This window comes from Neopsephotus bourkii, unplaced genomic scaffold (genome assembly GCF_033783945.1).
Source record: "Neopsephotus bourkii isolate Nb327-2 ecotype Australia unplaced genomic scaffold, CSIRO-AGI_Nbou_v1 NB_940, whole genome shotgun sequence".
Lineage (NCBI taxonomy): Eukaryota > Metazoa > Chordata > Aves > Psittaciformes > Psittacidae > Neopsephotus > Neopsephotus bourkii.
Window position 1 is genome coordinate 2,825,200 of NW_026901434.1, and position 72,089 is coordinate 2,897,288.

At 42.4% G+C, this 72,089-nt stretch overlaps 1 long non-coding RNA gene across 5 annotated transcripts; it reads right to left on the bottom strand.

Moving 5' to 3' along the window:
- Positions 1–9,286: 9,286 nt before the first annotated feature.
- On the bottom strand, positions 9,287–32,500 carry LOC133214880 (uncharacterized). Of its 5 annotated transcripts, none has more exons than XR_009726257.1 (5): positions 32,337–32,500; positions 30,715–30,919; positions 27,052–27,203; positions 25,522–25,764; positions 9,287–9,367 (listed from the first exon to the last, which is right to left on the bottom strand). It is a non-coding gene; the product is annotated as an uncharacterized LOC133214880 (long non-coding RNA). The 5 variants fall into 5 exon arrangements; XR_009726256.1 differs by lacking the exon at positions 9,287–9,367 and adding an exon at positions 18,854–19,750; XR_009726255.1 differs by lacking the exon at positions 9,287–9,367 and adding an exon at positions 21,341–21,729.
- Between the last annotated feature and the right edge of the window lie 39,589 nt (positions 32,501–72,089).

A 72,089-nucleotide genomic window follows, 5' to 3' on the forward strand; every position in this document is an offset into this window, starting at 1 on the left:
TAATACCTTTCTTATTTTGTTGCTTCCCTTCAAGTGTTTTCCCACTATCACCATTGCTTCCATGATCCTCCTTAGAACTCTTCTCCAGGACAAGGGGGTCCTCTATGCTGACCATAACAACTTAAATGTTCCTGTCACATTACCTCATTTCCACTCAAGCCACATATACTAAATCTTGAGGAAAGCTGAAAGGTTAGGGGTATGTGTACTACCTCTTCCCCACATACAGCTCCTAACTGGTAACCTATGCTGATGAGACATGGCAGTAACACAGGCAGATGTTTTGTCACATTCCACAAAATTTAAGCCCTCCAAAACATAGAGAAGCTGTAATTTTGGGAAGGTTTGTACATGTGTTGTTGTGTTTCTTTTAGAACACTGTTATATGCTCTGTGGTATGTGATGAAGCAAGAAATTCCTGAGCTTTCACTGTGTCTAGCTCATTGATTTTTAAGAGTCTGGGAGTTTGGAGCCTCTGGAAGCAGCTTGACACGTAATGTGAAACCTGCAAATCCTGCCAATTGCCACAGAAAGGTGAGAGAGGTGAAAAAAAATCATTTTACACTGTAGACTTTGGCTCATTTTTTGACACTGAGAAAACAACTTTTGCCAGCAAAAGCAAACCTGCAGAGCATGGGGAGGTGAACAGAAAGCCAGATAGAGTTGCACTAGCTGTAGTCCCAGGACCAGCTGTGTGTGCCCTCTGCACCCCCAATGAGGGCAGACAAATTTTCTCACGCAGACCCCAATTGTTTCTCAAACCTCAGCAAGATTTTATTTGCAGAAGAAGTCTTTGAGGCACGAAGGTGACAAGGGCTGTCAAAGTCTGACATGCTGCAAGGACAAGTGCACCATGTTTCAGTGGCATTCAGCTCAACATTAGCCTAATATTTTCTTTAACAGCTGTGTGATGGAGTTCTTCCCTTTCTGAGATTTCTCAGGCAAGATGCAGTTGTGATTCTATAATTTTCCTGCTGAGAATGTCCATAACATTCTTCAACCCCTACTTTCAGTATTATCCCAGTGTCAGCCTTTAACTCCTACTGATAAACTGGTATCCTGCTGCAGCTTCAATGATTTTAAGGACATAGGTGGGACAGGGTTTGTATGTAGCAATAATATGTTTCATTAGACTAACTGGTATAGCTGAAAAAAAAAGAGACAAGCTTTTTGGTGCCCAGATAAACAAATGCATATGCTACACTAATAAACCGACCTCCCTAAGGAACTCAAAGCACTCTACAGTGATGAGTGAAGTGACTCAGCCATTTCTGTGTGATTTTGCTCCCCCATCAAAATGCATGGAAATTTTTGTCTCTTAGTTCACCGGGACCAAATTTCAGCTGCTGTGCAGTAAAGTGTAGCTCCATTTCCTACCTCACTGTGATGCCAGGGAGACAGGGCAAGATACTTATTTGCAGGATGGTTCCTCTGACAGTATGTGAAAAGGGGGAAGGAACACCTGTTCCAAAGGAGTTTATCTTACCACATCTAAGATTAAAACTGGAAGACAAGAAGGTGAAAGGGAACTTGAAATCAAAACCCATAACAAAAAAATCTGAGACAAAAACATGCTTCTTTTTGTGAAAAGCCAGGATGTTCTTAAGCCTATATATTGACATTCAATTTGGAAAGTAGTTAGCCACTATCAAACGGTTCCTGTACAGGAAGAGTCATTCAGGTGCCCTCTAGTCTCTGTATCCATCTCTGTTCCCTGTTGTATTTTCCTTGTTCTTCCATGTATCTGCTTTTAACAGTGAAAGATCTTTGGGGCTGGGTGCTTGATGGGTCACACTGATGCTTTGAGTCCATTTCAGTAGCATCTGACTCTGCCAGTGGTGCCACAGAAGCCAGCTAGGCTATTACTGTTACTATCCAAGTAAAGATATCATTGCAGCTCACAGCCACATGACTGTGAGGCTTTGGAACACTACTGAAGAATAAACAACTGTAAGTACTAATATTATTTCTAACAGCAGACTAACGCTGAGTATCCTTTAATGCTGTCATCTCAGTTAGGAGTCCTGGATCTGTGCATGCCATGCAAGCTAAAACATTCTTGTTCAAGAGTTTTGAGAAAACCCCACTAGAAAACACTGCAGTTGCACATATGCCAGACCTAACCATTTGTATCCTAACTCAAAATCCACTGAACGGATCGGCTTAAGACAGCTTTTGGTTTTCCTTCCTCAATAAGGGCAATAAATCAAGCTAAGTTAAAAATTTCATAGCTACAGCTGGTTTTGACTTACTTATGCAAATGCAACATTTCAATCACAGCATATGGGAAAAGCATATTTTTCCCCCTTCCCTCACATAACTCAAAAACCACTATCCTGATTTTTCTGAAGCTTCTCAGAAATTGTTATCTTTGGGTGGAAGCTACAGGCAGGAAATACAACCAAGTAGGAATTAGTTCAAATGAAAGACCACTGAGCAAATGAAGAAGATGGAACTGGAGATTTTAACTACTCTTGGTTTGCTGGCAAGAGCTGTAACTGGTTAAATATTTACAAAATACCGCAGTTTCAAAATTATGATAATTTATTACCTGGGCTTTTCTCTGAAAGAGGATGCCAGAAACAGTTGCAGTAGATTGTTAGGGTTTCATTATTTTCCAGCTCCTCTGTTTCTCATTGTGTATAAAGCCACTTTGTGATGTGATTTCTTTGTTGCAGACACAATTCAAACCCACATAGGTCGAATTGCTTCCTGATGGAAGTGAGTTGTCATTATCTCCTCTTTTGCTTTTGAAGCATCAGCAGATGAGATCATTTGGGAGCACCAGTATCAGGTGAGAATTTAAAGTGTCCTCACCTGCCTGCTGCCACAGGCTGGGCAGCTGCTGAGCCTGCTTACAGAGTACTAGGGCTACACAGAAGCATGGGGTCAGCACACACCCGAAGCTCACTTAACTCCACAGCTTTTTTGTCTCCTCTCGTTATTTAATTATTCCAGAGTTGTTCTGGAGGAACAAACCCTGCAGCACTGAAACACATTAAATTACAGGGAGAATAAACATGTGCTAAAACCCTACTCCTGAGAGCCTCCTCTACAAATGAAGCACCCCATCAGCCCTGCCTACCTCCTCCTCCCCACACTGGGGGGACAGCAGGATGGCAGTAACTGGCTGTGAAGGAAGAAGCAGCATGGCCATGAGCACGCCAAAACCCGAGTGTTACCTGCTGTCTCCTGGCTTGACAGTGGAGCCCTGGGCACTGCAGTCCTTGCAAGAAACACTGCTCTTACCCTGCAAAAGGAGAGTCAACAGGATAAGTCTGTTTCTGTAATTTGTAAATAGGTTCAAATGGAAGTCAAACACATGCATAAAGGGTACAGATGTTACTGCATAATAACTATTGTAGTCTGAAGGCAATGCTGGTTCAGAAAACAATGAAACGCTGGGAGGTGGAAGTTAGGAACACTGTCTAGAAGGCAGATAACACACAAGGGAGGTTGCTCAGGACCTGCCTGCCCTTGAAGCATGTCTTCAGCATCGCTTGTCGGCCAGTGCCAGTGGCAGGCTGCTGAGCTAGACAAACCTTTGATCCTGCAGTGTCATAGCTGATCTTGCAGTCTGGTATTGAACAGAAGGTTGTCTGCAGCTTTTTGTACATCCCTCCGCTTGAAGCAACAAGGGTTCACACCCTCCAAGATGAGTTCTGGGAATCATTTATTTATCACCCATAATAACAGTCCCATTTGGGGCCTGGAATTCTAAGAGAGTATCTTCAGAAAAGAGTGGTATTTTTTTCTTACTGTCCAAACTAGATGGCTTATAAAATAAGGGATATATGGATGTCTCTCTCTGCTGGCTTTGGTAAGTCAAGGACTTATGCAGCACCTACCTAACTTATGTCTGCATTTATGACTGTTGTTTAACTAAGCCAATGTTAAATTGTCCTCTTATATTCTTTCTTTCTATTGCATGTCACATGAATGCATATAGGACTCACACATCTGTGTTTCCCTGTTTGACACAGACCTGAGGAAATAGCAGCTTGCAAAGGAGCTGCCCAAAAAGACCAGCTGATGCATATATGCAGCAAGCAGACCATGTTTGAGGGGAGAGCAGCTTGCACATCCTCCTCCCCACCACACATCCTGCGGGTGCTGAAGGGCTGATGCCAGAGCCCATCCCCAGTCGATGTGTATCTGGTTGCAGCTCACTGCTGCAGGGTGCAGAAAAAACTCCCCACCGTTTTGCCCAACTGTTTTCCCCCTTTTCCTGCTCCCTTTTAAGAGGGGGCAGAATTTTCCCCACAATAGTAATATCTAGCTCTTCATGTAAGAGAACAACTGTGTTTACTTCACTTAAGAGTATCTTTAATGGCAGATTTATCCTTTGCATCATGAAATGCCTATTAGGGCTTTAAAAAGTGCACTGAGCACTTCTTTGGAGTTTGCAGCAATAGGCCATTCTCATTTGAAAGACATATTATTACCCCCAAACTAAACATATTATTTTACACATCCCACCTACCGTGACTCTTTGTGCCTAAGGGCCTCTGAGCAAAAGGTGTCATTTGGAGCACACAGCAGAGAAAACTCGGTTATGTAGATATAAAGTTTCCCTGCTCCTTCTGTTCCAGAAGAGCTGTATCCACATCTCTCACCAGGAAGCTGCTGGGTTTTTCCTATCTGATAGCGCAGTTGTATCTGTGTATATGGTATTGTTATTTTTGGCAGGCACATACTTCACATTCTTAGCATGAAGAACGAGAACTGGCAGGCAATCCCATTACCTAGACCCACATGTGCTGTTTTTGCCACAAGCCAAGTCCTCGGGGAAGGTGAGTGTCAGGGTGATGCATTGCCAGGCTGAGGGAAGCATCCAACGGTGTCCAGGCCCAGGCTGCCCTGAGCAAGAGGGGGCCTCCGGCCAGGGGACACTGAGAGGGTGGGACAGGGCTGGCCTTGGCTGATGCTGTCTGATATCTGGTGGCCAAATGTTTGTCCAGAGCACTGAAGTTGATACTGTACTTACCTCTGTCCTGCATCCTGCTGCCACCAGTGACAGCACCGCCCACAGCCCCGGCATGGGGGACACCACACAGACACCCCCCGAATCCAGCAGATTTCCAGCACAAGTGATCCAATGACCATGGATCCCCACAGCCATGGAAGGGAGGGAGTGGAGTCTGACTCTGTTTGACTCCAGGCCAGAGTTGAGGAGAGATGTTGCCAGTAAACTGCTTCTGCCTAATGAAGTGCTCCTTTTCTCTGCAGCAGCAGATAAGAGCAATTAAACACTAGATAGCGGATTAATGATTACTGCAAAATCATGCTAGCTCATGGTGACAAATCTGCATAAATATTCACCACAGTGGTAGGCGAGGTGTTCAGGCAGTGATGTACCCTCTGTGTGGCAAATCATTCAAAGGCGATGCAAAGAGAGAGCGTCTGGTGCTTGTCAGATTCATTAATTATCACTGCAGATGAAACTGGAAGAAAGACTAGCTTATGTACATTATGTTGCATTTGCCAACGGTTGTCCTGGGCCCAGCTGCCACGCAGAAAACAAGGCAGGCTCTGGATGTGGAATCTCTACCTTGGGAGGACAATAGCTTCGTGGCGAAGCTGCCAGTTTGCAGCTGTGGGATAGCAGCTTATATTTGAGCTGGCTTTAGTCTCTGTATTTTTATTGGAAATTATGAGGCAAGTTATGTGATGGCACGTAATACCCATGACCTCCGGCTTTCACTTTCTCTTCTATTCTTGGGGACAGCAAGCTGGACTAAGTGGATATGGTGTCCCAACTAAGAATGCCCATTAAAAAGAATGGAATGGAAGAGACAAACTTCCCGTCATATATATCAAATTGCTGGGTAAATTAACTTTCTGTTTTTTGAAAGACTCTGCTATACAGCCCTAGTAGTGTTTGGGGTACCCAGAGGGTAAGACATCACCTCTGCTTTAATTCATATAAACAGGCTTGATGATAGTGTTGCATGTAGAATGCCTATAACCTACAGGCAAGACAAAGTAAGATGATAACTGGAATGGACTGAAGATCTGGGTTTCTGCTCTGAAATCAACAGATATTACAGAGCAGCTACATTCTGAGGATTCTGGATTTTGTGCCTTACAGTGTTCTGCTAGTGCCTGCAAGAACCTCATGTGAAGCATAAATAAGAAATGTAATAGACATTGCTCTAATAAGGTTAAAATCTTCAAATTAATTCAAGGGTTTTCACTGAGTTCATGTCTGAAAAGTCACCTCTGCCATACCATCTGATGGAACATCTCTCGGGGTATCGGGGGTAGCCAAAAGCATGAAGTGCTATTTGGAAATCTTGCTTTATTCTAAGCAGAAACTTAACCAATGGCTCATCAACAATCACAGAAGACAGCTGGGTTTGAGCCGATACCACATTCACCCTATAGAACTTTTCATGTATTTGCATTCACATATACATATCCATATAAGAGGAATTTAATTAGATTTATTTCTTAACATGTTGGCTTTGTCCTGCATCAAAGGCATTTAAGTCTTCGCAGTATCTTCAATGGTTTCTGGATCAGACCTGTGATGAGTACAACCCTGAAAACAGACAGTCTTTGAATAGTAGCTGGTGATAAGTATTTGAAAAGATGATTGTGTCTCGTAATGAATCATTAAGTCCTATAAAATGCATCTGTCACTGCAGTGTTTAAACTCTGCTCTCCCCACCCTCTACCCACCCTCCCATTTGCACTAATTAGTGCAGGATGAGCTACTGCCTAAAAAATAAGAATTCTAGAATATGTAATTGATTTTAGATCCTGTAAACACCACGCCTGAGGAGTCGGGAGCGAAGTCCATGCAAGCATGGCTCATAGAGGGACCGCCTTTTGGTGCCCCTCAAGTGAGGAGACCCAGGGGGTGGCAGTGCTGCTGGGGCTGGGGTGCTGGTCACTCACCCAAGTTTCAGCCAATCCCATCTCATCCTTCTCCCACTCCCCCAGCCTGCCACAGCCCTCGCTGTGCTCTAGACAACTGTGTCTCACCCAAAGTCATGTGAGGGGTGAGTTAGATGAACGGTAATGGGCCCCTGGATATAAGAGGTGTTTCTGTGTGCAGTAACTTTAAAATCCTGGTTTTTAGGATGCAGAAGTTGCCAAGGATTGTGAAGTTTTGCTCTTAAAAGTGACATAATGTGGAATCGTGCATATTGCACCCCAGTGACTCTCCTAAATGTGCTCGGGGGTTGTATAAAGATGTGAGCTATTTTTCACTCATCAGCTCCAAAAATTTACCTTGGATTCCTGCTTTGTCATCCATAATCTCTTTTAAAGGCTCCATTGGGCAAGTCGTTATCCAGGCATGCAGATAAAGCACATCTAGCCCTGTGGCCCGAGGGGCTGCTCAGAGCTCCCCTCCCTGCAGCCACAGGGGCAGCATTTGCAGGCATCTGACAGTAAAAGCCCCCAAACGCCTGTTGCTTTCCTGCTGTGCATACCTCAGCACTGCTGCCTCTGTCACACCCCAGCACTGACCTGGGGTTTGCAATACCTGTTTGCAGTTACGGGCCTCTTTCCCAACTCTGCTCTGTGTGCACAGGGCAGCCCCCAGCTTGCGTGGCGTGAAAGGCCAGGAGTGCCGAGCATGGGAGAGGGGGGTGCCTTGCGCGCAGTGTTAGCCCCAGTCCCTCCTCATGTCTAGGGCAGTAAATGGATCCCAAACCCCTGCTGCTGACACAGCGGTGGGCAGAGGTACAGCAGACACGTTCTGCAAGTCACTCCGCAGTGTGGAGACCTGAGCAACTCCTCACAGTTTCTCAGGAGCTGAGAACAGGCACGTTGGGAAAGATGGCCATCACAGAAGCACCACACGAAGCGGGCTTGGTCTTGGAGTTGTATTTGCTCTGGCATTTGGATGAAGCTGTCTGCAGACCTACCCCAGCAAAGCCAGTGGAATGGAGAATGTGGCTATTTTATTTCATTCAAATTCTCGTCGGAGCTCTTTGCCTCCTTGGAGTCCCCTCTCCCTTTGCTCCAGCTGCCGAGCTGGGCTGGCGGGGCTGAAGGCAGGCCCAGCAAACTGCACCATGACCATTTCTGTCTGAACAGCCCACACACTTCCAAATCCATTTAGAATAGATTCAGTCATAGTCATTTACAAGGGCCACAGCTGGACTCTGTAAGGAGCAGTTAAAGCAAATGGTTTAAGCTTGCTGTACCGTTTTCCATACGAATAAAAAGCTGGAATTTAGACCTGAGGTGGCTAAATGCTAAATATGTGCATCTATTTACATGGAAGCCTACGCTGGTGAGGTCAGGGGGCTAATGCCAGACAAGGTCACGGAGGGACTGCTTCATTTTCATTTAGGGAGGGAGGAGCAGGCATAAACACTCCAAGGAATCATAGAATCATAGAATAGTTAGGGTTGGAAAGGACCTTAAGATCATCAAGTTCCAACCGCCCTGCCATGGGCAGGGACACCTTGCACTAAACCATCTCACCCAAGGCCTCATCCAACCTGGCCTTGAACACTGCCAGGGATGGAGCATTCACAACCTCCCTGGACAACCTATTCCAGTGCCTCACCACCCTAACAGGAAAGAATTTCCTCCTTATATCAAATCTAAACTTCCCCTGTTCAAGTTTTAACCCCTCACCCCTTGTCCTATCACTACAGTCCCTAGTGAAGAGTCCCTCCCCAGCATCCCTATAGCCCCTCTTCAGATACTGGAAGGCTGCTATGAGGTCTCCACGCAGCCTTCTCTTCTCCAGGCTGAACAGTCCCAACTTTCTCAGCCTGTCTTCATATGGGAGGTGCTCCAGTCCCCTGATCATTCTCGTGGCCCTCCTCTGGACTTGTTCCAACAGATCCATGTCCTTTTTATGTTGAGGACACCACAACTGCACACAATACTCTAAGTGAGGTCTCACGAGAGCAGAATAAAGGGGCAGGATCACCTCCTTTGACCTGCTGGTCACGCTCCTTTTGATGCAGCCCAGGATACGGTTGGCTTTCTGGGCTGCAAGCGCACACTGAAGCTGTCTCATGTTCATTTTCTCATTGACCAGCACCCCCAAGTCCTTCTCCACAGGGCTGCTCTGAATCTCTTCTCTGCCCAACCTGTAGCTGTGCCTGGGATTGCTCCGACCCGGGTGTAGAACCTTGCACTTGGCATGGTTAAACTTCATGAGGTTGGCATCAGCCCACCTCACAACACAAGGAATACACCTTATAGCACAGCACCCTTTCCAGGAGTCATTACTTGTACCTCTATTTCCCTAAGCTGTGACTGTCCACAAAGCAAAGCCTGCCACAGCTCGGGGTGTCCTCTCTCTACCTCTCTCTTTCTCTTGTTACACTGCTGTCTTCAGTAAGGCTGAATGCCCTCTTGTGTGCTGATTGCAAATGCCCCATGCTTTGCCCTATAAAAGAGAGGTGCCCTAATCAAACTAATCTTCACAAAGCCATGCTTTCTTCTTTATGTCCTTTAAGAATCATTTCTGCTCTGCCATGTCCAGCCAAGTTGACAACCTTGCACTTCTCCTGTGATACAGAACAATTTCTAAATAGAAACATCTACCTTGTGAAACTGTATGATCTCCTTGCCATAACCCTTATTGTTCAATTCCCCTGCTGCCTTTTCCTCCTTCAGGGTCTTTCAGCATATGATTCTAGGAGTAAATAATCTCTCTTTTATTTTTTTTCTTCTGTTCTGTTTTTAGATCCAATTGCTGTCAAAGCTGTAGTTCAGGATATGGAACTTCTCTGGCTGGACATCACACAGCAAGAAACAGTTGCGTTGGAATTGCGTTTTCAGTTTAGTAATTCTAATATAATGCCTTACTTTTTCATCTGCCATGTAGCTACTGAAGTAAGGAAAAGTTGTTCACTTTTTATTAAACAGAAATATTGTTAAGCCGTATTAAGTAAGGCAGGCCGTGCCACCACCACCATATTTCTTTCTTCCTAGTCCCAACTCCTTACCTCACAGTGTGAGCACTGATGGGCTGCATCGCTGTGGCAGTGCCCAGCAGTGCTATTGGTCCTCTCAGGCAATTGGCGTGCACAAGGAGTCCTCGTGTCCTCCGATGTATGGACATTATACATGGGCAGTGAAACCAGGCTCAGGTTTAGGGCTTCTCACAAGCTCTAATGACTTCAAAGAATTTGCATCCACTTGGCTAAAACAGTGGCTGAGGGCGGCTGAATGAATGTAAATGAGGCAACTCCTCATTCTGTATTTCTTTATCTGAGGAGCAGTTTATAAATTCCAGGTAAGTATCTCTTTCTACCAGCTTTGCACAGTTCTGCTCTCTCAGGGTGAATAAATTTTTTTGATGGGCGAGTTAAATCGTAATTATTTTTTTCATTATCACTGTTATCTGTATAAATGGCAGAGGTGTAGGGTTTTTTGCCCAAGCTTTTAAATTTTCATGACAATTTTACTAAGCTGTTTTATACGTTATTAAGCACACCTGTGATTTGTTTCAACCTATACCTTAATGTGATGTTTTAAGTGAGTGTTCCCAGAAGAGGGCAAAGGGAACCTATACGTGGGGGACCCAGCTGCAGCCTCGGGCTTCTCTGGGTGCTGCAGTGGGGCCCATGGTCAGTGACGGTCGAGGTGCCTGAAGTACATTGTTCTGCCACTAAGGTTTTCTTTTGAGACTCTTCTGAAAATCCCAGCCTAACGGATTAACTGTGTTGATCATTCCTGAGGATCAGGACCCTGTTCTGTAAGCTAAAAAGCAATGCTTTTGTAAACATGGGTTCTGTGCACGGGGAAAGGAAAGGTTACAGATTGAAGCCCGTGTTTACCCAAACACAGAAATAATTCCTTCTTGTGGCCATTTCTAAAAAACACAGTCAGTGCTTGTACTTATTTTTTGAACAAGACTTTTCAAAGTGGTTTTACAGGAAGCTGGCCTTTGTAAGCCATTGACAGAGAGCAGGGACACCAGGATTTCAGCACAGCTCACATGATAATGTTTAAGGGCGGGAGGAGCTGAATGCGGCCCTTCTACTGAGTGAGTCTGTTCTCATGGTATTACAGTGCTCCCCAAAGTGCATTGGCCATAGTTCTTGGTAAAAATTACTGGTTTCTGTAATGTGCATTGAAATTTGCCTGACCAAATCCCAGACTGTATGGTTGTCTGCTGCCAGTTTGTAGCAGCTGTAGATCTGCCTCTCTCAACTGGTACAACCAACTTTCCAAATGCTGGTTAGTGCTCAGACTGTAACTAATGTACAGTGGAGTTTGCAAGTATCTAATTTTCTCTCATTTGCAAAGCAAACTCTCTGTCAACAAATTTACATTTCTGCTTTCCTGAATTTACCTCCCATCATAAATTTGTTTTTTTAACTACTGTCTTGTAAAAAATTATCATCTTTCATGTACAAGTCACTGCTCCCTTCCCTTCTTCCCAGCTCTCAGATTTCACACAGAGGACCAAATCCTGAACATTTCTCTCAACTCTTGCTGAAGTTAATGGGAGCTTTTCTTGCCCAAAAGACATTTCTGAAATGTTCAGGGACTTCAACATTAGCTCGGAGTAGCCTTCTGAGGGCAGGAAGATGCATCACACTGGAGGCAGGTTCTGGCCTCCTACTCTAACTGGTTACATTTCCACTCTAAATATAGAATATTCCCCTTTCTCACCCAGAGGATTGTTTAATTTCCACCACATTTCTCTTCCCAGTGTATTTTTGTACTAGCCACTCAACACGTGTTTGTTACTGCTTCTTTACAAAAATGACAGTTATCTATCAGGCTCTTCCCCTCCCCTTCACCTCAATAATTTCTTGTTTTTCTGATAAGGAATTTCAGGCAGAAAGGTTTTTTCTGCTGCTTTTATGCTGTACGCTATGGTGTGTCCGCCAGGCCCTTCAGATCTAAAGCGCACCATTAGAAAAACCTAACACTCCATATCCCAAATGGGTCACTTCCCAAGTCTAGTGCTGAAATCCTTTTAGCTAATACTGTTCAGGTGACTTAGTACTAAATTATATTTTAGAAAGATATGGTCTGCCCTTTACTTTTTCATGGGGCTACCATTCAGTCAATTTTAAAGCTGTAATTCTTTTTCAGGGTTGCCATGGAAACAGGTTAGTGTTCCACTGCTGCCTTGTGAAAACGAGAAGAGTGCTCATACATCATTTTACTGCTCCTGGGTCGTTATGCAGTGTGGCTGTTCCCGGCTTCTCCTCCTCTCCTGCTATGCGCACGTAGGCAGGGGCAGAGCCTCATGCTGGTTTAGCTCTTCTAGCACCGTGAGTCAATTAGCTCAACTGAAGTAATACTTGAAATACGCATGCTCCGTTTGTTCCTTGCTCCTTGTGCTGTTAGTGCCAACCTTAATATGCACCAGTTAGGGAATTCTGGGCCTTTGAAGAACAGCTTTCCTGAAACCTGGGCTTTATAGCCTGTAGTGCAAGGACTGTACTTCATTCCGAGGTTACGTCCATGTGTGCAATATTGGGGTTAATACCTGATTCCTAGAAGGCATTATTTAGGCCTCAGCATAAACAATGTGCCTTACAGATAGCTACAAGCACATCAGCAGAAGATAAGCCATAAGCCATGGAGGAAAATAACTTGTTGGACATTGTAACAACATTTTAGAGTGATCAAAATTAGTAGTCTTTCCTTTACCTTTCAAAATCGCTCTGGCTGTGCTTTAAGTTAGAAGCCTTACCAAACCCAAAACATAACAAAGGAAACCCCTCAGGTACCTCCATATACAAATATGTCAGACAGTATTTGTAGTCTCTATATACATTTTAGAAAGATATCTAGGAATAAATATATATGTAAAACTAAATAGGCAATCCTGATACTCCATTCACATTCTTATACCCTGCCTAATACCACAGCATTTAGATACTTAAGTAATGTGGTTAACACCAACCACATTTTAAAACTGTGCAAGGGGGTATTTTGGAAATTGGGTATTTATGATTTCTTAAAATATACTACTGTAAAATTTTGTTGGGGAAGGCAGGGTCAAAAAAAAGGCTGTTTTTGCTTTAGGAGCTCATGCCACAGTTCTGAGATTTCTGAAAGATCGGTCTTTTCCCAGGAAGCATCCAAGAACATATTTGATTAAAATCTGTCTAATGTATGGCTGAAACTCTTGTGCCATTTACAAACATAAGAATTATATGGGGTACAGTTGTGATGATACTCTAGTGCTGCTTAGGACTGTAACTAAGTGTAAGTGTAAGGTTTATTTAAAGCGAAAAGAGGCACATTTAAAGACCAGGCTTCAAAGCACTGTTGAAGGTAGATAACAAACACAGCCAGATAACATTTCTTCCTGTACCTCTGAGGTGAAACACCATCAATGAGATGCATTAAGATTTTTGTCCTGCCATTAAGTTGGTGGCTTTCATGACAGGCTGAGAAAGTTAGGGCTGTTCAGCCTGGAGAAGAGAAGGCTGTGTGGAGACCTCATAGCAGCCTTCCAGTATCTGAAGGGGGCCTGTAGGGATGCTGGTGATGGACTCTTCATTAGGGACTGTAGTGATAGGACAAAGGGTAATGGGTTAAAACTTAAACAGGGGAAGATTAGATTGGATATAAGGAAGAAATTATTTACTATAAGGGTGCTGAGGCACTGGAATGGGTTGCCCAGGGAGCTTGTGAATGCTCCATCCCTGGTGGTGTTCAAGGCCAGGTTGGACAGAGCCTTGGGTGATATGGTTTAGTGTGAGGTGTCCCTGCTCATGGCAGGGGGGTTGGAAATGGATGATCTTAAGGTCCTTTCCAACCCTAACTATTCTATGATTCTATTCCACTGGCTAGTGAAGTGAACTGCTTTAGCAAGTGATCTCACTGCTTTGCATAAAAGTAATTAAGGAGTGAAAGGCATGGTGTGGACACAGGACCTGTGTGTGCTGCAGCACAACAGCAAAGCTCTACCAGGTAAACATGTGGCTTAGATGAAGATGGTGCTTCTTGCTCTTTTCTTTTTAAATTTGTGTGTCACTGGGACCTGGATCTTGCTTGCTGTAACTCACATAGAATTGAAGTCAAGGAACTTTTTCTCCTGGAAAACATTTTTTTCATTATTTCAGCAGTTTCTTCCATGCTTAAAATCTTTGTGGGACTTTTTCAGCAGTAGTTGTGCACTCAGATGTGGCCAATAAACGTGCCTGCCTTCTTGCTGTCAGGGTGTGTTCAGTCAAACAAAGAGCAGTGTTTTGTCAGGCGTTGGGAAGTTACACCTGGATGGGAGCACTTCCACTCCCTGTTGTACAGCCACCAGGACCTACATCCCTGCTGTCCTGGCAGCAGCCTGCTGACAGCACAGGCGCATGGGGACAACAGCGGTTTGCATTCCTCCACCTTCAATCTGTCATGAGCTCTAGGAGGAGCAATAACAGTCTCAGGTCAAAAGTGAGCCTTGACATGGCAGATTATTTCTCTTTTCTGACCATCTTCCTCCAGATTTGGTGATCAATCACAGTGATTCCCCAGAGTACCAACCCCTCGATCACCAGCTCATGGGCACTGGAAGCCAGGTGTTAGATTTTGTTTAATGTTTTATTGTCCAAACGGGACTTGGACCCAGGAAGGTAGAGCAAGGCTGCATGCACAACAGCCAGGCAGCAGAAGAGCTTGGAGTGGAGCACTGCCAGTCCATCCAAGCTGCAAAATGAAGTTTGCCTGCTTCTAGGAGTAAACTTGACCCTTATAGAAAGTGATTACCTTCATTTTATGATTGTAATGTACTAATAGCAACTCTTGGTATAACCTGCAGGGCTGGAAATAATGAGGGAACTGAATACAATACTCCTAGGGCATGGGCTTAAAGTGATAACTATTCAAGCATAGCCTTTGACTAATGCAGTTGCTCTTGCACATCAAATAATGTCAGAAATGCCACACTCCATATGAAAGGGCTATAAAACTTCATTGTGATCCTTCAGCCCAGAAATCCATGTTCAAAAGGCTAAAAAGCGTTTCAATCTGCTATATTACATATAGGGAAATGGGCACAGGAATAGAAGATACTCTGGGTCACCTGCATTACATTAGAGATGTGTTCTCCCTGGTCAGTGTTGTTACAATACCACATCCACACACATTGCTTTTTTTGTTCCTACAATTTTGTTTTGAAATATTCTATTAGCCAGAAAAGGCTACTGGAGGGCAGCCAACAGAGTGATACCTAGACAACAGCATGGATTCCTCCTACAGTGTTTTGGATCTTTCAAGCCAAGCAAGACATCTTGCATCAGTGAGTCTGATCCATGATGAGTTTGGCCATGCTGGCAGCCAGGATAGCAACAGCTGAAGAAAATGCAAACACAAGCATATCCTGCCCAGCAAAGGACTAGGATATCAGAATGAGTCCTCAGCAGTGGCTCTTGCAAGGGAAAAAACCTACTTTTGTTGTGCTTTCTGGAACAATTCCTGTGATAATGATGGTGTAGCAAAAACAGAAAAAAAACTCCATTTCAAACACTGGCACGACAGCATGCATGCTTGCCTGGAGCTTGAGCTTGTAGCACAGAAAGCAAAGCAGCTCCCAACTATGCTGGCTGATCGAGCAGGTGCCTCTGAGGGCATGTTGGCCAGACAGTGAGTTCAACAAGACATAATAGCCTCTATTCCGGGTATATGCTATTGAATTCAGTTAGACTGCAAGATGGTGGGGTTTATCTTTTATTAAAAAAAAACCTATTCTGGTCTCATAGATGCTAATCGGCAAAATAAAACCATTTACAGTTCAGGTAAATGAATGTTCATGTTTGCCAAAACTCAAAGATGCCTATCAATCAGTCCAAAATAAATAGAGTCTTTTTATTTCATTACATTCAGGCAAGCTGTTGTTTGCGAGCTTGCTGCCACTGCAAAAGCAGCACTTCCCTAAATGATGTTAGAGCACATTCAGTCCTAGTCTGGCAGGCACCTTGCTCTTGCACAAAGCTCTTCCTGTACCCATACAGCACCGCCCTCGTGGGAGCTCAGCTCAGATGAACTCTGCTGGAGCAAGTAAAAATCATTCCGTAAGACTAAATCTACTCCCTGTCAGGGTTTCTCAGAAGTACAGTAGCATTTTCTAAACCACCACAATTTGCCAGCAGTTGCAGTGTATCTTAAATACCCAGTTTTCCCTAAGTATGAAATAGGTATGTTCTTATTCTACCTTCATTCCTGACTTTTGTTGACTTGTTAGCGCCTTTTGTCCTATTCAATGCATCCAGTTCAGCAACACCCCAAGTAGTTAAGCCCCAAATGTTACTTATTTACCCTCCAAGGATGTTTTACAGTAACTTAAAATTAAAAAAACCACAACCGTTTGCTCCTCTCTGAAAGTTGTTGTCTAATGCAAACAATCCTTAACCTCTTCTTCCCTCCCCAGATAGGTATCTACAGTTTGCTGCAGTTCTGGCTTCTGCTATTGTCAGTAAACATCATGGCCTACTATATCACTGTTGCTCAGAGGCATTTCCCAGCCCTTTTCACACTCAACAGGATGCAGGCAGAGGGTTCCTCAGCTTGTCTGAAGAGTCTGCTGCTGCCTCTCATGGTCTGCTGCTGCCACAAGAGCTCAAAGCCACATTGACTGTCTCACCTATTGCTTATCTGATGTGATGGGGATTCTTCCTGCTCTTCACAGGAGCAGATGATGGGCAGGACCCCTTGCCCATGGCAGAGCTGGTCCCTGGACCCTGCTGTCACAAGCACCAGCTTTGCCCTACAGTGGTTTCTACAGGACTGGTGGCATGCAGAAATGGATACTGTGGCCTGATGGGCTTTACTTTGGGGCATTTGATCTAAGCACTAGCAAAACATGAAAAAAAACCCTACTGATGCATGGGGTTTTTTTCTTTCTCTGACGTGTTTCAATGCTGGCTTTTGTTGTTTTAGGAGTTATTTGTTGCAAAATAAACATTTCACAAGAGTGATAAAAAAAAAACAAAACAACAACAAACAACCCCACAAAAACAACCCCAACGACATTTTAGCACCCAGTCACGTCATTCCATCCCCAAACTGGATGGTCACCCGTGCTGGCAGACCTTCCACCCTCCTCTTCCCTGCGTCCCATTCTTGATGGGAAATACTGTCATTTTGCAAGACATTTTCAGCTTGATGACCCTCTGACAATATACCAGGTCCTTAAGCTTTCTCCATTCTTCTCTGTCCAGTCCTGGGAGAAGGGCCAGGTGCTGCAAGGAGCTGCCATCCAGTACCTGTGGGGATCCAGTGGGTGTCATCAGTTTGTTGGAGTCCAAATCTTGGTTTCATCTTTCACTCTACATTTTTATCCTGGATGATATTCAGTACTGAGACAATCACTTGCTCACATATTTATTACTGTTGGCTCTTCCGTTACATAAACCACCTAAATTTTGGTGTTATCTTCTAACATATACGGAGATACCAGCTGAGGACAAAAATGTTCTGGGCAACTCTTCAAAGCAGTGGCAAGGCTTCTTTGTGGCAGCAAAGGCTTTCCCTCTTACAGTGTCCACTGTCTGCGTAATACTAATGAAGATTTATTTTACCAATTATACTTACTAGCAGTAAGTATACTTACTAGTAAGTATACTTACTAGCAAATGAAATACAAAGACCAAGTGAAATATGCTAAGTGGTATATTTCAGGGTCTGTTCTTTTCTGAATCCTGAGCATGGGCAGTATACTGAGTAAAAGTCATGCTTGTCCAACACTTGCTGGAGTTTACAGTAGACCTATGCTGCATAAGATTAGATAGATAGATAGATCGATCGATAGATGATAGATAGATAGATAGATAGATAGATAGATAGATAGATGATAGACTTGGTAAAGTTTTCAGAATGAAATAAAACCAAAGGCTGCAAACAGAAATCTCATTTCTCTCTAGGGTAGTGGGGTGAAACCATCTAGGTGATCCCATCCCATGTATTGATATACTTTCTCATCTGAAGAGCTGCTAAGGTACAAGTAAGGGTCAAAAGCTCTTGCAACATCTGACTTTCAAAGACTGGGTTTTGTTATTGCTGGGTTCTTCTACTGTTGTTGTTGTCTTGGCATGCAGAAGGTACCATGGCAGAGCAGGGTCCCCCTGGGGACAGTTGCTTTGGAGGCACAGCCAGTGCTGTAACCAGCACAACTTGGGTGTTGCATTGCCAGGCTGCATAAAACTGCCACCAAGCATGTGGAGCCAGCATGGTGGAGAAGAGTAAGCCTTTCCTCTCAAAGGATCATGTTTAGGCAATAATAAATCTTAAAACCCCAGTAAGGGAAAAACTATTAGCAACATGATTGACTAGAAGGCTGCAGCCAGATAATATTCAAAGCATCCAACCTGGGCCACTGACTGGAAAAATAATAGCCATATACCCTATGAAAACAGAAACTATGCAGTAGAAAGCATCTTTATTCGCTGTGTGATTCTATTTTCCACTGACTTTTCTTGTATACCATCAAATATGTACGGGTTTGTAAAAAATTAGTGTGTGTCTATACAGACATTTACATAAAAATGCCTCATTTTAAGAAAAAAATCATTGCAGACAGTTACTGGACTGAGTGCAGTCATTAAGCATTATAGACTGATAGCTTATTGTTCACTTATGTGATAATTTTACTTCCAATTATATCTGGGTAATGAATAAAGACAGTTAAGACTTTAACCTATTTTCAGAAACCAGAGTTCTATCAACATGCAGTTATTTATGCTAATGAAAATAATGATCCTTTTATAGTGCTTGTCACTGAAATGGAATGATGTCCTGCCAACTGTGCGTGTTTGCCAGTGGCTACAAATTAATCAGCTAAACTGGAGTGGTAATTGGAGCAAAGACAAGTCAAGGGGCAGCAAGGCCAGCTCTGGCAGAAAAGCTTTTGAAGATGAATACCCTGTTCAGCACACAAAACAAAAGAACTTGTTTATATAATGCTGTTATTTAATTAAATTTAAGCAGCTGTTTTCATCAAAAGGTCGCTGAAGATGAATATGGAAGGTGATGGGCAGGGGAATCAAAATGCGCTGATGATTGTGTTATACTGGATTACACTGTACATTTCCCTCACACCTGGTTAATGACATGGTTTCATATAGCTCCTGATTACAGCAGACAGACACCAGACTGTAACTCCAGCACAGAATGCCCACAAGGACCCTGTTTGGAGATGCTGGCTTCAGAGGTCAGTGTTTCACTGAGCACATACAAAGCTCTGACTTGATGGTCCACATGTGCCTGCCCATGACATATGTCCCCATGCCTGGACACTGAGCAGACAGGGGACATCCTCAGCATCCTGCCTTGGTTCATTTTGGCTTCCTGCTGTAGGGGTGGAATACAGGAAGTACTTGTGCCTTGCTTTGCTCAAACAGCCCTTTTTTTTTTTTTTCTCTTCTCCATCTTCCTTTTTTTCAGCCTCCTTCTTGCCCCTTTCTCTGCTGAGGTTTTTTATTTTATCTTGTAGGCACAACTAGTAATTGCTTTGAGCAAGACATGTAACTAAGCAGCAGTCTGCGCTGAACATTTCTTGCCCATCAGTGGTGGATTCTTCCTGACAACTGCAGCACTGTGGCTGGGGAGAAGCTTGCAGTGCATCCTGATGGTCCCACAACATGCTACAGAAGAGGGATAAGTAAAACTTGAAGTCATTCTCCACGGGCTGAAAAACCTTTCTGCTCCCCTTGATGCTGATCCAATCTGGAAGGTTCTTCCTGTTCCCTGCCCCTCAGCCTACCCCAATCTTGGGTGAAGACTAAAACAATCATATGGAGGTTTTCCTTAGCTGAGGGCTCAGAAGCTGTAGTTGGTTGGATAGGAAGGAGCAGCCATGGATGCGAGCCTGGAAGTGTCATAGGAATAGCAGGAAATTGATAATTATTCATGTATATGACATTTTAAAACACACTTTTAACCTCCACGGTTGCAAAGGAAAAAGTGGAAAGCATGACACTAGTCCGTAAGGCAGAGAAAAAAGTAAGCCAGGCTTTTCCCTTCCCCGAGTGCCCCATGATTCTCTGCACTGACCTTGTGTTAACACAAAATTCAGAGTTCTGCCCACAGAGGAGTTTGGGATGTGAATGCTGAAGCCTTACCTTGGTTTTTGGTCCAGTCTCGAATGAGCTCAGATCTCATTGGTAGCCGCAAACTCCCTGCCTTGAGAGACACAAAGAGCAAGGAGCTTTGCTAATGCCTGTCTTGGGCACATTTAGTAAACACTAAAGGAGTTTTCAAAGGCACATTTTGTTGAAGAGTCTGGTTTTGAAATTATGAGAACCTTAAGCATTTTTGCAGTATTAATGAACTGAAGGAGATGGTGCTCATGACAGTGATACTGTGGTGCAGTTCTCTGCTTTTCTTCCCAGTAGTGCCTGTCGGTGCCCCACATCTGCAGCTTGCTGTGCCATGCACTGATGGAGCTGCTGTTTGGTGTGCAGTGCCTGCATCCATGTGTTGGGAGGCTCAGCCTACTTTGCAGCCAGATGAGGGGGCTTAGGCAAAAACGGGCTTTTATTCTGTTGTTCAAAATAAAGTGTCTTTTACCCTTTCAAAGTCAAACTCTGAACATTAGGTAGAATACGCTTGTGAGGTGGGCTGATGCCAACCTCATGAAGTTTAACCATGAAAAGTGCAAGGTCCTACACCTGGGTCGGAGCAATCCCAGACACAGCTACAGGTTGGGCAGAGAAGAGATTCAGAGCAGCCCTGTGGAGAAGGACTTGGGGGTGCTGGTCAATGAGAAAATGAACATGAGACAGCAGTGTGCGCTTGCAGCCCAGAAAGCCAACCGTATCCTGGGCTGCATCAAAAGAAGTGCGACCAGCAGGTCGAAGGAGGTGATCCTGCCCCTCTGCTCTCGTGAGACCTCACCTGGAGTATTGTGTGCAGTTGTGGTGTCCTCAACATAAAAAGGACATGGATCTGTTGGAACAAGTCCAGAGGAGGGCCACGAGAATGATCAGGGGACTGGAGCACCTCGCGTATGAAGACAGGCTAAGAAAGTTGGGGCTGTTCAGCCTGGAGAAGAGAAGGCTGCGTGGAGACCTCATAGCAGCCTTCCAGTATCTGAAGAGGGGATATAGAGATGCTGGGGAGGGACTCTTCATTAGGGACTGTAGTGGTAGGACAAGGGGTAATGGGTTAAAACTTAAACAGGGGAAGTTTAGATTGGATATAAGGAGGAAATTCTTTCCTGTTAGGGTGGTGAGGCACTGGAATGGGTTGTCCAGGGAGCTTGTGAATGCTCCATCCCTGGCAGTGTTCAAGGCCAAGTTGGACAGAGCCTTGGGTGATATGGTTTAGTGCAAGGTGTCCCTGCCCATGGCAGGGCGGTTGGAACTTGATAATCTTAAGGTCCTTTCCAATCCTAACTATTCTATGATTCTATGATCAATAATAATTAATAAACACGTCAAAACATGTTATGGGAGTATTTCATTTGGACTTCCATCTTTTATTTTGTTCAGCCTCAAAGGAGATTTCCTTCATGACAGATGCAGAAGCTTTTTGCTTAAAGATGAAAAAAATAAACTTCCAGTTTTAAATTTTCCAACGAAATGTATTACAAGCAATTCACCTACTGCGAATCATGTACCCATTTCCCTGTGGCAAACACAGAACACTTACCTGACAATAAACTTCGCCTGTCACAGCCTCAACAGGAGCTTTGTCGTTCACCCCTATGTGAGAACTTTCTGTAGCCCTTGCAAGAGAGCACTGCTGTGCATTGTTGAAGGCAGAGACCACACTGCATCCCAGGAGACACCAAAGTCAGTCCGTTGTGAATATCTTTGTTTAATAGCTCAGCAATTTTGATCTGTGCTGGAGGGGAACAAGATGGGAAAAGGTGCTTTGCAGCACTATTTAAAGACTGCTTAACGCACTATTGACAAGTCACTTTTTATCGGAGCGTCTTTATGCTGTTAGAGCCCAAATCCTATTCCTCTTGGTGCACAAAACCACTTCCAATCTAAGAGGGCATTTTGTGATCCTTAAATTTAATTGCGAGCCCCCAGTGTCTTAGGATGGAGACCAGTGGGTATCCTGCAGCCCTGTGCTCAGCAGCAGCAGGTGAGATGCTGTTGTCCTTTGTGCCAGTGAAGGTGAACTCCTGTAGGATCAGGCCTTATTTGAGTAAAGCAGTGTAGCGTATCACATTAAATTGGCACCCCTGCCTGCTCCTGTGGGCTTGGCGCTGTGGAGTTTTCAATAAAATGTGAATAATTATTTTATAAGGTGTATAAAGAGCTTATTCAAGGCACATGCTCATTAAGCTCTTTCAGTCGTCATTAACATCAACCCCTAAAGGACAACAATGGTAATAATGCAGTATGGGGCTGAAAACTGTGGCATTTAATAAGAGAGCACCGTGGAGTGATTTAAAAGCACTAAGCCTCTCCTGCAGCTTTCTGCTAGGGTTAGGAGAATGTGAATTCTTGGAATTAGTTAATAATTCTTCTATTACACTTGGACTAATCTGGAAGGTGGGTACTTAATTGGAATGAATTTAGCATTCGAGATTGATTTTATAGTGATGCATGAGAATGAGTCGTCATTCTAGATCAAAACTTAGAGAGAAAGGAAAAGATGCTCTGTTTCAAACAGCAGCACAAGGCACCCTCACACAAGGGTTCTCTAGTGGTTCTTCAGCTGCAGAGGGGCTGGGAGTAGCACTGCACTCTATGGGAAGGGTTAACCCAGAGGAGTGAGCAGGGACCTCCAAGGGTCACTACACCCAGGGACTGGTGTGCTCCTGTTTGTTCTGCACCACAGCAGCAGAACAAATCAGATCTAATAGACTGTTCTAGATTTGCACTGCAATACCTGGGACCAAATTTGATCCTTTAGGCTGCAGCATCATGGTGGTCCCCAAATCATCATGGCTCAGTGTTGCCACTGCCGTCCCCTGTGAGCAGAGACCAGTATGAGGTCATGGATCTTTTCCTTCTACCAGTCTGGAGCTGCTCTCTCGACTTGGTCTCCTCTGTCTTTCCTGCAGGGCATCAGGGCTGCAATATCCCCTAGACCAACCTGTTCTCACCCACGTGATCCTCTGCATTCAATGAAAAAACATAATTCTTCCCTGGCCCTCTGTGAGCAGTAAGATTTTGTGAAGGGTATCAGTGAATCATGTACTTCCAAGGAAAAGCAAAATATGCACTCATCATTTGCAGCGTTGCAGCCAGAACAGCCCATCACTGTACCTGCTGCTCTGCACCTCCACTCTGCCCCCATCTGAGCTACTGTCTGTGCAGGCAAGTTTGTTAGCTCAGGCAGACCTACAGGAAACTGTGCCCTTGCAAGGGAGAAATGCTCTGTCTGTGTAAGAGCTGATCTTCAGGCCTGATGTGATGCTGCGTACAGTGAGAGAGCTAACCTCTGCACCACAGGTTTGACCATTACCTGAAAAGCAGAGGCCAAGGGGCAGTGCTCATTTTGCAGGGGCAGCACCCTGTGTACGGCAAGTTTAACAGCAGCATGGAAATGTTCACAGAAAGATAAGGAAGGAATGGGGAGGCAAAGGAGGGCCGTTGGAAGTGGTTGTAGCTGACAGTTGAGCCAGAGTACAATATGAAAACCATGGTATCAAACCCTGCTCCTGTGCTGATCCTGTGGGTGGTGTCCTCCCTACCAGCACCTCCAGCACCACCTAAGAGACCTGCAGACTCCGGCACCTTGGCACTTGCTGCCTTCTCTCCCATCAGGATCAGCAACAAAGCTCCCTCTGGGCATTATAGAAAGGTGGCTGCTAATGAGCACACAGCCCTGAAAATAAGGGGCTGGACTAATAACAAAGGTAGGAAGAAACATACACCTTCCTCCGCTCTAGTAGTGCTAGGAAACCTTTTTCACGCGATGGATAGGTGTCATCCACAAGGGCTGCTGGAGCCCAGATGGAAAAGCAGCACTATCCCCCCAACTGTCTAATCTCATCCCCAGCCTCAGCTCCCTACTCAGCAGAGCCTGTGCACAAGAGCCGTTCATCAAGCTGAAGAGCCAGCTTGCAGTGCCAAAGGAGAGGCTGGCAAGAGTTGTGTAAGGATTAAATTCAGTGATGGGAGGGGACAAGTAATGAGGGTTAGAAGTTGAACCAATGGGTCTCTACGCATTTGGCTGCTCCAAGGTCAGATTCTCTTTTTTTTTTTTTTTTATTTCCTCCAGTATCTTTAATATCCTCCTTCCTCTCTGACACAAATCATTGATCCCTGCTCAGCTGCTCAGCTCCTGTATGATTTTAGAGCAGAGCTGAAGGCTACAAGGTTACTGAACAACAAGCAGAACCTGCTTTATTGCCAAGTATTTAATATCCTGTTTCAAGCAATGGAAGCTTAGAGAAAAAGTATGGCATGATCCTTCTCCCAGCGTATCCACTGTGCCTCTAGCATAATAAGGTGAGGAGAGGTGGGAGGTTCAGAGCCATTAAATAAGGAGACATCGTTTCATATGAGTCCCTTTTTCCAATAAATCTGCACATGAAAAGACAGTCACACTCAAAACAAGGCCAAAACTGTTTGCATGGTTATGCCCATCACTCCCAGTGTTACCACTTGCTCATTTCTTGCATATGTGCAGTATTGTATGGCAGTAAGAGCAATGGGACAAAGAACTAGTTTCAGAGTTGTCTACAAAATGCCTAAAAACTTGGACCACTATAAAAAACAAGTATTTATTTATAAATAATTTGTGTGAAAAGAGGAGTGTTTTTTTCTTTTTTTTTTTTTTCCTAATAACTGATGCTGGTTTTAAACCTTTTGTTTATATTTTTGTTCAGCTCTTTGCCCAAAAATGGATTTATTTTCTGACCGAAATGACTCCTCATCTGCAAAACATTCGGTCCAGCTTTCAGGAAAGTCTTTTGCTTGTGACCTTCAAAACAGAGTCATGTTGTCCAAAAATTATTTTGATCCTCTTGCTTCTAGGGTACATGTAGATTTGCCCTATGGAAAGCTGTGTATATTGAATATTCACCGTAGCCTCACGCTGTGTACCATCATTACAACAACATCCACAAAATCTATTGTGATCAGAGTGTTCTGGGACAGGGGTTTGTAAGGATCCAAGTGAAAAGCTGCCTTTGTCAGAGAGCACATAGCTTGAGGAACAGACATTTAAAGATGACTGTGGAGGAAATCTTGTAGTGCCATAAATCTGCAGCAGCTCATGATCGCAATAGCTCGATTCATGGTGTGATGCCTCTCAGGGTACTCCTACTCTGCTGCCCGCTGGTGCCACGGCAGCACGGATGGACCCCTCACCCTTTACACGCTGCAGTCCCCCTGTGCCAGTGCTTCCCAGCAGTTCTGCAGCACCAATCGGGCTGCCCATCCTGCAGCAGCCATGTGTCCAGGCTGGCTCTGTCCCCATCACTCCCCACATGTGGCTTTGGCACACCTCACTTTTGAGAAGTCCACAGCCTCATGCTTGTTAGAATCATTCCCCAAGTTATTTCCCCGTGTGTAGGGACTGGATATGGCTCTGGTTCAACAAGGTATTTAACCATCTGCTGAATTAATCAGTTCCCTCAGCCGGAATGTGCAGAGAAAACAGCCTGAGCACTCAACGCACTCCACAACAACTAACAGCAAACCTTTCCCAAGCAGAGAACGTGCCAACCTCAAAATGGATTTTTTGTCACCTCCGTGGCAGCCACCTGGTCAGCAGGGAAGTCCCAGGTCACACAGCTCTCAGCAGCACTGCCACCTCTTTGGTTGAAGCTGCAGACTGGTTTTAGCTCTGGAAAGCTGCCTGTCACTGGTTCAGCCAAGATGGTTGTCACTGCACCTGAATCACAGCCCACCGCATCACTGCAGACTCCTCCACAGCCTACTTCTGCTCAGCTGGGAAATTTTTCTACAGCTGAAAAAAAAGTCTTATTTTGAATAGCAGGTCAATTGATATTCAAAACAAAGATACGCTGTAGTTTGTTGGAGCTAAATGCTAAAGATATATTTCCAGCTTACCGTTTTCTGTTCTTAGGGTGTTCATTTGTGGACAGGCCATTATGTACCGTATTTAGCAGTAAAAGTGAATTTGAAAAAATTACATTTTAAAGTAAAATGTGGTGAAATTTATTTACCTAGAGAAACATTTGTGTAGCTATATACTGACAGGAAAGGGAGATCACTTGTGTGAGTGAAAAGTATGCATGAGTAAAACCAACCAGCACTGAATAACTTGTATATATGTATACATAGAAATCCAAGGAACAAAGACATTCAGGCTGAAACCAATGCATGTATGTTTGCTTCTATTTACACTGTATTTGGAAAATATCATTTTTTAACAAAAGACAACTCGAGAGACAGAGGTGTGTGTGTATATATATATATATATGCCTGCACACAGGACAGATGACAAAATGTCACAAATTGACTTTGCCACTAAAGAAAAATCCTCACATATTTAATGCTGAGTGGTTTTCATTGCCCTTTGTTGGAGAGATCTTTTTCTGGTCATAAAACTCTTGTTTTAGCCATCTCAGTCACTAACAGATGTCTATAAAATGGGACAGTGTTTCTCCTGTTAACACTTTAAACACATATAGGCAGCCACCACTGAGAGAGATGTTCTGTAAAAGCTGGATTCAGATGTTAAATCTTTTCTCAGATCCTGAGCTCCTCTAAAATCAGATCATACTCTATGGCTTAACATTAGGACTCCGTCAGATCCTGAGGCTGAATGCACTAGAAAACCATGCAAGAACTGGAGACAACTGTTAGAGCAAATTTGTAAGCAAATTACCAAGCTGTGCCCTAGACAAGCATCTTTGGTTCATCTCTCTGTGCAGCAGGGGAGCAGCAGTTAAAACAGCAGCAGCACTTCATGGGTTAAACTGAAGACTCCTAAAGACTGTGCCATGCAAATGCTGATGTACCTGAATAGCTTCAGTAAACTGAATTAAACTACTGACAGGTGTGGTTGCAAGAACAAGGTCTGCAGCTAATGCCCAGGCAACAGCAAGAGAACTAGGTAAAACCATGCCTGCCTATGGTTTTACATGGTAACTGCTCAGGGCTTGTAATTCAGATACAACCAGAAGCCTTTAAAGTCTTACACAATTTTGCAAACAAAATTAGCCGCTTCAGAGTTGTTCAAATAACACAAGGAAATGTGAGTGGCTCAGGGGTAGGACATGCTGCTCACCTCGGCATTGCAGGCAACAGATCAGGCAACCTGTGTGCCCCAGTGATCCTTGATGTGGGGCAGGCTTGGCACTGCAAACTCCAAGTTCTAATCAGTTTGGCACTTGTATTTAGTTTGGTCTATTTTGGGGTTCTTCAGTTTTTCAGGTCCACCTTTAAAGAAAGAACTGTTTTCAGAGAATCAGTTAGTTCTCATTGTCAGTGAACAATACATTATAAATCATCCCTTGTTTTCCACCAGAGTCCCCATTTGTTTCTTAGGACATAAGTCCTTTGAGCTTGGACACCCTTGCAGTTCTCCCAGCAAACACACAACCAACACCCCAGCTGGCAGCTTATGTAAACCAAAGCTGAGCTCTGGGCACACTGCTGACCAAACTGGATGCTTGTATGTACAGGTAAGTACCATTTCCTCACTCCTGAGGCTCCAGGGTGCAAGGAGCACCAGCTGAAAATGGAATGCCTGCCTCAGACCTTCACTGTCTGTTAGTTACATGGGAAAAATTGCCTTGTTTAGTCCATTTTTCAAAGCAAACTAATATACGGAAACCAAAAAGAATTTCCTTTAGGTTATAAATATCCTTGGGCAAAGAGCACAAGGAGCTCCATGCCATGCATGATGTCCCAATAAACTGTTCAATTACAGATAGTAAATAATAACAGAATCATAAATAAAAAACATATAAACCCACACTGACTGCAGAAATATTTGTATATTGTCATACTTAAATGGAGCTTAGTCCAGCTTGCCATGGCAGATGAGCAGTTCTTAGGGAGCTTTTTAGGGCTGTTGGGAGCTAGAAGGTCAAGTTTCTTTTAGATCTGGACATCCTAATTTAATTCCAACTAATGCCTCCTGTATGAATAATTCAGTAGTATTTCTCAGTTTGGAACTAAACTTCTCAGAGAATTTAGTAAGTGTGAGTGTTGCTGCAGTAAACATATGCCGATTATTTTTTTAGAAGCTAGAAAATGAGGTTATTCCCCAAAAAGTGGGTAAAATAATTAAAATGTAAATTGAAATAAATTATTCACACTACTAAATTTAAATAAATGACTCAAACACCTAAACTCAATTAAGGCATGTTGTTAGTTATAATACTCGGTATTGTATAGCAGATGCACAAAGCCAAGAACTGGCACCAAAAAAGTGTTCAATGTGCATGAATGTTTTATAGGTAACAGAGTGTATACCCTAAGGGCCTTGAATATTACATTAAATTATACATTTATAATAAAGAAAATATAAATGAATATGGAACAAATGTCGACTTTCAGCTTAAAACACCAAATACTTCTTTCAAGAGCGAGCTTTACCATTGCATAACAGTTGCAATATTATCTTGTTTAATGGCTTAAACACTGTTGTCAGCTAAATAGCTGTGTGTGTATGCACGAGAAGGCATAAGTGCCATTGGCAACTGTTGTGTAGTGTTATGGAAACCATTCTAAAATAAGACTACATTTACTGTCACTTCAAACTTTTAAAATTTTAATAGAAATACCATATTCAGCAGAGGAGCCTTATTAATTTGCTGTAACTTTTCTTTCTTTTTATGGCTCACTTGCAATCACAAAAGCAAGCTACTGTCAAAACCTAGATATGGGGACAGAATATTCCTAACTCTATAATGGGTGCCTAGTGTCGGGAGGAGGACTGAGGGGGAGGAATCTGGCAAGTACTCAGGGTATTTTCTTTGCCATGGTTTTATAAAATACGGTATCGCATGTGGAAAGTTCATGTATATATAGTACTTAAGCCTACAGCCTAAGCTCCAAAATAGGAGGAGTTCTTTGTTTCTTTTTTTGGATGAAGAGGGGGAAGAGCAGCTGTAAAGAAGTTTTGTTAAGGTACTTGACATACCGTGCCATCAGTTCTATTTGGATTCACAGCCTGCCTTCAGACTTTCTGTGGGATGGGAAGTCTGAGCTGTCCCTGTGCAAGGGCGCTTTGCCCATGCTGGCTGTTCTGCTTGTCTACGTTGCTGTTCAACTGCTGGAGATACACACATAAAGTACTTTCAGAGACAGAGGTGATTCTACACTGGGAAAGAACTTCTGGGAGACTTTTTCCTCTGATCAGGTTTAAAGTTAAGATGTAAGCCAGATCTGGTCTTCTGCAAAGCAAGAGAACAGATACTGACCTCAGCCCTCATTGGACCCATTAACCACCTAGCGAAGGTGCTGCACATGGACCATTTTCAGTTACAGCACCTAGGAGTAAAGATCCAAATCCACAAGTACAAGTGAGGAAAACAGTATGCAGACATTTCAGTCCAGGAAACCAAACTAAATAGGGCATTGTTTTGAGAGCACAACATTAGTCTTTAAGGAGAGGGAGCAGTGAGGAGTATCGGCTCGTTCTCTCCCTTGAACTGAAACAGCAAGCAGCCTGAACCTGCTCCACAGACACCAGTACTGAAAGCAGCTTGTTCCCTCAGCCAGGAGCTGAGTGAATAGGGGTGCTGCAAAGAAACTTGCAAAATGCAGCATACTAAGCTCTGATCCTTTGCCTCCAACATCAGCACAGGCTTGGAGCCAGCTCAGCACAGAATTCACTGGGGAGAACTTCCCCTTAACACTAGCAACTTTGGGGGAGAGCCCACAGGATCTGAACGATGCCTTCGTAAACCATACAGGCCCCATCTGATGGGTGGTAAGAAGAAGGTTAACAGTCTTCGCCTTTGCAGAGGACAGCTCACAGCAGCCTGTCCTTGTTTTGGGACTGCCAAGGAATCCTGCCATAGGGGAAGGAGGAGGAAGGGGGTATTTGTGCCCAAGCCCAGCTGGAGTGAGTTGCCATATCCCACAGGGAGCTGTAAAACTCCTCTGGTGAGGCTGGCATTTCTCCTGGTTTAACTCAGCAGCCAGGTCTTTCCTGTAAGAAAGATGAGGAACCTTTATCAGAAAGGAAGACTTGAGTGCCAGGAGTGAATGAATCTCTTTCATGGTGATTTTTGCTTATCTTTAATGTGCTCTTGAATAAATGGGACATACCTACACCAAGGACCAGTCTTGACTTCACTATTGATATACGAGTGGTAATAATCCAGCTGTATGCAAGCAAAATGCAGTCTGAACCAGTACAGTACACAGGGGGGCCTAAAGAAAGTTGGCTTTATGAAGCAAAACACCACTATAAGAAAAATCAATTAGAAAAAGGAAGTAAGACAGAAAATATGAGAGCTTTGTAAGAACTACTTAAGGATATCTTACTTTAACAGGAGTAAGGAGGTTGGATCAGTGTAAAAACACAACAGAAGCTCAGCACAATAAATCAAAAACCTCCACAGCAGGAAGGGAATGCAGCCATAAAAGTAAGTCTTGCCAATAAGGAGGTAATAAATGAATTTGATAGGAAAAGGGGACAGATAATTACGACAAAAATGTACAGTTGAGATCATTGATAAGAAAGCAGTTTTAGCAAAACATTTCTGGAGTGAAAAAACCAAAACCTTGGAACAGACCGATAGCTCTGTTCCCAAACAGAAACAACACATATTTCTTTTTTATTTAGTAACAATGCAAAAGAATTCAATAAAGATGTCTGTTCTGTACTGGGGAGGAAGGATGATGTATTTGTTATATGATTATGATAATATACTTTCTATTCCTACTGTAACTAAAGAGGATATTAATCAACAGCTACTGTAGTTAGACATACTTAAATCAGAAGTTCTGGGTAATTTGCATTGAGGAATTTTGAAGCAGCTGGCTGAGAAGCTTTTTTGGCAGCTGATGTTGATTTTTCAGTAACCCGTGGACAGGGGAGAGTTCCAGAAAACTTAAAGAATGCGAGCTCTTTTTAGTCCATCACAAAGTAGGGACAGGATGGCTGGGGTAACAGAGGCTGTCAGGCTGACATCAGGCTGGGAAAACAAAGGAAATCCTCATATTTAATTCAATTAAGAGAGGCTATAAGGTGCATGCTACTGCTCATGCTGATCAACAAAGTATGGAAAACAGATCTTCTTGAAGTAACTTTAACCTTTTAGAGAGATTATTAACCTGGTTGATATAGGAAGAGCATTTCATAAATATACTTCAGCTTCAGGAATACGTTGCTATACAGCTGGCAAAATAAAACTATGAACTTAGTTTTAAAGAAAATAAATCAATAGGTGTACTAAAAGGTCAAACAGAATAGAAAGATACACAGTAACTTGGCTACAGAGTATATAACTGGAAAGGTAAAAGCCACAAGAAAGCAGGAACCTCTGCTGCACAAAGTAATCTATGGCAGAACCCAAATTCCCTCAACTTTAAGCAACCCAAACCGTGTATATTCCAGACGTATATTTCAAGTTGCTAACATTGACACTTCCTAAGCAGAACAATTTAATGAAGGTTGTGATAGTTTTCATCACTAGGAATCTTTATATTAAAGGTGGATATTTATTCCATCTGAGGCTACAGTTCCACTATCACTACTGGAAGTTAATAAAGCAGACAAAATATTTCAAGACCAGCAGGAAGCGTAGTTTGCCCCTGTGGCTCTGGATGCTCTGTTGGGTTACAACATGTATATTACACTTGGAGACCCTCACCTCTCCCAGCTTTCTCTTCTAATTGCTTTTTTCCAGCATGTGGCATTGACTTTTGCAATAATACCCTAAAAAGTTTATTTATAATGTACTAAAAGATGCAATCTTTTGTAGCTGAACCAAGTCTACAGTAGCAGCATTTTGGGTGATGAAACTGCAGTGCTCCAAGCTTTGCAAGTCATGCTTTACTTGGCTTGGGGGGGTTTTATTTGAACTTAAATAGATCTTATTTATTTTACATCAAAGAACAGTGGAAGCAGAAGTGACTAATTTGATTGCTCTTGCAGAAGCTATTCACCCCCCTCCTAGAAATTAATGTTCTCCAGTGTTATTTATGTCAATGTTCTCCAGAGATACAAATTTCAGCCAGCCGTACAAAATCAAACTTCTTTCCCAGGTGAATTTCACTGTATCAAACTGTGACTCTTAAATAGTAAATAGATGCTGAGCATATGAGCTTTAGGGACAAATCAGCTGACCTTTAATGATTCTTTAAGCCTGTCCCTCATTTTCCATCAATAGCATATTTATTGATCACAGAGCTGGCTAGTGCTGCATTCCTCTGGAGAAATTCAGTATCAGAAAGGCTAAGAAAAATCTTTAAAGTGCACAGCTTAATTCCCTGGTCTGTTGTCATCAAAACTGAACCTCTGAAACTGCACTTTACTAACTAAGAAGGAGTCTCTTCCCTTGACCCTAATGTCTTGGTATTGCCACTTTGGCTTCCAAAGTAAAATCTTACCTTCTTTTTAAACCTGTGTGTATGCAGGTGACCCAGTGTGACTCCCCAAACTCACATCACTGGGAGCTAGGATGCATCAGTTCTTCATGAACTTTCACTGGAGATTAATCTATGAATTATGTCATCTGAGAAGACTTCAGTGAGAATGTCACTACTGTGATGCCTCCCATGAAGGCAGCTGCCAAATGAAAGAAATAAGGAATAATAATAAGGCATAAGAACCATCTTGTATTTTTCCCTCCAATTACTTGGTCTGTCTGCATGCATATCAGGTGTAATATACCATTATTGCAGAAGAGTTTGAGAGCCCTCTGGCAGTAATTACCATGTTAGGAACAAGCTGAGAAGGGGTCACAAATTAAATAGAAAACCTGCTGACCCTGGCCTATCGTGCCAAGGCTCAACATACCATTCTGGTGCATAAGTACTACAAGAGGCAATCACCCAACACACTCACATTGCAGTGCAGGATGGTGAAAATATGGAGAGCTGAATTCCCAAGCAGCTCCATCACTCAGTGATCTTAAAGGTCTTTTCAACCTCAGTGATTCTATTCTATGATTTTTGAACACACACACGTTCACTTTAGATGTTAAGTATTCAAATGAGTAAGAAAAACCTGTATTTGCAGCATGCATTTCATATACAGCTCCTGCTGAACACACATACAAAGTGTATGCAGTACGTCATACGCCATGTTCAGTGTATGTGTACTGAATTTTGCCTCTTTTGCTAATGCTTAAACTCTGTTGCCTCATGATGTATTGCAATAGTACATCACTGGAGTGATGACAATCTGATGGTGTATTACCATCATTTATTACTGGAATATCATCACTGGCATTATTGCAATGTATCACCACAGCAGCAGCCAGCGGGAATATAGCTGCAAGAGAGCCGTGTTATACATTTTACTAATTCCTAATTGATAGCTGTAGAATTAGTATGACAAGGAATCAGCATATACCCTGCTTTCCTCTCATTCACATACTTGCACCATGAACTGGCATGCGTTGTTTACTATTTTCAGCACAGCCTGTTGTTTTCCAGGTCTGAATCATTTCCTTGATGAAATTTTAGATTGGGACCCTCATTTTGACAGTTTTGTTAGTAATTACGAAATAAGAACCAAAAGAAAAATGGAAATCTGATCTTAACTTTCTTGTTTTACCATCTTTATCATACTTTAGGATGGTTTTTGTGGCCCTGACTAGGACATTGTTTCATATTACCCATGGTATTTTACAAAGACTATAAAATGGACAAGCTGTTGAGGTGTGACACCCATTTACAATTATTTTGGTTGTGGCATGTTTTTTGCATCTGCGTGACATTTTAAAATTAAGTATCTCAGTTGCTGCCGAAAATAAAGCATAAACGCCAGTATATTCCTGCCACTCAACCCCTCAAATTGGCAAAATTATATCAGATAACTAAACATCTTCATGAAAACTGAGTGTGCTTTCTCCCATCAATGTTAATTCTGCCTATCTCACCGTGCTTTGCACAAAGCCAGAGTGTACTTACATTACAGCCTCTCTTCCACAGTCATTGCCTGAAGGAATTTCTGAAAATTCTCCTGCAAATGTCCCCTGGATTTATTTCATCGTACCACCAGAAAATAAAGTTTGCTGCAAGCTTTCTATAGAGCAACTTCTGCATAGTGATCTCAGTGGCAGCCTGTCTGATTCAGTCAGGAGGACTCTGGTTTAGTTAGTGATATGGCTCCTGTCTGCATCCCACTAGGATCACATGGGAATGTGGGCTAACTACAGCTAGTTCTAGCTACTCACTGAAGGATTATATTTTTCATCTCTCTTCTACTTCTGGCCATTATCTACCAGTTCATAGATATCTTCATCTTTTTTAGCATCATGTATTTTTAGGCTTAAAAAGTTCCTCTAATAGACCACTTCACATCTGCATTGTTCACTTCTGATATATTGTAGTAGAACTGTTAGGAATGAAATTAAGAGCTATGAGTGCTGCATAGTTTTTTAAACACTGAGCTAGTTTCAAGCTGCTGTGCTAGCCAGGACAGCCGACCTGCTTGACAACGATTGCTCAAGACACACACAGGCAGGAATAAGCAACCTTGGAAAGGAGCTGCCTGTGTGGACGACAAGATGTAAGACCAATCAAGAGGTAAGCCATAAGAGCACAGCACCTTCTCTGGAATTCATTTTTGACTAAACTTAGCACCTTGATAACTGTAATAAACTCCTCACGCCAGAAGATCCTGAACAGTGGAGCAAACTGTCAGAAGAGAGGTGAGGAGTAATAGATGGGAAACCAGAGGGATGCAGACTTTCCAGAGATGCTGAGAAGCACTTTGGCAGGAAGCAGCCCTTTCAGTGGCACATTTGGCTGTGATCACCTCCCTAAGAACACCAGTTGAGACTGGCCATGGTTATTTGAAGCACAGGGCATGCTAGTGATAAAAGTGAAATGCCACGGGTTAGTACCAACCTGTCTGAATGCACTTTTTTGTTCCTGGAGAAAGACTGCCAACATTTTGTTAGAATGTCCCTTCCTCCCTCCCAGGACATGGGTAATACTTCTGCAGGAACGTGCAGATCAGGAGGTCAGCCCTAGCACACATATGTCAGGTAGGACAGAAGTGTACAAAACTACCACATTGGTTTCAAATGACTGTTTCTTGTTTATCAGCACATCCACTGCTGACAAAAATAGATTATGCTCAGAACAATTCTACCCCATATTAGTATTTTGGAAGCCCACGTCCTCTTGCCTTTTGACAACTAGATGGTCCCTTGCTGAACACCACAACTTTCCCCAGACTGACTACTGTCATAATGGACATTGATTTAATCATGCTGCCTGATGTAGTGCAGAGAATTCTGTAGAAACTGGTGGAAGGGATACAGAACTATTGAAGACTTAATGTCCCTTTTTCAATTTTTGTATATTTTGGCTGTACTAAAGCGTTTAAGCTCAGCCTCAGATGTTGATGTCATTCTCTGACCATCAGTAGCTGTGCTCTTCCAATGTCGTCTGGTTTCTGCCATCACAAGAAGACATCTGCAGGACAGCACAAATGTTGGCATCCTTTCAGAAGGATGTTTAAAATCTTCTGTCTTCTTTCCCTTCAAAACCCCAGTACAAGACTCAGAAAGGATGGGTTGGGAAATGAAGGAAGGTTCTGAATGCAAGTCTGATTAGAATTTAAAGAAACCCAACAACACACAATTTGTACACTGCTACCATCTAGTGAATTAAGAGAAAACAAAATCTTCCTCTGAAGTAAGATGAACCATGTCTAAGGGAGTGAAACTTCACCACTGAAGTCACGAGGACTTTTGACATTGACTTTACTTAGAACAAATGGAATAGGCACAATTACAGAAAATATCAAAGACTGTTAGATATATTTGTGATCTAGATAATTGCCATAACTTATCCAGAATAGCACTGAAGCAAGAGAGTCATTAGCAATTACTGCTTTAAGCCAGTGCGAATGAAAAGGCACATTTTAAGATGGAACAAAGGGAAGCTTTTTCATGGGTACTGTATTTACTGTTTTAAATTAACTTAAACCTTAGGAACAAGGTTTACACAGCAGCTTTGGAAACTTCAGTTCTGCATTCATGCTAAGAATTTCTCCATGGAGTTCAGCCAACTTACCTTCTTGCTCTTTGGTGCTCCCCCAGAGCAGGAAGGAACAAGTCACTCCCATTCAGTCTTTAGCTTTTATTTAGTGGGCATTTTTATCAGTTAGGTTTGCACCTCATCTCACAGGTCTGTCACACTGAAATGTCAGTGTTAAAATCCATACGGATTTTGACACCTCCTTTTGCAGAGTCAGCATGTTGCTTACCCCAAGGGGTACTTTTACCTGCAATGTGAATCAAGGGACAAAGTGTGGGGACTAAATGATCTGTACCATATTTGCAGTACTTGATCCTTTTTTCCCTGTCCTATGCCAGGAGAAATCCCTTCCAAAATGATCTGCAGGTTAGATATGAAACCAGATGACCCGTGCCACTGCTCAGCTGCCCTGTGACTTTAAGCAAGACATCTTCAGATGCTGAATATTATCACAGCACACAGAAGAGAGTGGCAGAAGAGAGGATTTCAGCACCTCCGAAAATGAAGGTATCAATTCCACTGCGATTCCTCTTACCTGTCTGTAAGTGGAGCTAGGAAGACTGTAAGGACCTTAATTACCTAATATTAATAATAGAAATGCGTTTCTGTGCAATCATGCTTTAATCACTTTCACAATATTTATCATCATTAGTCTCATATCATAGTTCAGCAAAGACACTAAATGTATTCATAACTCAAAGCACCAGTATTTTACCCTTTACTTCTCAGCCTTAAAATTAGGGACATTATTTGAGGCTCAGACTAGGATCTGATCTCATAACAGCCCTAATTTTCCCTAATTCTACTGTGTTTATCTGGAACTAGGATATGTTCAGAAGAGAACGTTTTCTAATAATGAAGGACACCTGATTTATTTCCTTTCTCTTTTTTGCTAGCAATTGAAATTGCTTATGTTAAAGCTAGCTGCAAAACAGCTCTGCAGAACCTCCTGCAAAGCAGTTTTCTGTCAAAAAAAATTATTTTCAGTAATTAAATCTTCCATAAGTATGAGATTTTAGATTCATTACAATTTATATATCATAAAACTCATGCTTTAGAGAAAGAAAAGAGCTTTAACATTTTATCAATGTTACTTCCATTTTGAAAATAGGTTCTTAAATAGCCTATATTAGGTTCTTCAATAGCCTATATAACATTGAAAGCAAAGTCAAACCTTGGATTTTTTTCATAATACAGGGAGTCTCTCTTCAAAAAACCTGATTTTGATATCTTAAAATCTTCCATGAAGTCACAGTGTGTACAATCCTCCTTGCACTGTCCTCCCAGCTTCCTTTAAAAATCCTTGGTTTAGGTATCTCTTTTAACCCTGTTAAATGCACCCTCACAATGGCCAATGCAGCATTTCACAGCAGTGCTGGGCTGCTGGCCGGTTCCCCCTGAGCCTCCTGTAGTGGCTTACCCATATTCTTTTTAACTTGTACTTGATGTTGCTACAATAAAGCAGTATTTTTTTTTTCTTCAGGGCAAATGGATGGGTACTGTAAAGCAAGTGATTTTGAAATGCATCTTAACTTCCAGATCAGCCTCTGAGAAATTAATTTCCACTTAGTTTTTGGAGTCACTCCAACTCATCCTCATGAGTGAAATATGGGCATCAGAAGGTGGAACAGAAAATACAAAGCTAATGATCTGGTTCATGTTAGTTAGCTCTCTCTTAATCCTTTGAAAGATTGCATTTCCCGTCTCTGGAATTTCCTCTCACTGACAGTTTTTAAAAGAAACAAGACAATATTTGCCATGCATTATACAGCAAGATTAACTGAAGAAGCAAAGATGAACTATTCACCATCCCTGTAAGCCTCTCATAATTAGGTCTACAAGCTTTCAAGGACAGGACTGCCTTAGCATTAAGTACAAGAATTCCCACTGAAATTTAAACTGTTTCCCAGAGTAAAGTTAGAAAGGACAAAGGGATCCAATCTTCACCCCTTATCCACCTGTCATTTTTACTGGCCTCAGAGCCATGAGTACCTAGGAGCTGCAGACCTGCAGTCACTTTGCTCCTGAACAATGAACACTGCTTCCTCCCAGCCAGCCTTGCACCACAGTTATTTCAGTTCTGATCTGCCCTTCAGGAGATACCACACTTAAGTGTCCGCACACTTCAAGCTTCTCAAGTGTTGTAGGCTTTTCATGCAGTTTTTTGCAAACCAGTGTTGCCTTCAGCTGAGCCACCTACAACCTTTTTGCTAGAAGACCCCTCAGGTAGGAATCTGTGCTCGCCTTTTCAACACTGGATTTTGCATTACAATACTGTGCAAGACAGAGTTGGTAGTTGAACTTGGGGGGGCCTCTGTGTTTGTCATTAGTGGGATTAAGAGCAGGTGATGGAGTATGGTACCGCCTGGATCAGTTAGATGAAGCCTGCAGAAGGCTTCCCTGCAGCCAGCATTTCCTCAGCGACAACAGGAACCCACCAGGCAGAGAAGCTTGTCCTGACGGTTGAGCACCTTCCTCTTGCCACAGGCTGCTGCCATGACACAGAGAGGGGACAGAAGTTGCCACTGGAAGAGGAGGGGGGCTGGTCCTTTCGAGTACCTGTAGCCCACCCACAGCTGTTGCTCTGCTTTCAACCCCCTGCTTGCTCTGCCCAGCCCTGTGTCAAGCTGTGCATAGGAGGGCAGCTGTTCTAATCCCTGTCCTTCTCCAGGAGCAGCCTTGCTCCCCCTGGGGCAGATGCATGAGAGCATGTCCATCACTGCTGCTGTCTACAGAAGGCTGCCTGTGGCCCAGTATGACCCCCTGGTACAACTCCTATAGCAAGGAAGTTTGAACCACCCCTGCAGGCTGGCTGGAGCTGGTTTTGATGGACAGCCTGGAAAGATATTCAGTAAAAGTGTATCCAAACGAGAAATGAGAATTAAAATAGTATCAAGTGTTTTGTCTTGTGCCTCCAGATTTCCTCTTCTGTCCAGCCAGCTCTACCGACAGAGATAGCATAACGATGTACAGATAGAAATTATTAGCAGCATTACCAATATACAAACATAACAAACAATATTTGTTTGATGCTGCAAATTGAACAGTAGATTTACAGAGTCAGCAAGATTTTCTGTTTACTTACAAATACATATGGGGAAGATGGGGGTGGTACTTGAATGAAACCATCCCAGACATCGTATATTTCCTCTCATACTTACAGTCCTGGGGAATGTTTTCAGAGATCCATCCTCTTAAAGGGTATCATCCTATCACAGTCAGGTGAAAAACGGTAAACCTGAAGAGACACTCTATTCAATTATGTTCCAACAAAATTGCAAGCACTTTACTTTTTTCTACTATTATTTCACGTGTTGGGCTGCAAAATTCAGTCCAGCTTCCAGTTCTGATACCCAGAAGCTGCAAAGAGAACTTATTTGTCCATTTCCAAAGAGTAAGGAAGATTTGGGGCTTTAATGAGTGAAAGTTTCTTGGAAACGGCTGATTTCAATCTTCATTACTGGAGATCAAGCTTTAGCATGGAGAGACTTTCATCATTTATCCCAAAAAAGGTAGCATGTGCTCAGATTTTCAGAATTTCTCATCTTTCTTCTGCCCCCACCTCCCATTATGTTATACAGCTGGTGAGGCTCTTAGACTGTAAAATATGACATTACATAAGAGAGCTTGTGTTTGTCCTACTTTCTTCACTTTTCTGCTTTCAATTCCACATTTAATAGCAGCAAAGACAAAGGAAGGAGACATTTTTAATACTCAGACCCTAATAATATCCCTCTGGGATTACCTGCAGCTCAATACATCATTCAAAAGCAAAGATTACAAGTAATAGTCACGTTAATATTGTTTCACAATCCACAAATATAAATCCTCATTTGTTATTCATGAGCTTATCACACACACCTCTTCGGGAGCAAAATACTGCACCATGTGCAGAAAATGGTAACACAAAACAAACAGTGAAGGAGAGGCAGACAACTTTATAGCTCATTTAAGGTGAAGATATTGCAGGTCTGTTTGCCGAGTAGAATTGGTCCTGCCTGGCTTTGACAATGCCCCATGCACTAGTATTTATTGTCTCCCTAATCACTACTTAACCAGATTCTAGTCCCTAAGTGTGTTGGATTTTTGTGACAGATACTCACAGCAATTACTTTTTGTAAGGGTTTGGAGGTGGTGGAGGGCACTGGTACCTTGCACCCCTCTTCATGTGGGGTGACAGACCCAAGTCTTTTTCATGCACTGAATGAGATGAACCCCTTTCTCAAGGAAGCTCAGAGCTGAACCTAAACATTTTGCCCACCACCACCAGGATATTTCTGCTTTCTGCATAGACACGAACTGCTGACTTTGAGCATGGCATGCTTCCTAGGCCTTCTGCACACAAAGCTATTCCCAGGAAGTTTGGGAGCAGAAAAGGCTGCAAGTATCACCTGCAGGCAGCATGGGTGGCCCCCATCACTGGCCAGAGGCAGATGTAAATTCGGAGCCAATTTTTATTTCACAAGTGATCTCCTTCAGGTGTTAACTCATCACTTCACTGCCCACTGTCTGACCACTCTGAGCTTTGAAAAGTTCAATGCAAAGGCAGCAGTGCTCTGTACGTGACACGCATAGACTGCTTTGTCTCTGTACCCATGCAGTCTTGAAACACTAAAAGTGAACCTGAGCTAGAGTAAACATGTACACAGTCTTCCTGATGATGGTTACTGTAGAAACAGAAAGGAAACTTTCACCAATGTTTCTCTCTTATTTCCCAATAAATAGCAGCATCTCCCTGAGAAACTATCGATCTCTAGTTGTTCAAATACCGCAGATGAACTCTCCCTTGATAGACCTGTCAGACTCCCTGCTGATGAGAAGGCTTCCATCCAATCCATATCCACAATTGCTTTGGAAGCAGACAACTGACATTCCCTCCCTTTCCCCCCTCCAGCTATATGCCTGAAGCTTTTTCCAGTTTTCTCCATCTATGCTTTTTTAAGCTGCTACTTCTTTTAAGAAACCGCTCAAAACTGGGACAGAAACTTCTGAGCTACCCCAGTAACTGGCCTAAGTATGAGGAAGGGAGAGATTGAGAATGACAGTGCAAGGGAAGAGAACCTTGAAAACATTATGTCTTGGGAAGCTGCTATCATAAATAGGGTTGTGTTATGCGAGCTTGCCATGCATCTGCAGTGCTCTGTACAGTGAGTATTTCCTCTCAACTCAATGTCTTTTCCCATATTTATAGTTACAGGTTTGGATTTTATGTATCAATCCTATTGTGTCAGTCTTGTGTATTGCTATAACTATTGCAAACCATTTTCTCCAGCCCAGAAGGCATTAAATACACATTTAATTGCAACTGTTGCAAGTTTGCTGATGAAAACTCAAACACTGAAGAGTTAATGTAAGCAATCAGAATCTCATTATTACCTAGAACTACTAAGAAACCTAACATTCATCATGTGCTAAAGCATTTTATTATATGATGTTTAAGCAAAAATTAGCATAGGCCATATCCCCAGCTGTCACAAGCCAAGAAGCTTGCATTGATTTCACTAGAACATCACTTTCTGGAGCACAGACTTTGGTGTGCAGTGAAGCTGTCCTAAGCCAAGACAATTTGCTTTCCTCCTAAAATAATTAATTGAAAGCTGTTTGGTAACTTTCTTGACAGATGGGTAACACAGTACACTGCCTGATTTCCTGATGTCCATGGGGTGACCTGACTGAGCCAGCAAAGTTCTGAATACTTCACCACCTTGGCATCCAGGGAATGATTCAGGCATCTAGCTTTTAAATGTGGTTTTGTTTTCTTGTTTAGTGAAAGAGACAGGAAAACGGTACTGCTTATGCTTTCCTGTTCTTGTGAAAAAGGGATGAAGGAACACCCTCCTGAGCAGACTTAATGGCACGCAGTCTGAAGTAGAGCTGAGATTTCCACTGCTCTTGTTCAGTCTTCCCACAGCTGACCTGATGCCATGCAGAACACAGGGTGACCTGCTGGATAGCACCATCTCCAGTTTCCCAACAGCTCTCACCTCACCAAGCAATCACCATCCGGAACCTTCCTGAAGGAACAGCTAAAGGGAGGTAACCAGGAAAACGAGGGCATTCATCTTCCAACTAAATGTGCAGGTAAGAAAAAATATGGATACACACATTGTTGCTGTTGCCTCTGTAGTAGTCCTTAAATGGTGTACAAAACTGGGTGAGTGGTGGAATTCCATGGATGCAAAGGAGCTGGCTACACTGATTCTTCCATTTCAAACTTTAATATAAATTTGGGCAAGGGGGAGATTATAACTATACTATGAAAACAAAGCTTTAAAATTCTGCAGGTGTTAGCTGTCAGCTGAAAAGCTCCCTACTTAAACTGTCATTTAGCAATGTTTTTGGCACTGCTGTTTTCCTAAGTGTATTTCCCTGTTCAACTTTCAGATAATTTCATTACCTGACTGGGTGAGGCTCAAAGAAAGACTCAAGTAAGGGTTTCTGATCTGTAGGCACATCCCAGTTCAAAGCTGCCTATTCCAGCCCTTTCCAGGGTTAAAACAAAACACTCATTCCCAACCTTTCCATCTTCTCCAACTTAACAGACCTCCCTTTTCCATGCTTCTGTTTTTAAATGTAGAAAATATTGCTACCAGTCAGATATTGGAGCCCATCCTTCTCTGAGGATCCTTCTCCATCCTATGAGCAATTTTAGTGTAGAAACCGCTGCTTTCAGACACCAGTAAGAATCATCAGATACATCTTCAAGCTTTTTGGTTTTGTTTAAAGTGACATCTGCTTGAAAATTTGCAGGTGTCTGGAAAATTGCAATAGGTCTCACGGGAAGGAATTAATAGGCTGCAGACATGTGAGGCAAAGCTAAATGCCAAGTAAAATACCTCACCTAGCACTGCAGTTCATTGTATGTATGGGTTCTCATACCTGCAATAAACTTCTTCCATCTGTGCCTGCCAATACAGCGTTCAACCTTCTCCAAGAAGGGAACTCTAGTCACAGTAAGGTCTACCCTGGCATAACTGCTTTGACATTATAAAGTATTCAATCCATATAACAGGAAAATTGCTGACTCTGTCTCTCAAAAGTAAAACGAGCAGGCAAGGGTTATGGTTTTTTTATAACTAAATACTCCAGAAAGTAAGACATGCAAAGCTTGTGAGTGGTAGTGCACTCTGTTTCTTCTAAAAGGCTACCAAATTGTCTAGGCTGTAATCTGAAAAATGCTGTCTCAGTATTTGTTACTCAATTACTATTAAAGGGAAGACTGAAATATACTCTAGTGTGGTCTCCATGTGTTTATACTGGATGTGTTGAAGGATGGAGGGGAGGAGAAGAATGTTGCTAATAATGTTTGTCTGACTCGGCAGTGAATGGCTCTTCACAAAGCATTGGAAGACCTGTATTTAACTTCTAAAAGTTAAATAAAAGATAATGGCCATCTTCTCAGGCTTGAGCTCACCCAGGTACCACCACCTCAGCATAGAATGCAGTCACCAGATTCACTCACTCAACACAAAGGTGAGCTGTGACATAGAGACCAACAATTATCAGTAAGAGAAGAGACCAGATCACACCATTCATGCTGTTGGTTAATACATCAGTTACTGAGCTAACATCATGATGAGATTACATCTTGCACCCATACACACTTCTGCCCCAGGGCTGGGGGGTCCCCAGCATGTCTGGAGTGAAGACTGCTTCACCTCACAGCAAGTGCATGGCCTCCATTTAGTGGGAGGGATGCACAGATTCAACAGGAGCCTCACAAGCGTTACAAGAAGGGGGGCACAAAGGTGAAATTTCGGTCCCAGCAGCTTTCAGCTGAAGAAAGAGATCAGGAACACCAGGAAAACCAAACAAATGGTGATGGGAAACAAGGTCTGCAAAGAAGAGCTGTAGGAGAGGAGAAAGAAACTGTCCCTACAAAGACACATAAATTAATAAAACAGAGGGTTAGGCCACAGCTGCAGGAAGAGGGACTGTTTTTCACCCTATATGCAATAAGTGCAATTAAAACCATCACCTAGTTAAAGCAGTGCTCGTTCTCTGGTGACCATAACACAGTAGCACAATTCTACTTTCACATAGTTTGTAATACTCTGCCACTCCTCTGACAATGCAAGTATCGGTTTTAGTGGTGGAGATGCCTGGACTGGCAATTCAGAAAACTGCAGATGTTGATATTAGAGCAGTTTCCCCCACAGAAAGCACAAGGCACCTGAGCTCAGCCCACCTCATTCAGTCCAAGCCCATTGGCAAATGGAGAGTATTTTTCCTGAAGGGTGCTCAGTGCATCCATCCCCAAACCAATAACATTCTTACGCACTGGCTTAACATTAACTCCAGTGAGCCTATTCATATCCTTGAATTTAAAGTCTGCACATAAGTGCTTTTCTAGACTGAGAACTGTAGTGCACATCCCATGTCAAATCAAATCTTTATTACGTGATTTGCAGCTCTATTTTATGCATATTAAAAAAAATTCCTTCAAATCTCATGTCTTTTTATGTTTTTATACATCTATCTTATAAGACTCTTTGAGATCCCCATATAAAACACATCATATGAATGAGAGTTCAACCTGAGAATCAAATTCTTTACTCAATCCTCATCTGCATCAGTGGTCTGTCTCAAAAGCCAGCCATTAGCCTACTCTTGTGTAGGGTACCTCTACAGAACACTGGCATGACTGTAAAGCACTTGCCCATGTGGCAGGAGCTCCCTGGCCATTTAATGCTCTGGGAGCTGGGGTGTGGGCAGAATTCAGCAGTTGTACTGTTAAGCCAACCAGCTCTAACAATCTTTTATAGACATGTGATAATTACAAGGGAAGACACCAAGCCAAGGGCTAATAGCAGTGTCCATGAAGAGTTCCAGACCAACTGAAGGGATAAACTGTGGACAGAGGGGGAGGGTGGAGGCCACAGATGAGGATGCTCAGGGACATGAAGGACTATTAGTGCCCTGGGGCCCAGACATCTAGGTGGTTGAGGAGCCACAAATGATGGTCTCAATCACCAGACAGACTGCTGTGAAGCAGAGTTGCTGAGGTGTCAGGAACAGACACAAAGATCTACAACTCTGGCCTCTATTTTAGAAAATCATATTACTTTCATGCACTGTTGAAATTTGTTTGACCAAGTTAGTGGCCACAGAAAACTCTTACTTTACTTCTTTTTTTCTCTCTCTAACCAGCTTTATCTGCAGTCCCAAGGAGGAGAGTGTTAAGAGAATTAATGTTTATTCTCATCACTTCCCCCAGTTCAGGCATCGATATAGGGCCTGAATGAGGAGCAGAACCCAGAGTGCTTGCATCGCCCCCAACCACATCACTGTTTGTACTTGCACCCACATTTCTATAAATAATGATCATACAACATTATACTGCAGGCATGACTGTTGGTTGAACAACGAAATGATCTCTGAGTTAGTTAGCCTTGGATCTTGTGAAAATGTCTTTATCTTATTCAAAGCACCACACTGATACATGAACTGAGCTTCTGCTGGCAAGGCTTCAGGTTTCATGCTTTCTCTATGGTGGGACTGGATGATGCCTTTTCACCATCTTCAGATGTGTTCGCCTCGTGAAGGAACCATAAGCTGAAGAAAGAAAGAAAAAGTTTCTGCTTTTTTTGGTTTATTTTTCAAATGTTTTCATTAATTGATTATTGCTTGAAGCAGATGAAAAACTATTGAGTTTTATGTGGAAATCTTGATGCAAATAATGGACAGGTAGAGATAAGGATTTTTAGTAAATTCAGTTTGGAACCCCACTCTGTAATTTATTTGATGATGGCCATCACATGTTATGTATAACTGAGTGCACTTGTGTGTGCCTGTGTATGTAATATATAACTTTTTTGTTTGACAGTATTGATTGAAATGCTTTCAGTTTGACAAATGGGTGCGTTATGCAGTGAACAGTGGAACTAGCCTTGATGAGTCGTTGGCAGGATTTTCCCAACTCTTTGAAGGCATCCTCTCCCATAGCCTAGAAGTCAGAAATGTCCTCCCAGCATGTCTGCTTGAGCCCAATTTTTGACTGTGACTAGACAAGCCCAGGTATTACTTCAAGCCTGTCAGTTCCTCCCACCTCTTCAAATCCCTCTACACATCCTAATATACACAGAGAGGATCAAGGGATGGAAAGTCTCTCAGGGTACAATGCAGCTTGCAGTGCAGCTCTTTCATGTTAATTTCCCTTTTCCTTCACCTCAATTCACTCTGACTTTTTGCCACAATATTGTCAGTCTCAGAGAAAACAACAAGCCAAAGCAGATGTGCTGAACACATGGTCACCAACAGGAGCAGCTCCCAAGCAAAGTTAGCATGTGAAACCATTCCAAGAGAGGGATGTCTTATCCAAAAAATAAACTGCATCTGCTCCTGTTGTTTGGTGGACTGGAAACAAAAAACAAAAAACAAAAAACACACACAAAAAACCTTTTATGCCTAAGTTTACAGTTTGAGTTTATCCAGTGCTCTCAGATTAGAAGGGTCTTGATTGTAGACAGGCCTGATACCATTATAATGAATTTATTTTTTTTGTTCAAGAACAAAAAACTTCCCTAGTGTTTTGCTTTGTGGCTTTTTCTTAAGACACTTTATGATATTGCAAAGCTCCTTATGTTCTGATGTCACAGAAGTTATGATTGGCAACACCACATTTCTGCAGGTACTCTGTGAAGTCAGAAAGACATAGGTTTACAATTAAAAAGGGCTACTTTGCTTACAGTGTTTCTCTATTAATTTTCTATTTCATTGTCCTAGGTGACTAATCTGAAATTGGGCTGTGAACTCGTCCAAATGTAATGTACAGAACAGCAATCATACAGATTTACTGCTATTTCTGTTCCCTTTGTGATTTGTAGTCACTGAAAATGGGAGAATACTAAGTAAACCCTCTGAAGAGCAACACACATCTGGCAAGCTCTAAAGGTAAGCTCAGCCTGCCAAGGAGAGAGCAGAGAGGGCTGAGGTCTGGGTTCGTTCTGAGGATAGTTGAGGAGATAACTTTCTATCTGAATCCTGAGTTTTTAGCTGAAGTTTCGTACTGGATAAGCCCATTCACTAATTTTCCTGGTAGTGGCTGTCACTGCCCTGTAATATAAAGAGAGAAGGTACAGAAAAGCAAATCATAACAGTTGAAGTGATGTGACAGCAAAATTTATGCCCATGTTTGGGAGGAGTGCCCAGGAAGCTCAAAACATACAGCCTCTGTATTTCTGATTACTTGTCCAACTTCAACACACCCCAAGGGACATATCTATTGCTATCCTTTGATTACCCATACATTCAGATTGAGCATGCACCACCTGTTAACATACAGAACAAAACTCTTGCACCACAAGCATTTGGTAAACAAATGGCTTGGAAAATATTAACTCAAACCCCAACATTTTACCATCTTTGATTTGCCACCAGATGCTATGGAATCTAAAGATACCGGGGGGGGCTAGTGGGAAGAAAGTCAAACAGCGGTAATGAGAGACTAAAATACAAGGAAAAGACAAGGTTTTTGTGAAAATATGATCAGAAAGAAAATCTAGGCTCTTATTCTACCCTGGCCTATGTCATGTACATGGCAGGGGGGTTGGAACTAGATGATCTTAAGGTCCTTTCCAACCCTAACTATTCCATGATACTATGAACAATAAACCCAGCCTATTCATGGAGAGCAAGCATCCCTGACAGTCTTTACCATATACCTTATAAAGGATATTGTGTCTCACTCAAACAGTAAATAATATATTAACATGATTCTGACTTTTTGTAGTGTATTGCCCCAGCTACACCAAGGGAAATTTAGATTGGATATTAAGGAAAAAATTCTTCAAAGTCAGGGTAATCACATATTGGAACAGACTGCCCAGGGCACTGGTGGAATCAACACTGGAAATGTTCACAAACCTTGTAGATGAGGCCCTGTGACATGGTTTAAGTGATGGACTTGGCAGTCCTGGGGTAATGGTTAGACTTGATGATGGACTCGATCTTAAAGGTCTTTTCCAACCTAAATGATTCTATGCTGGAACAGATTGATGTACAGATCAGTGGCAAAGAAGCAGTCTCTCCTGTTGAAAACACTTCATAAGCCTTCAAAGACTGATTCTTGCTGGGAAGGTGGATGCCAGTAAGAGCAGCTGGTAAAGATGCCAGTTCCACTTTCATCTTTTTGCCCCCTTTGCCAAATTGAGGAGGAGGGACTGTTAGTATAAACAAGCAGTAACATTTCTCTTAACATACCGTGAGTTTAGCAAACACATACAGCACTTTCAGTCTTCAAGGGTCCCTCGTTTAACTGATAACCATTTGCAGGATCCCTTTGAGACACAGGTACATGTGATTCTTGGAAAAGGAATGCTAGTAACATGCCAAAGACTGGTTAGAAATAATCAATGGCCTTTGAAATGAGACAAAGCTGTTTGAGTCTTCCCAGTTCACTCTGCTTGACACCTTTTCACCCTGAGCTCACAATGGGACCAGCACTCCAAACAAGATCCTAAGGAAGGCCCTCACATGGTCCAACTGTCCTGCTACAGCATGAAAACAGAGGTAGCATTCTCTAAAATCTCCATACTTCTAGCAGCAGGGAACTCTGCCTTCTTGCACATGGAAGTGTTAGCATTGAACAACTCAGCTTTAGTATCACTGAATTTGTTATTGCTCTTCATCTATACCCAAGCCTCAGATTCAGATACAGTTCTAGATACCTACAGTAGATCGAGCCACTAAACGCCTTCAAATTGAAATACACACAAAGATGGCACATTTTTAAACCGATATGCTTATCTTCCTACTGCCCACAGCACTGTTACATGGTCATATCAAGAGACCACTAAAGAAGTCCATCCAGGAGCACATGCTTTGCAGTCAGCTCAGCTGGTTTTGGAGACCAGTGCTGGCTATCATGCCAATTTAGTCTCTTTTGACACTTTTCTTCCCTTTATACTATTTGAACTGAATTTTACTCCACATCAAACTGACTCCAACACTGTCACAGGGAGGTAAGACCTCCTGAAAATACGTGACTGCAAAGTTCTACTTTGTGTGTGCAACAAGCCTATGTTACACTGAAACAGAGACCCTCACTGGAGTCCCTGCTGTCTTCTAAGTCATAGGATACTGCACCTGGCATCTTGGTCGCCAAGACAGACAACATTAAAAAAAAGACTATTTTTTCAAGTACCTGAGTTTTAAAGTCATGTAGTGACTTGGGAAGGAAAGATTTCCCCCCACCCCCTGCTTCTGCTTTAAAGTGAGTGCAGGATGAAGTTATATGACTAGTTGGAATCAATGCAGGTTCTTAATGACGCATGAAATGAAATATTGCTGTCCAGTGCACAGTGACTACTCAATGTTCTGCTCTACGATAGATACATCCTGTGCTGATCTGACAGGGGAGAAATGCCCTGCTCAGCAGCCGCAAACTCTGTCCTGCACCCCAGCCCATACTGTGTGTCAAATGGAATGCTATCTTCTGCTGCTACACACTCTTCTCTAGGCTAATACATCTGGCAGTCAGTTAAGCTTCTTTAGCCAAGAAGCAAATAGAAAGCATTTTCCATGTCATGGTTCCTGCTTTGGGAAAACAAAGGCAATTATGGACCTTATGGAATAGCTAAACAACTACATATCTTTATTCGGGACCTCTGCAGCAAGGCTTTTGTCCATTGCACTCCAGCTTTTTGTCCTTTTAACACCTGTGGAAGCTTTGCCAGTTGAAACTGGACCTAGATGGACTAAAGCTCAGTAAGGACCAATGTATCTGTAATTCAAAGTTATTACTTACAGAAAATGGGAGGAACATATGTACCTGAAAAAGAGATGCTAGAGCAAGATCAGGGAAACAGCCTATAGGCAGACTATAAGGCATCAGTAGGTTTGTGTTTTAAAACCGTATGATGCTCCATTTGAAACTGCTGCAAAAATAAACCACTTAAGGGCTTTTTACCCAAGAAAAACTGACCAGCAAAGACACAAAGTGGAACAGGACTATGTAATAGTGGCTACATTGCTTCTGAACAGCAGCTGCCTTTCCAAAGGGAAGAGGTCTTTCAGGATTTGCACCCACAAATACTACTCAGTCAGGTTTCTTACTCAGAACAGTTTGTTCTGCTTTAGTTGTACTTGCTTTCTTATGCAGTCAAGTAGTCATTCTTGTGGAGATTTGGTATAAGAGAGAATTAGAGAATAAGTAAATTAAAAGAGAAAGGTGTAGGTTTCCCTTCAGTAGTCCCATCTCCAGTATAGCATTCTCCTTCCTCTTAAGGAGTGGACACAGGTAACTAGGAGAGACAAGCCTTTAAAGACATAATACCAATACCAACCCTCTGTCTGATGCAGATTGCTGCAACACTTTAGATTTCTAACCTGAGCATGGCCAGATGGCTCTGAGGCACAGCAGGCAAACCTTAAAATTGCAGCAAAGAATTCAGAGGGAACCTGCATCATTTCAGAAAGAACTTGTTGCCCTTTTGTCCGTGACACCACAAAGCAGACTGGGGCAATTGCAGCAGAGTGGCCCTGTCTGTCTGTCTGCCCTGTCTGACTGTCAAAGGGCCAACTTCTGCACTGGCTTCAGGGGCATCAGCTGGTTCACAGTAGCAGCCAGGCAGGATTGGGTCAGGTCTGGGAGGAACACACATAAACAAACAGTGGCATAGGCTTCTGGCAGCTGCTGCCTTCTACTCCATCTCACCCAAATAAGCAGGACTGCCTCATTTTCATTGATCAGTCAACAATACAGCACCCAAGGCAACAGAAGAACCTATTCCTGGCACCTTTCATATTTAATGGTACACACAAATTTCCATATTCCCTTTGTTTCTGTTGATAAATAATCTGGATGCTTTTTCTCATTGCTCTTATCCAGCTACAAGGACAGTGAAGGCTACATGCTGTGCCTCATCTTTTCTCCTGGTGGGCTCTGTTCAAAATGAAAATGCAGCCAGAGAAAGGATACCAAGAGCTGTTTGTTCAGTATTCCCTCTGTGATTAGATGATTACACTGGGGAACAGAAAAGGAGGGACAGCAAAACCAAACAGTAGGAAGCCAAGACCCAATAGTCAGGAAAAAACAACCTTTTTATCCCACAGCTAGTGTGGAAAGTCAGAAGAGGAGCTGTTACTGAATTGCTATTTGTTCTTTCTTGTCCCTTTTCTAGGGAAGATTGTAGTTTTATTATCTTAGTCTCAAGTGGTTTAGGCAGTCTATGCTAATTCTCCATGCCTTCCTCCCCACCCCCTTCAACTCCTCTCCTATACACCCAACTTCAGCTTTATCTTCATCTTTTAAAGCAGCTTGAACTGCTGTTTCAGACCCTCCAGATTTACGGTTAAAATTAAAGTTTTGGCAAGCCTCTATCACTGTGTTGCCCATTACTGTGGTACAATATAATGTAATTAATGTTTTTATGTTTAAGGAAGAAGAGGCACATATGTTCCTCAGCTGCTGATGAACAGATTTATAGGTAACACATCTGAGTCGGTGCCCATGTTTAGATGTTAGCCTGACACATCACTAATCATTTTCTAAAAGCTGTGCACCATTGCCCTGCTTCCCTAGATTTGCAAGCAGGTTTGTGCTGGGAAACCATAGCGAGATGATAGATTTCAGGTGACACAAGGGGAGGAAGCAAAACATCAGTAAGTATTTCACAATATCTATCTCTTTATAAGCAGATGTTCTTGTTAACACGTACCATTAAGCTAGAGCACACTATGTGCTTTCTTAAAGAGACACCCTGCCTGCTCAGGGTAGGCAGTGTGCGAAGGTACCCAAGGCAGCCAGTGTTCTGGGCCCAGAAATTTAAGCAAAATCAACCAAAACCCTCTCCATGAAAGGGAAGCTGTCACATCCACAGCAGCCCAGAAGGAATGAATTTGTAACTTACATGGACCCATTCCATCCCTTGTTGCCATTCCCATTTTGATTAGACTTAGATGAGGGGTACAAATCTCTTAGTGCTGGAACAGTGGCAGATGGCCCCCACCTCAGCTAAAAGATAGGGCACACAGCTATTGGTAACCAACCCTCCCACTGCCTCAGAAAGATGCTCTAGATGTCTATCAGAGCACTGTACAAGGTCTTTGTTACAAGACAGAAGCATGCACATGCATGAACACCACCAGTTTTCAAAGCATTTCTTCAAGTTTACATCAATCTCGCCAAAATAAGGCCCAGTGGCAGCCTGGGCCAGATGCCCACCCAGACACTCTTACACTCCCCCTCCACAACAGGCTGGGGGGAGAAGTAAGATGGAAAAGCTCATGGGTCAAGATAAAGAAGGGAGAACACTGACTAATCACAGCCACAGGTAAAACAGAATTAATCTGAGAACAATCAATCTAATTTATTGCTAATTAAAATTAGAGTCAGATTGTGAGAAACAAAGACCTAAAACACACACATCCCATAACCCCCTTCTTCAGCGACCTCAACTTCAATCCTTCATCCTGGACTCCTCTACCTCCTGTCTCCCTCCCCTGAAGAAGAGCAATTGGGGCTGTGGTCAGTCCATAACACTTTCCTCCTGCTCCACCACAGCCTCCTCAAAAGCTGCAGGAGACTCTCTACTCCAAAACCTCCTGCTTCTCACAGTGCTTTCCTTACAACCTCAGAGGCTGTTTGCCCTTTCTTTAATCTGTTTTCCAGAGACATCACCTGCACTGCTGATGGGCTCAGCTGTGTCCCAGCATGGGGCCATTAGGCAAAGAATTGGAGCCAGCTGTGTCCAGAGAGATCCCAGTCTCTCCTCACAGAGCTCTGCTGCCAGGTCCTGGACACCCAGTGCAGTGCTATATATCCAACATGAAATGCACTGGAACTACGTCTACTTGGGTAATTGCAACAGCAGAAGTGCAGTGGAGAAAGTAAGATCTAGAGCATGGTGAAGCACAAAGCTCTGCTGTACCTTCTGCTGCTCATAGCAGTTTGAAACTCGTTAGAAATAAATACAGCGGTGGCCTTCTCTGGTCAGTGAACAAAAAGCGTGTATGCTAAATCTGTGTGATAAATGCAGAGGTTTAAGTAGGAGAAACAATTGCCTTGCAGCAGAGGAAAATCTGGAGCTTACATCTCCTTTACAACAGCCAAGTTTTCCTTTTCCTGTTGTTTGGTTTGGTTTTTTATGGTCTTCAATAAAAGGAGTCGCTAACCTGGGAACTTTCTTTCCTTTTCGATTCTGTCCTTAGGGGAGAGCATACTGGTAAAAGGGGGAGATTCAAGGCCTCAGTACACTGTCCTACACACCAGAGAAGGAAAATCCTCTTCTTCCAAAAGGTGTAAGCTATCACTCGGGGATTTAATTAGACTAAAATGCGGAGTTCTCTCCTATACTTATAGCTGGGGGCTGCTTATGCCTTTTGGTGAGTCATCCTCTACTCAGCATAGGCTGTCTTTCAAAGCCCAGTGTATCCAACCTACTGACTACTGACTTAATGGCATTAAGAAAAAATAATGCAGTTTAAGAAAATCCTTGTACAGAGCAGATTTGCTAACCTGTACTAAAGCCCATTCTGGGCACTCTCATTCAGAGTTAAAGTGTCTTTATTCAAGATAGTGTTTGAGTTAAATCTAAATTAAATTTGAATTTAAATCATTAAATCTGCGCAGGGATTTGGTGCAGTTTACATAATCAATTTTAAGTTCATACCCTTCATTAATTTGGATGACTATCATCCAGTCTTTGCTTACTTAAAAATAGCTCTAATGCGTTTATTAATATTATAATACTCAAACTGGGTTATTCGTGAAGAAACAGGGAGCTGAAGCTTTCTTTGAAGTTTCACAAAATGAGAGCATCTTGCTGAAGAAACTCATTTTGTTCCCATGCATATTAAGGGCAGGAAGGGCTTTTAATTCCACTTACAGAGCTGCTGTGTAGTCACAGCCAGTAAAGCAGGCAGAGAGAGCATGGCTCTTCCCTCATTAGCACCAGATATGGAGCCCAGGCTTGTGTTGCACTCACACGGCACACACGGCCTCCCTTCCCAAACAGGGGTGGCATCCGCTCTGCTTCAGCACTAGGTTCTGCCTGCTCCCAGCTCACACTTTCTAGCCATCTGCCTGCTTTAGGTCTGGGAGCATCCCCAAGCTGGAGTTGTGCTGTGAAACCCACATTGAATAGTGATGCAAAGTCAAGCCTAGCCAAATTTGCTCCCAGAGCTTTGCACACATAGACATTTACCCACCTCCAGCACAGCCCCTGTGCTAACTGTACTCAATGTTATCCTTTTCTGGAAGCGAGGACCAAATGCGACGGTGTATGCTAAGGCTGGGCAAGCAGCACAACTTCCATCTCCTGAAGCAAACTATAAGAGTAGTATAAGGGGTTTATGTGGGCACTGTGCATCCATCTCTGCCACAGAAGTTGAGGTGCCTTTGCAAAATGCAACCTTTGGTGTAAAGTCCCTACTTCTTCCCCTTCTCCATGAAATGCCAGCCATTTTTTATTAAAATCCCACCTGCCACCAGCTTTCAGAGGAATGCAGGTTGGATTCATTTTACAGTATCAGAACCAGCTGCTCACAAAAATAGCTCTCACTCTCCCAAGGTCTACTAATCATTTCAGGAGACAAGCATAGAAGCAGATATCTCAGCTGACACTGGAGAGCACAAATGTTGACACAAATATGAATCTGAATTTTCTGACAGGAGCTGATTGTGTTGCTTTAGGAGGTTTAACAGACATGCCACTCAGCCGACAAGACCCTGTTTAATGCTTCACTTTAAGTATTTGTATGATCTTTGGGGTTGTCAGTTCTGGGAATTGCAGTTCTTTGAGAGCAGTTTCAGCAATCTCCCTACATGTTACACCTGTAGAAGTACAATGCCTGCTTCTTTTTCAGGCTGTCCTGCTGATAATCTGGAATCACATGGTACCTACTTGCAAGAGTGGTGGCTAAATCATTTTCATGCTTTCCCTGCTTTACAGTGGCTAGTTTTCACTGCTGCCATGTGCTCATTACGCCAGTCAGGTGTGTGCAAAAGCAGTAGTTGTGTCACATGAGGATGTGTCCTGCCCATGGTCATTGGAATTTCATCTCAGATTGCTCATGCTTTAAAGTCTTGGACTAGAAATCCCGTATTAACCTGGGTTGTGTTGCTTCTGATTTTCAGTTGATCAGGGAAATCTAGTTTCAGAGAGGTCAAACAACATTGAAATGTTTCAATACTGTCTTTTCTCTTTTGTTGCAAAAAATATTTGTCATGAATTTGTAGGTCTCCTCAAATTATGCTTAGGGCAACCAGAATATTTGGATGAAAGCTAGCCTATGTCTAGCAGAAGTAAACTGTTGTGTTATATTTGTAAGGTTGCATTTGTACATTGCTTGTTTCTGGGGATCTTTAATTTCATGGGAATGCACTGAAAATGATTAAAAATTAAACTTCATATCCTCTTTATATGCTTGGCATTAACATTGTCTTTCATTGTTTTCTAATAGTGATAATTAGGTGTTGCATTACTCTCGGGTATGCCTTGTAGCACCCCTGGGAGGGCTTTATGCACAACATAAATACTACTGTATACATAAAGCTAAATTCTGTTGAGATAAAGCCTCTGTTGCTTTCATTTTCATAACATTCACTTTCACCTTCTTCCTCCAGACTCTCAAGATTCTTTTAGAATTTCCCTTTATCAGCTTTTTTTTTATTCTTTCTGAATCTGACTTGCCATTTATCTCAGACCTTTCATTCTGCACCAGTGTCATCCTCACCACATGTGTGGACTTAACCAAGCAGTTAATGCTGTTACATTGTCAGATCCTCTTGTACTGGACTGTGCTAGTGCACATCAGCATCAGCAAGGATGGGAGTCGGACAAGCACATGGGAACTGTCACAGAGGGACCAATGTCTATTGGTCTGTAACTGATATGTTCCCAGTGTCCTGTTAGAACAAATGACTGTAAAGGCAAACTCTCCTCACAGTAAATATAACAGCAGACATTTTAAGTGCCTAACAGTAAGAGCTATGAAAACTGCATTCACCTGATTCATGGACAGGTTGGGCCATCTCTGTATTGATTAGAGAAATTCAAGGCCAGGCTGGATGTTTTTCTGAGCAATCTCATCTAGTTGAAGATGTTCCTGTTTCTTGCAGGGGGGTTGGACTAAATGAGCTCTGCAGGTCCCTTCCAGCCTGAAGTATTCTATGATTCTTCCATAAGTAGTCCTTACAGTCACTAGTGCTCTTTAGTGGGGACAAGGAAATAGAAGTTTGCCTATGTGTAATAATAATAACAATGATGATTATGACAATAATAACAATGATGATTATGACAATAACAACAATAAGAGTAAGAAAGAATAAGGATAAGGATGAGGATAAGAATAAGAATAGAATAAGAGTAAGGATAAGAAGGTGGGCCAATAATGATGGATATCTGTAAGTTTTCAGCATTTTTGGACATTGAGAGATTTTCTTAGCCTAACTTCTGGTTTCCAGTATAAAATTCCTGACTGCTACATGATAATTGGAATTCTTCACATGTACCTACACGGACACAGTGTCAAAATGCTCCAAAGTGAATGACTATTCAGTTCCTCCCACTGCCCAAAGAGATGGACATAGGCAAGCTGTTCAGTGAGAAATGCAGTAAGAATACTGCTGTCATACATGCCTATTTTAGAAAATTTTAGTTATGATTCCTAGATGTTTTAAAGTGGGTCACGTGTTCCTGCTTTTAGGGTTTACAAGGCTAAAAAATTCACTCTAGACAAAACTTGGTGCAGCAGTCATGCACATTAAAAAGGCACCCTGGAGCTCCAGGAAAGTACCTATCTGATCTGAAGGTCTTGACTATAGTGGTACAGGGATACTAATCCTAACTTTCAACAATAGGAAAATGGTGAAAGTGGTGATAAAAATAAAGCTGAGGTAATAATTGTCTGAGCATGAATTGTAAAAGTGGATCGTTAGTATTGAAACCCCCCCATAAAAAAGCACATAGATTGCTAGATGTTATTTGTTTAGTATTATCGCTATAGCTATTATTATAACAATTGGCATGAAAGTCTAGAGCTGAGTGACCACCTGCTGTTTGTCTTGATGCTCAATTTGCAAACAGTCAAGTACCATTTGGTTTGTGCCAGCTTGCTGCATTACTCCAGCCATAAAAGATATTGTGTAACCTAACAGCAGCTTTTTAACTAAAAATAGGTGTTCTGATTATATCCAGTAGAAAACTGGTATTTAATGATTACAATACAATGTATTCACATTCTTTCAGCTGCTTCGAGCTGAAATAACAGCTTTTTCAGCTGCAACAAATGGGGCAAACCTCCTTAGAAGAAAATTTAGTAACACCAGCAAACTCAGAGACAAGACAATTGGACAAATTTACTGCTGCCATAGCACTGCAAAAGGCTGCCTGTGTGACCTTGGGCAAGCCTTCAGATGTGGTTTCAGAAAGGTTAAGCGTTTAAAACCCATCCTGAAGTTACTAGCTAACCCAGGGCCTGAGCACCTACGAAAATCAGACCCTTTAATCTTCACCATTTTTCATTCTGATACCACACAAGGGTGAAAGGGATCTTTTGTGTTGACCTCAGGGAGTCAGACCAGGCCCTCACTTACAGGGTCCAGTCTGAATTCAAGGGGTTTTATTTTTCTTATGATGACAGATCACCTGTCCAGAAAGAGGTCAGTTAGTGCAGCTACCTGAGAAAGGAAGTGTGATCCTGTGTTTAGAGGGAGAAACTGAGAGTCAGAACTCTTGGGAGCTGCTATTATATCACATTGTGGCTTTGGGCAAGAGACTTCACCTTTGTCTTTCAGTTAACCAGCCTGTAATATTTACATGACCAAGCACGGTAATATTTAATTATTATTTATAAAGTGCTTGGGGTTCACTGGAGATATAATCATCTAAAAATTAAAATCATTTGCAGCAATGGTATAGAAGAAGGAATCTGTGTCTGGGCAGACAGAAAAGCTGTTCAGATCACTATTGCTGCTGCTTGGGCACAGAATGTGTTAAACTGCAGCATACAGAGATGTTTCTTATTCATTAACAGCCTTATTGTGTGATGAAAAGAAAGGCAAACTCTGCGACCATTTTGCTGATGTTAAGGATTTCATACACATAATAAATTATACGTGAACGTTGTTGCCATGCATCCATCTCAGCCTTCAGCCCCTCGGGGGCTCAATCATGCTGTTCTCCTGTAGCTAGGAATATCAATGCACTGAAACAATGAGCTAAATGTACACATATCTCATCAGTGGATGTGATGAAGATAACATAAAAGGGGAGTGAAGAAATGTGGACCTCACTCCCTACCTGATCGGGGGAGAAGGTTACTGACCTCATCATCTAATGTAATAAACACCATCCAGGTAGGGAGCTATCACAGAGCCCTGAGCAATATGAAGCCCCGTGGAATGAGATACAGCATGGTACATGCGACTTTCATAAAGATTTCCGTGTGTGTAGGTCTTGTTTTTGGTAAGAAGAAAGGAGGCTGTGTGCCCAGCTGTGGAATACGGACCAGCAGCGCCAAGCCTTTTCTCACAGCACCCTCGTGTGCTCTCAGCAGAAAACGCTCTGTGTCACAGGGGGAATGCTGTGTCTTTCAGCAACGTTGTAACTTGTTGAAAGAACTAATTTAAATTAAATACGACAGCCAGTACATAATAATTAAGTATCAATTGATTCTTAAAAGAGTACTTATTGAGGGTTCTCAAGTTGGGAAGGGATAAATCTGGCTGCCATGTAATTAATTCAGAATGACACAGGCAACAAATGCATCTTACATATTTTTCCTCTGAATATTAACTTGTAAGGAATGTTTACATATCCGGTTAACATTTAACAAGATAACCTTATACTACGTTAATTAGCTACATGCTAATTAAAAATGTACCAACATTAATATAGACATTAAGCAAGTCAACTGTATAACTGCTTTAGTGTAAGGGGAAATCAACATGAAATATTTGGAAAAGCGCTTTGAAGCAAAATATGGGAGCATCTAGACCTGTTATGTCCCTGCCACTGACTCTGGAAACCAGCATCTGGCCAAAGTAAACAAAGAGCAGTGGGGTTTACTATTCCTTATGTCCATGACTAATGAACTTCTTTCTGGCCACATCTCATCCCAGTGTTGGTCTCTGTTTTGGAAGCTTTATGAAACTGGATTGGATTTTTTCTTTTTGTTTTTGACCTTAAACATGGTGGGTCACCAAAAAAAATGGGACTTTGAGAGCTATGTGAAATATAATATACATATGACAAATAAAAATGAGTAAGAAACTCAATTGTTATTAAACACCTTGTTTGACCTCTTAAATACATCAATACTACAAACATCTGACCAGCCCCTGTGTACATAGTAACATATCTTTCCTGCAGACTATAATAAACCAAATGCTCAGTGAACAATGAAAGGAAAATGAGTGGTTGTCTCTGTGTTTTAAAGGACAGAAACAGTTCTTACCCATTAAAATAAGGCATTAAATAATACTTGTGTTTGTGTCTATTTCACTGATTTTAGCATTTGAGCACTTGTTTTGGCACCAGTGAAAAATTATATACCGCTGGTGGAGGGTCATTTTCTAAGGCATTCTGCCTTGCCTTTACCACTAATTGCACCTAACTGGAAAATCATGCCTGTTTGATTCTAAACAGTGTAAATTGGCTTATTTTTAAATGTAGTAGCTCTGAAAAGCAAATCAGAACTGGGAAAAAATCACTAAGTCTTTGTCTCCTCTCTTGCACATAACAGACCTCTTGCTTACAAAGGCCTACATAGTAGAAGTGCAGCTTCCAGCCACCAGACAGATGTGAATAGTTGTCTATGTGGTACTTCAGTATACCATAAACCTTTGGGGAAATGTCTTATACTGATCAGTTTAACAGTTGACTCAGTTACATCTACTGCATGTGTTTTATTTCTGGTGTGTATGTGCATGTCTGTTATGTGTATGTATACACACATGAACCTCTGAATCTTTTTGCATGATTCCTCTTTCCGAACTGTAGCTCTGATTGAAGTACTTTGAGATATAACTGATCTCTTTAATACCATTTTCAAGCCATTTACTTTCTAACATTACAATATTCACTTTTCATCTTACTTTAATCATAATATGGATATAATTTAATCCCTTTTGTAAGATTTTTAAGATCTATGTAGTTCAAAACCTGATAAATTATAATAGAAGAACAAATGCAAAGCACAGAGAGAATTAAAATATTATAAGAAAAAAAAATAAGAACAATGAGATAAACATTGACATGTAACAGTGAAAGGGGGAATGGAGAAAGGTGCCACGGGTAGTGCGAAGGAAAGCAACTAGGGTGCAGACGACAGGAAGTGGAAGGTATGGGCAAAAATAATGGAAACAGCTGAAAACAGAAAGTGATTCTGCAGAGTCTAAGAGTGATCAGCAGAAAGACAAGGAGGACATGGGAGGGAAAGACAGATGTCATGTTCTTGTAAGGGAACTGACTGTGCTGATATCCCAGAGAAGACTCTCAGCCCGCCCCTTGTAAATGAGAGGTTTTCAGAAGCCTGAGAAAAATCAGACACAGTTGACAGCTTATGTGGTCAGGAAAAAAACTCTGGGTGTAATCTGTGGGCCTTCTCTGCCTCTTACTGCTCCCTAAATCTTACAAGAAAGCACAGACCTCCTCATAAAGCCCTTTCCAAGGACCTAGGAATAGGAACATGTGAAGAAATCTGAAGATTTTCAGCATACATGCAATACTGAGGAAGGCTTGCGGTCATTCTACTTCTGTATTTTCAGCTGTGCTAATATGGCAATGACAAGTTCAATTCCAGCTCAATAAAATACAAGCAGCAGGGATAAACAGCAGTGTTGGACTGCAGAAATGTGACCAGATGGTGGAAAGGTACAGAACAGTTCTGAGCACAGTGAATAAACAGAGCTGCTAGTCAGTAGCTATGAAAAGGAAGAGACATTATTGTGGGCACTTTGAAGCACTTGACTCACAGAAGCATCGTTCCTGCTAAATAGCATGGACAGGTAAGCTAGGCTGATGCTAATGCAGCACCAATATCTCTTCAGGGTGAAGGAGCAAGTCAAGCTGAGCATCAAGCATCATACAGAAGAGACGTTTTCTAATAGTAGAGCAAGATTTGTTGAAAGAAAGTGAAGAGCTAAAGGACAAGCTGAAATTAGAAACAGGCACCACATGAAACCATGAGAATACAGTAAGTCATTCTCATCAGGTTAGGGAGCACGAAGTCTGCAGTGAAGAGGCAACTCTGCAGCTTAATGCTGGTGAAGTGCACAGCAGTTAGAGATACAGAATGATATAGCAGGAGGAAGATCAGGAGTCACAGTGGTGCAGATCAGGAGCCAAAAGCATTGACTCCAAATTCCTTGACAAATACAGAAAGGGGACAGGTAGAAAAGGAGTTCTTGTCAGCACTCTCTGGACCAGAACAATTCTGTGACTGGTTTTTGGCATAAGGTGGATATGCTGGCTGATCACAAAGCCAGAACATATGATGAAGAAACAAATGCTCACTGGTTCCACAGAACTACAGAAAGATACCCACTTCCATAAAAGGTGAAGGCATCATTTGGGAAATCCAGCCCTGGATGCAGTTTAGGGAAAGAATATCCTTTTTTAAGGTTCCATGGGGAAGAAGAAGTTATGGATTGTGTGGCTGGCTGAGATGAACATAACAGTGGGTAGACTAGACTTCTAGGCAGAAAGGAACCATTTTTTACTTCTCTAACAGAGGAAAGGGAAAAGATACTGAGTAGGCCTTCACCTATCTATTGATGAGCTTCTAAATCCTGATTTTAGATCTGGAAGTGTTGCAGGTGTTGCACTGATGAAGTGCACAGCAGTTCAAAGTCCCACACCCCACAGTTTGTGACTGTTACATAGGACTGGTATCCAGGATGTGATTCGAGAACTCAAGACCCTAAGAACAAAGCCTTTTTTTACAGAAGGATGAGGATAATTACTTTAATCTGAGGTCTCTCCACTTAGAAGGTTTTACTAGCTTCCAGGAAGACCAGTTTTGCCCTTCACCAAACTCACTGCAAAATTCAGCTTTTAACTGTATGACAGGCTTCTCATGGACCTTTCATAGTATACTGTAGCTCAGTGATCCGTAATACATTCTTTACTTCCAAACTTAATCTAACAGGTTTTGCCTTTCTAAAACACTGCTTAAAAATCTCAGAAATCAGTATATTCCCATTCAAATTTTAAATCACTGCAGTCTTTCAGGGGTTTAAGCACCTATTTGGAAAACAACAAGCAGGTAGAAGGTATCTACATTGCTGAATTATCTTCCCAGTTCCCTCTAGGAGAGAAATAGTGGCTCACATGTGAAAGAAACTGTTAAGTAACAGGGCATCAGTGTTGCAGTGGGGAAAAATGTTAGCTGTTGGAGGGTTTCTAAATGTGTTATTATGATTGAGCCTGGTCTGAGATTTCTGATCAGCCCAAAAAAACTCAGTGTACTTTACCGCCTTTGAACTACTTCTATCTTTTTGGGGGTGTTCTGGTTCAGTGTATTTTGGTGTGAAATATGGCCCTGGATTTTTTGGGGTGCTCGTATTCTGGTAATTTCAGGCAGGGAGCTGAAGTAGCAATATCACTTGCTAGTCATTTTTTTTATTTTAATTGCTGCCACTCTTTTCACATGTGCTACTTATTTGCGTTTCTTGGTGTCTGGGTGGCATTTCCCCCATCTGAACAAGAGAAATAATGAAAGCTACCTTACAGATGAGTCAGGAAGCATAGTTATGCTCATGGTTGTAAAATACTTCCAAGACACTGAGTGGGTTGGCTTATAAAACCCTTTGCTATTATTAGATGTTCTGTTATCCTCTTTTCCAGAAATACACATGAACACTGTAAAACAAAGAAAGCAAGCTGCTACTCACTTTTAAAAGCTTATGTGTGCACATGATCTGCTAGATTCCTCACTCCTCAGTTGATCTGCCCACTTTCTTATACTCTTACCGATCACAAAAATTGCACAATGAGGGATTTTAGACTGTATTTTTACTTGCAGGGGAGAGGGGAAAATTGAAATAAGAATGCCATGGAAACAAGGGGGCAGGAAGTGGAATGGAAAAGCAGACAAACAATAACATTTTTAAGTACTAACACACAAACATTTCTTGCCTATCAGGTGATTTTAAATCAAATATCAAATACTCCAAATCAAATATTTGGAAGGAGTGGACTGCTTGAGATTTTTAAAGTGTTAAATTTGCTTTTACACAAAACTGTGTAAACGGAAGCAATCTAAGAATTCAGGTTAAATTATGTGTGTTTCCGTGTTTTTCCCCAGAACTCAAAGTAAAATATATGGTCTCTACACAGAGCGGGATGACTCCTATTTGGAAGCATGATAGCTGTAGCCCCAGAGGAGACAATAGTTATTTGCTATTTATTGTTACGGATGGCTGCATTACCAGAGGGATTTAAGGACATTTAGCACAACACTTGCACTGTATAATGGAGTGAACATGCCCTTTTGCAAACACATCTTCCCCTCTTGGTGCCGCCTGGAGCACAGAAACTTTCAGGCATTGCCTTATCTGCAATTGCTGACACCAGTTCTATGGGAACAGATAATTCTAGAGGCCTGTCATATTCTTCTCCACCTGCCATCTCACCTTCCAGTCTCCTAAGGGCCCTGTCAACCTTAATCACAGTTTTCTTTCTGATGGAAACCACAGGTGAAGAACCAAACAGGTTCCAGACTTGCCCACAGCAGAAATGTTTTCACTTTATTCCCTGGAAAAGGATGGGGAAAAAATGTGGAGACAAGGGCAATAATGCAGATGTACTACAATAGACAGCTGCATTAAATCAAATGAGCATGAATAACTCTCCTGTTGGATTTTCTTCCTCACTAAACCCTTTCTCCATGTGGAGTTCAGGTATACTAATACTTCAGGCAAGGATCATGGTGTCGTAAAGTCTGGGCTGAATTATCGCTTGTCTTTGAGAAACAACTTTCATTCAGAGCTCTTAAACCTACACATGCCAGTTTCACTCAGGTCAACAACAGCAAAACTCTGATTTACTTTTGTAGAGCTGGAATTCCCATTTATTTTTCAGAACTTTTTCAGCCAGATTTTAAGGTGCTCAGCACACATAAAACCTTTTCTTCCATTAGGTATCTACATGAAAACAAAAACAAAAAAACAAACTCAGTGTTAGGACAGTGCTGGCCAGATGCTTCCATAAATCTAGTACATCAAATCCATGGGAAATATGGCTGTGCCAATGATGGTAAGCCTTTTGTGAAATCAAGTCCTCAAATAATAATTCTTTGTTTCTAAAGAAGGACTTCACCAAAGGTATGGCTGTAGGTATGTTTACACGCCTCTGAGAAGATGAAATAAGATTTTGTGAAGACTAGGGCCAATGTGACCCTTTAAACTTCCTTTACATTTCACAAAGTCAGGCTTGGACTGCATAGAAATTACATTCATCATTTTTCAGGTTCACTGTTTTGACATCACACCCCAACTCTCACCAGATCCAGCACTCAATTCAAGGATCTGCAGAAACAGCAAACTTCACCCATCACTACTCAGAATCCTATTCAGACCAGATCAGCCAACGATTCTGACTGCAGTCACCATGTCCTGCACTACGATTTGTGGTGGGAGTTGAATACTGTGTTCATTGTCTAAAACTTACACAACAAAAGCTGTGCAGCTAAGGTAGAGTGTGGTACTGGTCTTCCAGTGCTACTGCCATTTTTCTTTGCTGTCACATTAAAGAAGGAAGGGAGGAAGGGAGGAAGAAAGGAAGGGGGGGAGGAAGAGGGGGGAGGAAAGAAGTGGGGGGGGGAAGGGGACAAGGGAAGGGAAGGGAAGGGAAGGGAAGGGAAGGGAAGGGAAGGGAAGGGAAGGGAAGGGAAGGGAAGGGAAGGGAAGGGAAGGGAAGGGAAGGGAAGGGAAGGGAAGGGAAGGGAAGGGAAGGGAAGGGAAGGGAAGGGAAGGGAAGGGAAGGGAAGGGAAGGGAAGGGAAGGGAAGGGAAGGGAAGGGAAGGGAAGGGAAGGGAAGGGAAGGGAAGGGAAGGGAAGGGAAGGGAAGGGAAGAGAAGAGAAGAGAAGAGAAGAGAAGAGAAGAGAAGAGAAGAGAAGAGAAGAGAGAGAAGAGAAGAGAAGAGAAGAGAAGAGAAGAGAAGAGAAGAGAAGAGAAGAGAAGAGAAGAGAAGAGAAGAGAAGAGAAGAGAAGAGAAGAGAAGAGAAGAGAAGAGAAGAGAAGAGAAGAGAAAAAGAAAAAAGAAAAAAAGAAAAAAAGAAAAAAAGAAAAAAGAAAAAAGAAAAAAGAAAAAAGAAAAAAGAAAAAAGAAAAAAGAAAAAAAAAAAGAAAAGCATGGTCTGGGGTATGGGATGCCTAATTTAACCAAAACTGTGAGAAAACGTAGTGCTCCTACTGCAAGGTTGTGTGCGTTTGCTGAAACTGCACTGTGCTTGTTAATGGCTTGGTAAAGACTCATATTACCTTCAGTGGTCTTTGGATCTGCCACTAAGTGAGGCAGCATAAATAGATCAGGATTTGCAGGAAGGTTTAACTGTGCACCATCAATTTTATAGCACCTTTAAACCAATATTTACAATAGCTAGCATCAAGTGATTCACTATTTAAAATGCTCCCAAACAGACTATTGACAAACCTGCAATTTGCCTTCTATCTTCAAACTCTAGATGGGTATTTTTTGCCCTATCTTTTTTTATATATTGACACTTAAGTTTTTCAGCACAGAATGTATATTGACGGAGCCATCAAGAGAGCAAACACATTAAACCTAAAACAACAACTGAAAGCTCTAAATAATACAAAACTGGGCCTAGAATCATGAATGCTGAAAAGCTTTAGATAACTGAGTCGGCAAATAGATCCTCAAGCTTCCATTTGGGCTCATGTAGCAAGCAAAACAAAAGCAAATCTTGCCATTTTACAGACCATAACAATTTATGGTGTCAGATCGGAGCCAGAGTTGGCTTCTCTGGCTCCAAACATTCAGCAGTATGTTAGTCACACAAAGAACTTGAATCTTTTGAGAGCTGCTTTGCTAAAATCTGCATCAGCAAAGTCTAACATTTCGGTACAGTAAAAGTCAGGTATTGATGGTTTAAAGGATAATTCCCAGCTCAGGCAATGGTCAAGGCAAAGCACAGATCTTCCTTAGCCCTGCCTGAGGGACGAACTTGCTGACAATTAGGCTCAAGAGCCACCGGGCACCAGGACATCACTATGCAGCAGCTGTGACTCCCCAGGGCCCCACTTTCGCTGCCAAGGCTTCTGCTCGAGAGGAGAATCCAGCCCATCATTTTTGTCAGATTTCTTTCATCTGTTATTTATAGGAGAGAAAACAGCTGCAGGTCGAGTATACTTAGGGCAGTACAGCAGCAGGGATCATCTTGACCTGCATGCTGCCATGAGGTAGAGAACAAGACACTGGAAATTACACATCTCTTAGCAGCACAGGAGTAACAGAAAATGGAGAACAAAAATTGCAGACAAAGGTAATGCCCTTTTCATTTTCAGTCCTCTGCCTTCAGTTCTAGACCTTGATTCACTTCTGTGTCCCTTCACTTCTTCACTCAACTCAGAAATCTTGAGGCAACTTTTTTGATCACCAAGCATGTATGTTTTCTCTTTTATAAATCATCCCTGTCTCAGCAGGATGCAACTCTTACAGCCCAGTCATTTGCTTCAGGAAAGGGTTTCCTTCCCTCTGGCAGTATGTTCCCTTCTCCTCTCATGTTTGGATCCTGGCTTATGAAATAAACATTGGTTTCTTAACCTCAGAACAAAATTCTTTGTTCTTGTGCTGCATGAAGAATTCTGGCCTGAATTTAGGTCCCTCAAAGGACTGAGATCACACCTGGAGGTCGCAGGATAATTTCTTTTTTGGAATTTTCTTCCTTTCTGTGACACAGGATCCACAGCATGCAGAGGCTTCACTTCTTCATACAGCCAGAGAGATGATGGTATTTCTGTGCTTGAGCAAGTGTTCCCAGTGTGGGAAATGACACGGCTCAACCGTACAAAGTTGGCATCAGATTCCTGCTACCTTTAGGGAAGAAAAGAATGCTTATCTCAGGTTGTATCTCTTCTGCAGACTAGAGATGTGGAAAAGCATCTGTAAAATAACTGTAACCATCACAAATCAGGGTAGTATTATCAGGAAAAATGCAGTGGCACAGTAGTCATCGTGTGCCACACAAGCCTGTCAGGAATAGAGGTACTTCATGCTGGAATTTGTCCCTCAGCTTTGTGGCTGAAGCTGGAGCTAGATGAGTAAACCTGGTTTGAGTATGTCTACATGGCACCTCAGGGTCACCTGCAGCTGTAGTGTCGCTTCCTCCTTATGATCCCAGATCCATGGATTGACATGCAAACAGCAGTGGGATCTGATAAGTATGGCTATCACTGATGGGTTGCAAGCACAGTGTGAAAACCTATGGATGGGGAACTACTGCTTCTAGTGTGCTAAGTGCAACAAGATCCCATAATGTCCTACTTGCTAAATAATTTCCTGTTGAGTTTATATATCTCTTTTATTGTTAATCCCATCTAATATTTTCTCATGGTTTTGTTTTATTTTTATTTTATCCTTCAGCGTCTTCCTTTCTACCCTCTACTGGAATTGTCTTTACTGGCAGTTTCATTCCTCTTGAATTGTTTTGTATTAAACTTTATTGAAAAAGGACTTAAGCCTCCCCATTGCACTCAGACAACATGACAACTGCTAAAACCCTAGAGGAACTGGGAATATTTCTGTATTTTTAGTGGCAAATACTGGAAGGAGGAGTTTAGTGCTAGTTAGCTTATGTGACCTGAGATAGTACTATGCAAAGCTTTCTTAGCAGTGCCATGCTTCTGGAAAACCATCATTCAGATCACTGGTTGTAGCTGCCTTTTTAGGCTTAACAATCATGCCAAATTCACAAGCTCTTTATTTCTAAAATCGCAACATAACACTCCAGTTTTCCCCCTTAGCTTGGAAGGAACAAGTGTTCCAAATCTAAGAAAGTATATGTGATGTGGCTCTTACAGTTATAGCTGAGCATTTCATACCTTTAATTCCAGATGTCACAGCAATGCTGTGAGGCAGGGTATGGTGTCATTGCTGAAGAACTTGAGCATCAAGAGGTTTAATGATTTGTTACAGTTCACACAAAGACCTGGCAATTCCCTCAGGATCTTTGTGTCCCTGGCTAATGACCATTCTCTTTTTCCACCTTTAAAGAGAAAAGATGGAGAAAACCTTTACCACAGGCAAATGAAAATAGAAAGCACAGGTGAAAGAGCAATAGGTATAGCCTCCCATCAGTCCCCCTTGACTTCAGTAAGCTCCATCCCTTGGTTTGTAGCACATTTTCTACCCTTCTTTGCAAAGGCAAACACACTCCTAGTCCTGCTACCCACTCACATATATGAGTAGCTCTTGACTCTCCTATGTGGAACAACAGTGACATGCAGTGGCTTTTCAAGCAAAGCACATCAATATAGAACTGGGAATGGTGTTATCAGAGGGACTGCTTCTGTACAGTAACATTACATTCATACTTAACAGCTACCAGTAAGCTGGGTGCCCGTATTGTGATAATAGTTTATATATGAGCTTGGTGAAATGCCAAGTTATGATTATGTATGTTGCTAAATTCATTTCAAGAGCTAATTTATACTATAACCTTATTTCTTACATAGCAGCACTATTTAGAAGGAAATCACATTTTAAGCTAATTTCCAAATTAGTAGAAAATATTTGTATTGGCTTGCAGTGCTTCTATGGGTTGCAACTAACAGTGCAGGCTGAAATTTCTACATAAAATGAAAGAAAATCTGATGAAAATTATTCAGGCTCTAAATGAGGTTTAGTAAAGTCTTTTATTCAACTTGAGGCAATTGAGGAATACTGCCAGTAAAGATAGTGCAGTACAGAAAAATATATCAGTTACTCCATTGTCATAAAGTTAGTTAGTGGTCAAGTAAAAGTTTGGGGATGCATTTGCCATTTGGATGGACATGCTGCTTTCTAAGAGCCTTTAGTGTTTTAATACTTGTCATATTGTCTAAATACCAAAGGAATTAGGAGCTGCAAGGGGATTTGCTATATGAACAGTTTGTTTTCTGTGGGATTATTTACTGAACTCTTTGGGGCAACTGTTCCCATAGGCAAACCCAAGACAATGGGGTTAATCACCAGGTTAGCTAGTCTTCGAAAGAGAAAGGCTTACCTGTATCAAATTCAGTCCTCTTCCCAAACTGGTGAATATATGGTTCATCAGGCTTTTGGAAATAAAATGGCAGAGAAACAGCTTTAGAAGGAGTGGGTGTAGGAGTTACTACTCCAATAAAGAATGTAGAATTGCTCAGGGAAGAATTGATGAGCCCTAGACAGTGTGTAGGAAGAGGCCCTTGAAGTTAGAGAGGCAGTTTGAATTATAAGACAGATAGCCCAGTTGTTAAGGTGACAGAGGGTCCTGGTGCACTGCAGTTACTGCCAAACAGGAGTAAAAGGACTCTCTAGTGAACAGGAGAGCAAGAAAGTGAGCCCAAAACAAACCCTGAAGGGCAGGCCTCTGCCCAAGAAGGGCTTGGGAGTGGGAGCATGGTTTTCCTCTTGGGCCAAATCAAGGTCCTATCATTTGTGAAGTCTGTCATAGAAAGGATGCTCTTCCAAGTCTGCTGCCTACGGCTGTTGTCATGCCTGGATTGTACTATTTATAAACAGAAAGGCAGATAACTCAAATGACTTGTTACTGCAAGTCTTACAAAGTTTGCTGTTCTATGAATTTTGCCTGACAGTTACAAAATTCTTTTTATGTGGGGTTTTTTTTCATAATTAAATGCTTCACTGTATAAATACTAGTCAAATGGGAGCTGTGGCAATAAAAGGTTTATGATGCCAAAGGGTTTTCACAGTACTGATGCAGCCAACTCCAAAAGACTATGGAAATAGAGACTCCTCCACAGTGCAATTCTGTTCAAACTCTCTGTATGCTGCAGGCTTTACATACAACATTAGCTTATAAATATTTGAGAAGGCCAGGTTGGACAGAGAAATATGTTAGCTCCTGCAGCAGCCAGATGTGTTGTCCAGAAGCGTAAGTGATTAGCAAGTGCTGTTCAGCTACTGGCAGATAAATTCCTTTCAACACCTAGGGAGAATTACACTGAGAGAAGCCCAGCCTTCCATGACAAGTCGCATTGCCTTGTCCTTGGCAGAAATAGAAACAGCAAAATAATGAGCCAAAAGCTCTTCATGAAACTGCCTGCCACCCCTCCAACCCCAACCAAGGAGTCTTCAAGCTAGCCTTGAAATGAGTGGTATAAGCAGACTATCACAAGGATTAAAATGCCACATTTTAATACTTCACTGCTCATCAGCTCTGGTCTGCTTCCTGCCCAGGGAGGTTGTGAATGCTCCATCCCTGGCAGTGTTCAAGACCAGGTTGGATGAAACCTTGGGTGACATGGTTTAGTGTGAGGTGTCCCTGCCCATGGCAGGGGGGTTGGAACTTGATTATCTTAAGGTCTTTTCCAACCCTAACTATTCTATCATTCTATAATTCTATGAAATGAAATATTAAAGCCAATAGCTTAAACCATTGTGTGAACAGGACAGGACTGTAGAGTGGGAGAAGAGAGTACAAATACATTCAGTTGTGGCAGCCTGGTTGATAAGCAGTAACTCATTAACTGATGGTAAGTTGCAGTCTTATATCCCACGCTTTCTGACAATTTTACAAGTATCGACTTTAGTGCCTTGTCCTCAATGGTGATAAAACCTGAAAGGCTCCTCTAAGATCACAAAGATAGGTTTTCTTAGGTATTAGGCTAAGAAACTAGGTCACGCTTAACAGCAGATTTCAATCTGTCAATGCCACTTTAGTTACAGTGGGGTATGGCATTGCATTCCTCTTCCTTTCTCTTTAACACCTGACTCCACATACCTACAGATCGTTAACCACCTGCTGCTCAGCTGTCTGGGAACTGTAGTTCAGGGACAAAGGAACTATTCCCTAATAGGGCTCATCCAACATATAATTCTAGCAACTTGATGTTGGCCTTCTATGATGGGGCTACGGAACTGATGGATAAGGGGCAAAGCAGTTGATGTCATCTACCTGGATTTGTGTAAAGCGTTCGACACTGTCCCACATGACATCCTTGTCTCTAAATTGGAGAGACATCAATTTGATGAATGGACCACTCGGTGGATAAAGAAATGGCTGGATGGCCGCACACAAACAGTTGTGGTCAATGGCTCAATGTCCAGCTGGAGACCAGTAACGAGTGGTGTCCCTCAGGGATTGGTGTTGGGACCGGTCTTGTTCAACATCTTCGTCACTGACATGGACAGTGGGATTGAGTGCACCCTCAGCAAGTTTGCCGATGGCACCAAGCTGTGTGGTTCTGTTGATATGCTGGAGGGAAGGAATGCCATCCAGAGGGACCTTGACACACTTGTGAGGTGAGCTGATGACAGCCTTATGAAGTTTAACCATGACAAGTGCAAGGTCCTACACCTGGGTCGGAGCAATCCCAGACACAGCTACAGGTTGGGCAGAGAAGAGATTCAGAGCAGCCCTGCAGAGAAGGACTTGGGGGTGCTGGTCGATGAGAAACTGAACATGAGCTGGCTTCAGTGTGCGCTTGCAGCCCAGAGAGCCAACCATATCATGGGCTGCATCAAAAGGAGCATGACCAGCAGGTCGAAGGAGGTGATCCTGCCCCTCTACTGTGCTCTTGTGAGACCTCACTTGGAGTATTGTGTGAAGTTCTGGTGTCCTCAACATGAAAAGGACATGGATCTGTTGGAGCAAGTGCAGAGGAGGGCCACAAGGATCTTCAGAGGACTGGAGCACCTCCCATATGAAGATAGGCTTAGAAAGTTGGGGCTGTTGAGCCTGGCAAAGAGAAGGCTGCGTGGAGACCTCATAGCAGCCTTCCAGTATCTGAAGGGGGCCTGTAGGGATTCTGGGAAGGGACTCTTCATTAGGGACTGTAGTGACAGGACAAAGGGTAATGGGTTAAAACTTAAACAGGGGAACTTTAGATTGGATATAAGGAAAAAGTTCTTTACTGTAAGGGTGGTGAGGCACTGGAATGGGTTGCCCGGGGAAGTTGTGAATGCTCCATCCCTGGCAGTGTTCAAGGCCAGTTGGACAGAGCCTTGGGTGACATGGTTTAGTGTGAGGTG